The sequence below is a fragment of the Glandiceps talaboti genome, chromosome 13 (genome assembly GCF_964340395.1).
Source record: "Glandiceps talaboti chromosome 13, keGlaTala1.1, whole genome shotgun sequence".
NCBI classification, from domain to species: domain Eukaryota; kingdom Metazoa; phylum Hemichordata; class Enteropneusta; family Spengelidae; genus Glandiceps; species Glandiceps talaboti.
Window position 1 is genome coordinate 20552331 of NC_135561.1, and position 72089 is coordinate 20624419.

At 36.1% G+C, this 72089-nt stretch overlaps 3 protein-coding genes and 1 non-coding gene across 4 annotated transcripts; all 4 read left to right on the forward strand.

Moving 5' to 3' along the window:
• The first annotated feature begins 608 nt into the window (after nucleotides 1-608).
• Nucleotides 609-680, forward strand: Trnap-agg (transfer RNA proline (anticodon AGG)). Its single transcript has one exon. It is a non-coding gene; the product is annotated as a tRNA-Pro (tRNA).
• A 7868-nt stretch (nucleotides 681-8548) lies between these two features.
• LOC144444396 (E3 ubiquitin-protein ligase TRIM45-like) lies at nucleotides 8549-10789 on the forward strand. The gene has a single exon (XM_078133810.1). It carries the CDS (start codon nucleotides 8549-8551, stop codon nucleotides 10787-10789), a length of 2241 nt encoding a protein of 746 aa, XP_077989936.1.
• A 12199-nt stretch (nucleotides 10790-22988) lies between these two features.
• LOC144444625 (E3 ubiquitin-protein ligase TRIM45-like) lies at nucleotides 22989-27757 on the forward strand. Its single transcript, XM_078134119.1, has one exon. It carries the CDS (start codon nucleotides 22995-22997, stop codon nucleotides 25245-25247), a length of 2253 nt encoding a protein of 750 aa, XP_077990245.1. The 5' UTR covers nucleotides 22989-22994; the 3' UTR covers nucleotides 25248-27757.
• Nucleotides 27758-36779: 9022 nt separating this feature from the next.
• Nucleotides 36780-50236, forward strand: LOC144444177 (zygotic DNA replication licensing factor mcm3-like). The gene is made up of 19 exons (XM_078133590.1): nucleotides 36780-36911; nucleotides 37687-37799; nucleotides 38230-38438; nucleotides 38650-38780; nucleotides 39674-39832; nucleotides 40600-40679; nucleotides 40994-41233; nucleotides 41632-41688; nucleotides 42080-42251; nucleotides 42852-42986; nucleotides 43389-43478; nucleotides 44360-44444; nucleotides 44676-44802; nucleotides 45177-45327; nucleotides 46169-46309; nucleotides 46608-46741; nucleotides 47324-47436; nucleotides 48576-48696; nucleotides 49748-50236. Exons 1-19 carry the CDS (start codon nucleotides 36840-36842, stop codon nucleotides 49947-49949), a joined length of 2532 nt encoding a protein of 843 aa, XP_077989716.1. The 5' UTR covers nucleotides 36780-36839; the 3' UTR covers nucleotides 49950-50236.
• The last annotated feature ends 21853 nt before the right edge of the window (nucleotides 50237-72089 follow it).

Consider the following 72089-nt stretch of genomic DNA (forward strand, 5'->3'; position numbering starts at 1 on the left):
CACATCTAACATGTTTGAACTACTGATACTAAATGGCCACCCGCATACTACAACCGGAATTCGTCCAGTTCAAAAAAAATATCGAAAACAATAAAATTTATAATTTATCAAAATTATTGAGTCATTTGCAACAAATCTCAGTGGCCTCGCCCGTGATCGCTAGAGACAGACGATTTCGCCATGCCTATTGGTTTAACTAATCAATAGCGTTGTAGCACAACTGACTATAAGTCAAAAAATTTTGCAGGCTTCCCAGGAAGTCCCAAATTCCAAACTGAAAGTTAGAATGTTTACAATAGTTTGATATATGCAGGGAAACAATTTGCAGATGAAGGGTAGTCATGTACCTTACCTTTCTGTACTGACTACTTATTCACGTACGTTGGCGCTGATCTACAAACAAGTCAGAACATTCCTGGGTACATGGTACAGATGAGATGCACTTTCCTTGCTTACATGCACAGTATTTATTGATAACATAGGACGATTTGCAGTACTAAAATATACCATATGTTCCAAAAGTTGATAAAACCATCGTGAACAATAATGCTCTCCTAATTTATTGTTGACATGTCATGATTAGATTGTTTGACACATTCATTGTCTGCGGCCAGTTGGTCTAGTGGCATGATTCTCGCTTAGGGTGCGAGAGGTCCCGAGTTCAATTCCCGGACTGGCCCTCTAGTTTTAGTGTCTTTAATAACTTAATACCGTACATGTCGGGATAAATGGTTTTACCAAAATTACATTGCACATCGAAATATTTTTTGTTCTGTAATGGTGATAAAATGGACAAATTAGGAGAAAGTGGTATTCGTTTTCAGCCTCATTAGATTGACATAACTGACAAAGGCGTTGCCATCTTTCAATATTGTATTTTCTGTCAGTCTCTATTCTGAGATAGTGCGTAGAACAAAGAAAGCGGGCTAACATCTTGAGGTGTATAGATACTTTAACAATGAACAAATATTTCTCTGGCTCCAGTTAGGTCTTAAACTCTCTATATGTCACTAACTTGTCCATTGAACAAACTTCACTTTGCCATTTTGTGAACAAATACCTTTTAAAATTTTCAACAAATAACCTCACAAAACTTCAATACATCCAACTTCTTGTTTTTCCCAAACGTCACGTAAGTTGGCGAGATACAGCAAATTTTTGACCTTATTAACCCAAGTTGGTCTTGTTCTTACACCAGAACATTCGATAGAATAAATCATATCATAACATTTACGGGATACCTTTTCTTTGACAAATTTATTAATTTTGCCCAGTATTTTACACAATGCTTAGCAGTATGCAAATATATAGGGTATCTACCACACTCACCCGACACTTTGGAGCATTGGTAGATACTCCGAGGAAAGAACGGCAAGCAAGATAGTGTATTCTTTCTAAAGATTCATAACAATCTTAACCCCAATTGCAAATTTCTGAACCATAAGTCAAAATTGGCACGATAATAGTATCAAATAATTTAAGGTGAACATGAAATGATAACATCCCTGTCTTTTTAATTACTCTTTGAATATTAAAGAAAACTTTTCTAGCTTGTTGCGCCAGGGTTGTGGTAGCCATAGACCACTGGAGACGGCAAGAAAATAAGACACCTAAATATTTGTAGTATGAAACTACTTCAATTGGTTCACCTCTGTACGTCCATTTTTCTTTTTTCGACTAACGCCCACCTGCTTTAAAAGTTACCACCTTTGTCTTGGAAAGATTAACACATAACTTCCACATATCACAATAGTCACTAAGAGTATTAAGTTGGCACTGTAACCCTATTATCGTATCTGACATTAGTGTCGCTGTCGATCATCGGTGTGTAAACACGAGGAATGTGTATGAACTGAGATGCATTACATTTTTCGCATATTTCTACCGCCCTTTTATTTTCAGCAAAACATTTCGTTTGAAACAAAAAATGAACTTCCTGCAAAAGAACTTTATATTTTAGGGAGGCAAGAAGGCAATGATGAATTAATTAAACACAAGACTTGATAACTAATTACGAACCTTTTATATGCGTGGAAACAATAAGGGCGGTAGAAATATGCGAAAAATGAAATGCACCTCAGTTCATACACATTTCTCGTGTTTACACACCGATGATCGACAGCGACCCTCGTGAACCTAGTCTGTGAGGTAAGCCCTAAGTGACCGTGATAGATGGTACGACCACTGTACACTTTCCCTGTATTGTAGATGGTCTTGCCAAGTACTGTGCCAACATAGACTAGCACCTCCAGTTTGCCTTTGTTCATGTCATCCATACACACTTTATTTTGTGTGTGTCCCATTTATAGTTCACATCATAAACGAAGGTGGTGTGTTTACTTGGGTGTACAGGGACAAACTGACTTTAAACTACTTCCAAAAGCCGTGAACATTTAGACAGTTATATATAAGCTTTCATATTGTTTTACTTCATTCATATTAGCTTACTTTTTTCAATACCTGTAAGACTCTCGTTAAAGAAAAGCATGAACCTTGAGATTGTTATGTTACCATCCAAGTAACTTCAATCTTCTTTACGTTAACGCATTCCAGATGAAAAGGTCAAAGGTTATTCAATGGGCGAGAGTCATAATAGTCGTTAGAATGTAACAATTGAAACATTGTGTGTAATGATAAATATATTTCAAAGTTAGCCAATCTGTTTTATATATCTGTTCAAAATCACGTATCACGTTTTAATATTATATTGATACATATATGTAGTCTCGTTTACCCAGACTCTTGTCATTGCGAACTCCATCCCCAGCATCAAAGATCAATGAAAGTTGGCCCAAAACATCAGGTGATGGGTACAATGTAATGCTTTGTAATTGTGGATTTCCATCATTTGGCACGCATCTACCATTTAAACTAGCTTTTTTTGTATGCAATGTAACGACACATCTAAATGCGCATGCTCCGTGTGAGCGATAATTAAAATTGGTAATTAATGGTTGTCAAGAGAGATATCGTTTGAGAGGTTCAGAGTCAACAGAATGTAAACCATATTCGAGTACTTACGTTGTTGAATTAGCATTTATAAAAGAATCGAATAGATATTTCGGAGTCAATCCTGTTCTAACCGAGTCTATATGATTGAGCTTCATGTATGAAACTTTGTGGTCGACATAGATTCATATTCAAATTCGGATCCAAAGATCCGTTATCTTTTTACTTGCAATATATATTGGTTGTCATGGCAAATATCTCCTTCTCGTTTGTTTTTAATAGTCATGTATAGAACCAGATCCGGTCCCTATTCTACTTTATTCCAGGCGGGGCTAGGTTTTATCAAAATGGTTTTGTTCATACAGTCAGTGTTGAATGAAACAAAGCACCAAGTAATGTACAGAACATAACTTCTAGTACTCTTTCAAAGAAAAGGTTGAAAGGATACTTTTATGATTTAATGAATCGACGTGCAAAGGATGACTTTTTGTATTGATTGTTGTTACTTGTTTTGTCTCGTGTAAGTTTGATTTGTGTCTGTGGTTGAATTGTCCTTATTCTGTTCTATGTGAACCCAGTAGAAATAAGTTTTTAACCTATTCCACTTCAGGTAGCAGAGGAGAGAGTAGGCCGATGGAAATCAATTGTAAAATGTTACGCTCCCCACTCATCCTAACTGGGGACGCTCAATAGTTCGAGGAAAAACGTTATGTATTTTAATAACACTTGCACACACGCACACACACACGCGCGCGCGCGCGCGCCCAGAAGTATGTATACATACATACATACATACATACATACATACACACATACATACATACATACAATGTACATACATACATACAATGTACATACATACATATATACATACATACATACATACATACATACATACATACATACACACACATACATACATACACACATACATACATACATACATATACAATATAAGTATAATACTTGAACGTGTGGAAAACCACTAACAATTTATTCTATAAATAAGTTAAATAAGTTAAATATGTACAGTTGATAAAATTTCACCCATTCAATGTAATAAAAAATAACGTACACGTTTTCTGAACTCAATTAATGAAGGTAAAGTTCAAAATATTACATTTGATGATTCGTGCGTTATGATCGTTAATTCTTCCGACTGGTTCGAAGGGCATCTGCGTTGTTGATACAGGGATCACATGGGAAATGGAGACGTTTTCTGACGCATTGTAACTGTTCACGACGACTTGAAAACCAATTCTGTGGGTAAGACAAAAAAATAGACATAATTAGTTATTGAGGTCAGTAGAAAAAAAGTTTTAGTTTACTATGAAAACTAATTGATGATTGTGGCTAAGGCGATAAAATTACATAGCGGTGGTAATCAGGACATTAGTGAACAATTAAAACAGACATTAGCTCAATATCATTTTAAAAGTTCATATACTTACATTTACGAAGTCAAACGTCAACCCAGTCACTTTCGCCAATCTTCGTCTGACGTCACTGCAAGGATACCGTTGTGTTCTGAATGTGGTTTCTAAGACTACTTCTTGTTCGGGACGAATCCGGGCAGGTAAACATCTGTGGGTGGTGTATGATCTAATAGTCAAAACTGAGGGCGCATGGTTGATACGAATCCAATCAGCTACAGAAAGTTCCTCATCTTCTTGGATAACCATTGGTGGAGACAGTGTGGGAATGACGTCATCGCTATGGGACGGTGTATAAAATGACTGGTTATCTGTAGTATCTGTAAAAAGATAATATGAATCGAAAGCACGATATTAATAATCAAATATCACTTAAAACCGTGTGGAGATAGTTGTTAAAACTTGCAGTTTAAAATTACAGTGCCGAAATCAAGTAATAGAAAAGGGCGTGAATGAATTGTATATACTTGACTGCCAATCAGGTAACTTAAAAAAATGTTATATCATTTTGAGAAATACTGGATAGATTTGAAGATGTTTATTCCAATTTTGTGTCACGTTCGTACTAGAGTTGTTGAATAGTTTGGAATAATTCCCTTTTAAGAGTGTAAGTTTTAAGGCAACAATGCTCACCTGAAAACCCAAGTTCATCCAAGATATCATTAATTTCTGATCTGGACACAGGTTCCGATGACGTGGCGTTGCTTGGAGACGAGAAGGGAGGCAGATCAGTCGTGGCAAAGATGACTTGCATGTTGATGTCATCGACAGACGTGGCACCATGATGAACTTGAACATGAGAGTACTGAGGTACAGCATACATGGTTGATTTTGATCTTGATAGTTTGAGAGGAGAACAGTCAAGTTGGCAGAATGATGACTATTCTGGTCAAACTTTCGATTTTATAGACACGAAAACAACAGATTTGCATATTTTATCACTTGATAGTAAGATGACCCAGTCACGTGATAACCCAACTATGTGCGGTTTTCTATCAAAGTTCCGGAGTGTTAATGTGACAAAAGTTGAATGAATCTTTGTAGAAAAGCCGCAACTTTGGTGTCTTTTATTGATCTAGATTCTGTTTTCGAGTCTTTTAACGCAAACATAGCAGAGTAAAGTTAATTGTGCAAAGCCTCACAGCCCAAATCACTACATCTATCGATTGCAATATTGGACAGACTTTTTCAAATACTAACCGATAGGTTGGCAGTTTGGATTTCGTTTGATGATTCTTTCAGTATCTTTCTTTCTCTGTTTATTTCTATACTTTCCTTTAATACGTAAAAATAATATAAAATCAACTACAAATACAGGATTTTATTACCACCTGCATAACAATTATAACTATAGAAGTACCACCCATGCAATAATATAATAACGTTGAGAGTGTTGGTAAGGATAATCTATATTGGGTTGGGTCATTGATTATTACTAATAGTACTATTAGTAGCACCCAACTGACTGTATCAAAGTATATAGTATTATTAGTAGCACCCAACTGACTGTATCAAAGTATATTCTTCCTTGTCAGTGATCAAAGGAAATTATACCTAAGAAGATGAAAGTATCAGTTTGTCAACCGTTGACATGAACCTGTCTTACCAAGTCATAAAAAATGACGTCACCCCTTGTAGTTACCGACTGTTAAAGGGGCAATGCCAAAGAATAGTCCGACAATGCAATGAATGAATAATATATCGTTGAATTTGAATTCACGGAAGGTGTAGACGATTAGTGACGTCATTAACACATACTTCAAAGAACAATAGAAAACTAGGTATGACATTGGCCGATTAATGAAAGAATACCAAGTTTAGAATTAATCACATGTATTTGATGGCATGTATGTAATACGTTGACAACCACGATAGACGCACATGATACAACACAAACGTGAAATGTCTAAAATGCAAAATGGGTTTCACCATCTATTAATAATAAATCCATGGTTAGTCTTGACAAACAACGTATTGTATGTCCATCCTTTGTCCAACCTTTTTACTGCCACCACTTTCCACTTTTCACAAAGCAATGAAAACTATATGATCCAGATTTACACCACATTGCAACGTTATATAAACACTCTAAAGTTAGTACAGTGACGTGGAGACGGCATAACCATGTCCACAATTCTTCTATACAACTTGTGTACGACAGTCATCAAAAACATAATATGTGTTTTATATTTGCAAGTGTCCTTCATATTCTCATACAGTCGGTCGACGAAACCACATTCGTGTTTTACTAGCTACTAAAGCATTGGAATTTACCAAATCCTCAAATTAGTGAATGTGCTGTGGAGATAACATGTTTATGATGGCGATATATCATTATGATGGAGATATACCAGTTGTTAACGGTCAGGGGTTCAATCGTGGAATCTCGTATTAGAATAACATTATCAGTAGAGCTACACGGAATACATTACATAATTTAATTATTTTGCACTTGACCAACTTTTTCTACTAGCTCTGTCCATTCGCGCTAAGCAGAGCTTATTTTCCTAAGCCTGGCGCCACTATAGAGAACAGTGGTCTGAGTTGGCACAACGTCTTGCGGACGGTACTCGGTGCCGTAAAAGAGGCTATGGTTTACGAGGATGAGCTCTGACAGAGAGATGTTTTTCACACCTAAATTTTAATCCTATTGTCAATTGTGTCTTTAAATCGACAATGGTATGCCGCCCTTTAATTCAAAAGGATTTTGACAAGACCGACTTAGTTCTTCTGCCAAGACCCTACTGACAGCTAAGAGAATGACAAATTTGACACCATCCTTGTGATCAATTCAAACAATGACAACGACTTACCGACAGTCGATAAGGTGATAACTGGACACCATCCTTGTGATTAACTAAGTTCAACAGAAGAAGTCAGTAACAAAGACTTATCAATAGATGATTGACAGCTCACAGTAACAACGATGTCATTTTAATAAAGTCAATGTTAGTTGTTAAGCTATTAGTCAATAGGAAAGTAGATTTAAGAGTTCATCAGTATATACCAAGTGATTTTTTTCATTGAGGTTGGATAATCACCATTCTACCATCAAATTATTCTATCCTATTCCCATCATACAATGGAATAGAACAAAGTCACTTGTTTACAAACGTTACTAAGGAGTATTATTCCAATTTAATATAGGCTGGATAATCACCATTCTACCATCAAATTATTCTATTCTATTCTATTCCCATCATACACTGCAATAGAACAAAGTCACTTGTTTACAAACGTTACTAAGGAGTATTATTCCAATTTAATATAGGCTGGACAATCACCACTACCATCAAATTATTCTATTATATTCCCATCACATACTGCAATAGAACAAAGTCACTTGTTTACAAATGTTACTTATGAGTATTATTCCATTTTAATATAGGTTGAACAATCAAAATTCTACCATCAAATTATTCTATTCTATTCCCATCATACAATAGAATAATCTTATGGTAGAGTGGTGATTGTCCAACCTATATTAAAATGGAATAATACTCTTTTATTAGTTTCATGCCTTTTTAATGTTAAAAGCAACAGCAGGATAGAAAAGAAATTAGCAATATTTAAACATTACATTGTGTCTATGGTAGGCAGGAATTGGCTAGATTGTTATAATTAGGTCAAAGGGTCAATGTCAAAGGTTAAGATCACGAAATATAAATCGCATTTGATAATATTCATATTAGGGTAAATCATTTCAGGCGGCGGAACCCTAATGTATTATGATAATTTATCAGTAATTTTGTTATCGCTAACAATGCAAGAACTCCTATAGATGCAAACAATTAAATCATACCCCACCAAGTAAGTAGACAACACGGTTTTTCTAACTCTCTAAAAGTTAAAATATGAAATCAGTCATGGTAGCTACATCCCAGCCTTACTAGTTCAGTGCTTTTCATAAACTTTTTAAGACAACAAAACTCTCTTCAATATAGTGTTATTTATGAAAGAAACTGAAAGAATGTGTGAAATTCAATTCTAGGACGCTCTCAGGAAAGGGAAGCCATGACGCTGTATCATAACGTGCATATATTATACAGCTCGTGGAGGGTCATATGATTGATGACGTCAGTGACCTAGGTCACTACTTTTATCAGGTGACCGCACACGTGCACGTGTGATCAAGCGAAGTCCCAAGTTGGGCTAAAAACTTAAACATGGCAGCCTGTTTTCCGACTCAACCAGCTGAAGAGATTCTTAATGACGTTGGTGAAGGTTTTGTGACTTGTGCAATCTGTCTTGAGTTTTATCGACAACCTAAACTTCTACCATGTGATCACACATTCTGTTGTCAATGCTTGGAGACACTGGTGGAGAAAAAAGGATCCCTCAACTGTCCTGTGTGTAACGGTGAGTGTGAACTGGTTGATGGTGACGTGTCTACACTGAATGACAACCATGTTGTCAACTCATTGCTTGAAGTCATTCACAGCAAACAAGATGAAGCCAGTGTCAAGAAATTGAAATGTGAGGGTTGTGATGAAAACGATGCTTCACATTTTTGTTGTGATTGTTCTCAGTATTTCGGTGAAAGCTGTGTGAAAGTTCACAAGAGAATGAAAAGTTCAAGTTCCCATACTGTCTTCACCATTGAAGAATATAAGGAACTAAAGAGAACAAAACCGTCATCTGCACAACCAAAAGAATTCTGTAAAGTTCATCCACAAAATGAACTGAAATACTACTGTGATACATGTCAGAAACCCATTTGTATGGAGTGTACTATATTTGATCATTGTGTACCAGATCATAAACACAGATATATACAAGAAGTGGCAGATGAGTATACTCAGAAATTATCCCAAACTATAGACAAACTGAAAGTGAAAGCACAGGAGGCTGAAGACAGTAAAACTGTTGCCAAAGGAACAGTTGACAAACTTAAAGAACATCGTCTGATGGGAGAAGAGCTAGTAAAATCTACAGTTGAAGCAGTGACTGAGAAAGTGAAAGTAGAGAGTAAGAAACTGGTACAAGAGTTGAAGACAACATGTGACCAACGTCAGAAACATCTTGAAGTTCAAATTGATGATTTAGAGTTCAAGTATGAGAACATTACCAGTACTTGTAAATGTGTAGAGACATTGATGTATCAAAACAATGGTTGTCAGTTGCTACGTACAAGACAAGCCACAACCCAACGTCTTAATGATCTAGCTGAGCTGGAAACCAACCCTGAAATACTGTATGAAAAGATCATATTCCAGGCTTCAGATCTTGAACAGTTTACTGTACAAAACATGGTTGGTGTGTTAAGATCTGATGTTTGTGTTCCTCGGTGTACCATTGGTAAAATACCAAAACAACTGCTGAAAGGTGAATCAGCTAAGTTGGTCATTACAACTCGAGATAGCAGAGGGAAGGTAATACTACCTAACCAAGATTTGAAAGTGAATGTAACACAGTCAGATGGATCACAAGAAGAGATTGAAGTCACTGATAATGGAGATGGAACACATACTGGCATTGTATGTGGGAAAACAGCTGGCAAGTTAAATGTTAGAGTAAGAGTAGGGTATACTAAAATTCCTGTGTGGCAATTTCAGATTCCTGTTATCAAGGGATTGGTGAAAACCATTGGAAGATGTGGAACTCACAAGGGGAACTTTCGGAACCCAAGAGGAATAGCTATGAACAATTATGGAGACATGGTGGTAGCTGACTCAGATAATAACAGACTACAGGTCATTGACATTGATGGAAACTGTAAAAAAATATTTGAATTTACAGAATTTGACAATCCTTTCATCCCATATGATGTAGCAGTATCAGCTGATAATCTGTACTTCACAGTAGACAGAGGTAACAACCAAATAGTTGTAAGTGACACCAATGGTAAAGTAGTGCGACGTTTTGGCCAATATCAAATAATATACCCCTATGGGATTGCTGTAAGTCCACTTGATGGCAGTGTCTATGTCACAGAGTGGGATGGGAAGAGTTCAGATGAAACTGATCGAACCAGACACTGTATCAAGAAATTCGATAGGTATGGCGGCTATGTGAAGTCCTTCGGAAAGTATGGAAGAGGGAAGGGGGAAATTAGGGCACCACACTATTTGTGTTTTGACAGCCAAGGAATTTTGTATGTCGCAAATATGAAGAATGATTGCATTCAAGTATTTGATGCCTGTGGAAAATTTGTATATGCATTACAACAACATTATGGAAAATTAGAGAGACCCACAGGGGTTGCAATCGCTAGGGACAGATATGTATACATTACTAGTTATAACCATATCCAGAAATGCAATGCTATTGGTTCCTCGTATAGCAAAGTAAATAGTTCTACTGAGGTGTTAGAATCACCTCGTGGAATAATATTGGTTGAAGGTAAACCAATGAAAGTAGTTGTTGTTGATGGAAAGCACCATTGCATTAAAGTGTTTGTTGAGTAATGTATCAGATTTAATTCAGGTAATCTCTCAGATTTATCAAGTAATGTATCAGATTTACTTCAAGTCATCTACCAGATTTACTTCAAGTAATGTATCAGATTTACTTCAAGTAATGTATCAGATTTTCTTTAAGTAATCCATCAGATTTACTTCAAGTAATCTATCAGATTTACTTCAAGCAGTGTTTTCACTTTAAGTGGCCATGTGGATCAGAAATGGCAACTTAGGCCAAAAAAAAGATTTGTTTCTGTTCAGGACAGTTTGTCTGAAATGGTGTGATGACATGATTTTTTAAAAAATTCTCAACAAACCTGTCACTCAATCTACTATTTATGGCAGTTACTGTTCTTTTTATTGAATACTTTAGATCAAGTATGTATGTAGGGCAGAGGTCATTTGCTTGTCCTCACTGAAGTAAGGAGCAGACTGCATGGACTGGACAAACACACACACACACACACACACACACACACACACACACACACACACACACACACACAAACACACACACAAAGACAGACACGGTGAATGCCGGTGATGCACATGCTGACCAGAAACACTTTTTTTGGTGGGACTCATCTTGTATCTTTAATATGGCCGTATGGATGAGAAATAGGGACTTATTTTGTATCTTTAATTCATAAAACAATTCAATGTTTTTCTACTGAAAAAAATAACTATGAAATAACAAAACTTATACCAAGTCAGTGTTTGTTACTCAATAAGTTACAAGAAGCTAAAAAGTTTTATTTTGTGTCATGTGCATACAATATCAAACTTTTTACACATTTTTATTTTATTTTATGCTCTTTATTAAGTTACAACCAAGGACTTGGTCCTTGTTACTTCACATTGTTTTTCAGTAGAATATCACTTTTTATCTTTATACAAAATAACTACCCACTACTCATGGGCTGGGTGGGAGGGGGGGGGGGGCTTTATTTGTAGTTTGAAGTTTAGTTCAAAGATCTGTCTCCTTTTATAGGTGTGATCTTTGAAATACTGCGGATGTCTGAAATAATGTTTATAATCCAGTTGCCATAGTTACAAAAAAATCATGATTATAGGTACAACATACATACAGTAGTCAGTTTTTTATTTTAGGAAGTTTATTTCAAAGATCAATGACACAATCAGTCTCATTGAGTCCTGTACACAGCCAACTTTCTGCAGTCCTGTGGCAGTGCAGGGCTGCATCAGGAGTGAACGCATGATTGAAAATTTTTCCCTGTGTATTATACAGCTGTGATGTGTCAAATACTGATGTTTAAAATAATGTGTATACAAAAATACATATTACAGTTGCTAGACAGTTACAAAATATTAACATTCCACAATCAAAAAATATATTACTTTCAGTTCAAAGTGATATGAAACACTGTTTAGACCTAAATAGTCAATGGTATAAACAGACACGTACCGGTACTGTTAGACTTGAACATGATGTTATACCCTATCTGGTCTGTCATGAAAGGGAATGAATGTTCATGGTAGCTGTGAATTGATGAGATAAAATCATATTGTATGTTAAACTGAAAAGTGCCATACATTGATCTGTACCAACTTAAATACACCAACTGTGATGTACAACTCTTGAAAGTGAAGTAAAGTACTTTCTCTTTGTGTCACACTTATTTATAACATTCATATCAAGTGTAAAAGGACACGCTTTCAATATTCCTTTCATTATAAGGCTTGTATGTGGCTGTTCTAACTACTGGTAGTCAATTTGTAAACAGTGTATTCTGCTAACATTGTAACAAACAACAGACTGATTTAACAGTGAATGGTGGTGATTATATTCAGCTCTCCATGAGATCTAGACAATGTTTTATGACATCTATGTTTACACTCTAAAGTCACTGACTATTTACTTACTTTGTACTGCTAACACTGTTTACACTCTAGTCATTGACTATTTACTGACTTTGCACTGCTAACACTGTTTACACTCTAGTCATTGACTATTTACTGACTTTGTACTGCTAACATTGTTTACACTCTAGTCATTGACTATTTACTGACTTTGTACTGCTAACACTGTTTACACTCTAGTCATTGACTATTTACTGACTTTGCACTGTTAACATTTGTTTATGAATTAATTACATTGAGAGACACCACACAATGGGTTCTTGAAACACTAGACTGTTACACTTGATCTCAGACCACTAACAAAGTATTGGTCTGAGACTTGATACAGATGGTCTAAGCATTTATGACAAACAATGCAAATATCTTACTTGAGTGTTACAAGATGTATTCACTTTCACTGTTTAGAGAGTTGTTCACTAATTCCCTTCATTTGGTAAATGTCAGTGTGCAAACACATCAATAAAAGAGTATACTAATATTTCTATACATGGGCTTGTCTGAGTCTTCTAATTTTATCCTAATTTTGTCCTAAAATCTTGACACAGTGTTGCTGCCAGAGGGTTTTTTTGAGTCATTTGACACACATTTTTTGGACCTGACCCACAATTTTGGAAGTGATGGGTCATAGATGCCCCACCTTAAAATTGTGTGCAAATATGTTTAGCAATATGACCACGCCTATAGCAACAGCCAAATGATTGCATACATTGCATAGATAACAACAGGGTTGGATAGGCAACTGCATAATCATTCAGAAAATATCCAGCATGGATCAGCATGTGGGTAAATATTTTTAAAAACTGTACAGTTGTACTACAACGCAATTGGCACTTTTTTTTATTACGTCCCCAAAAAATTTATGATGACCCAGAAAAATGAAAGTCTCAGGACACTATGTCCCACTCATTCAAAAGGCTGGCTGCAACACTGCTAAAACGTATGTGATAGGTTGGGTTTTTCTTCCCTTGACCTTCTCTAGGCTGATAAGAGCGCCCTCACACAGTGCATCTTACACAAAGGTCTGTAAAGTATATTTAATAGATTTGAGATTGTGCATGTGTCAGATAAAGTGAGGTTGGTTTATGTCATCTGAGTATATGAAACTACATGACGTCTTTCCTGGCAAAACAAACTACCTGTCATGGTAGGTCTTTCCCGCCAAGACGTACTAATTCATCAAAGAATATAGATGTAGGTAATGATGCTGACAACATTTTGTAATAACAGATATTATAGTTTACCACAGTCACACAAGTCCATAATATCAATTCCGTACTATCATAGCCTGTTTACTGTGCTTTTGTGTTACATAACAGTATTCAAATGAAGTCATGAGGTAAATGTACACACACACATTTGAAATGAGCAAGGGAGTTAACACATGAAGCCCATGAAATAGACATGGGATAATTTACATACAATTATGTAAATTTAACATACAAGTGTTTCATCAGGACTTTTGGGGGTGTGGCTAACCACATCAGTTTTAACAAGCTAGTTGGTTTTGAGGGCTAGAAGGTATGACGACAACTATGATGTAACACACCAGCACAATTAGTAAACAGACTTATAGTAATGCTACCTAAATTTATTATAGTATTAGATAAAGTGACATGGTTTACATTATTACAGCTTGTCACGCTAGGTCTCTCCCAATCTGATTAAAATCCAATGTAGATGTCGGCTAGTCGCAATCGCTCATTGCTATGGGGGGGGGGGGGGGAAGCGTTCCAATGTAGCTAACATTTACATAAGACGAAATGCATAGAGATACATCTAAACAAGAATTCTTTAATTACCATAATTAAATATATAGCAATACAATCACTGAATGTTTTTACAGTTGAAATACTTCATACGTTGTCGGTTGTGTGTTTGCATAAAAAACGCCATGTAGTAGTAGGAAAGGTAGGTCCAGCCATTGTACTCCAGCTCAGGAAGTTCAATTACTGGACTTCCTGTTGATATTCATTGTTTGTTGATGTTTGTTGATATTCAATGCGTACATGTATGCCCATGACAAGTAAGACGCAACCTGATTGGCTGTGTGTCTCACTGAGCAGAAATTCGTTTGCATGTGTGCCAGTTCAGATGTAGAGGAGACGATCAGGCTAAAAAAATGCAAACAAGTACCAAGAAGATAAATAATGAAGGTAAAATAGCAATGAACGATTACGATTAGCCGACATCTACATCAGATTTTAATCAGATTGGGTCTCTCCACACCAATACATAATACCAAAGTAGTAGTCCATATTATCCAAGATTATATATGTAGGTGTTGATAGTTAAAACATTCTGTAATAACAAATTTGATAGTTTACCACCAATCATACCATGGCTATAATATCAAGAATTATGCAAGCAGTTGTTGACAAGATATTGCTATTTCATAATATCAAATTTATTTCACCTGTAACGCTTGTCAGCATCCATTTAATGGTAGGTCTTTTTGTACCAATGTGTACCAGTACAGTTCACAATATCAGACTTAGCAAACAGTACTTGAGGTGCTGTTCCATAATATCAAATTTATTTTAGCTGTGATGCTTGTCAACATCTGTCTAATGGTAGTTTTTTTGGTACCGATGTGTACCAGTTCACAATATCAAAGACTCTGTAAACAGCACTTGAGAGAGGTAATGTTCCATAATATCAAATTTATTATGGATGAAAAGATACTAGTCAACACACCATCATAATATATGAATGGCTTTTCCTACCAATATGGATATTGAAGTCCATATTATCAAGTCATATGAACACAGCTGCTAATAATGATACTATACAGTGCATAATATAATGTAATACCACCAGAATATCAGGTATGGATGGTGAGCAGTGTCGTGGTGTCATCAATCCTGTCAGTTGTATTACATTTCCATAAAATTAACATAACTTTTATTGCACAAACTGTTGCCTCTGATCACAATTATGTCACTCTAGTCCTTCACAATTGAGTTGAATTTAAAAAAATAAATACATAAAGATTCAAACACTTGAAGCTATGTTAATCTTCAGTTGACACCAGTCCATAGTATAGAGGTACATAACAGTTTTCTGTGTTATCTTCAATTGACACCAGTCCATAGTATAGAGGTACATAACAGTTTTCTGTGTTATCTTCAATTGACACAGTCCATAGTAGAGAGGTACATAACAGTTTTCTGTGTTATCTTCAATTGACACCAGTCCATAGTATAGAGGTACATAACAGTTTTCTGTGTTATCTTCAATTGACACCAGTCCATAGTATAGAGGTACATTACAGTTTTCTGTGTTATCTTCAATTGACACCAGTCCATTGTATAGAGGTATGTACAACATCATCATTGTCATCACAAGAACACAGTACAACAGTTTTCTTAACATTGGATGCTAGTCTTCCGTAGGACACCACATCCAATGCATTTAGTCTCTTGGTGTATGGCAAACACACCACTACATAGAATGAATGGAATAGGAATGGATCACCTGCAATATAGGAATACACAAATATAATATTTAAACAATATTTTACATGTATTGCACATGAAAGACAGTTGGAGCATTGGCTATGTGTTTTGTCAGAAATTGTACAGAATTAATTCACCTGAAACTCAGAGAAAAATAGTAACTTTTAGGGACAGTATATTTTGAAAGTGGCTTAACATACAAAAGTGCAACATGGGATGGAAACGGAACATACATGTAGGAGAATACTTGTGAAAACAAGACAGTGATCATGAAAATTAAAGACGTAAAAAGTAAAGATTATTTTTAAAACTTTGTGACTTTATATAGGTGGAACTATAAAGCATTGATTTCTAGCTTGTGTAGTGTAGTTATTTCATTGTTAGATGAATTTGTCATACCCCAACTACTAAATGTACTAAACAGTAAAGTAACTAAGGTATGGTATTTGTGACTGCCTAGATGGTATACACAATATTGTAAATGTCTGTTGTTAATTCATTACATAAATATTAGATAGAATTCTCCATTCAATAACAACTTGATATTTTACACGGTTATACTTTTTCTTTCCTAAGTGTTTGAAACTGAAAAAATTTACAACACAAAGAACAATCAGTGAAAATGTCAGCCCCCCACCCTCCTTCCCCTCCTCCAATAAAAATCTTTGAGTACAATTTTTACATTCACTTTCAATTATGAAACTATTTATCACCTTTCTCAGGTTTGTTTGTTTGGGATCAATCTCATTCCAAATCTCCACACAAAAAGACATCAAAACTTTTTATATGTAATTGGAGTGGGAGAATTTAGATTCACAGATTCTGCATTGTTGGGTGTCTTGTCATCATTCAACAATATACATTGGAATAGAATTGTTTAGTCTACGTGGAATCAGGCCCCAGGGTGGGGGTGGGGGTGGGGGGTGGTGGGTTCTCCCACTTATTGGGTATACGTATATGTGCCACCCTTTAGGGTAGGGTTTTTTGTCCTTTGATCTAAAATGGGGTATTGGTTTTGGGTCAAAATTGGTCTAAAATGGGGTCTGCGGTTGACAACATTGGCAACACACCCCCACCTGATCTGGCCAGTGGTACCCCCTCCCCCCTGGGAATCAGGCAAGTCTCAAAGATGCACTAGCTGCAACTGGAACACTTTTTGAAACTGTTACTGTTTTGTTACATACATATATTGTTATATATACATGTACTAGTTATATTTAACAGCCTGGACCATATTGAACTACTGTACCTGTGGGTAGCATATTGTGTGTGTACCCATACATGTACTATGGTGACCCTTAAATCAGCAACCCATTGCATCACGCATGATTTCAACCTATTAATGTACTACTACTTATAGATAAAATTAGGCCTCTAATTAACATGTCTAATTATTGCTATTTTAACAAATATCAGTGAATATATTGTTGGTTTTCTGATTGGAAATATAATACACCGGTTACCGCTAGTGCAGCTTTCATACACTATTTGCATATCAATAACACATTTAAATAATTATGAATTATACTGAATTATGAACAATCAGGTTAAACAACATCTCAAATGTATAATATACTCAGATACAAAGGCCATGCTCAGTATATCTAGATGTAGGCATTCAACTTTGTCCTTGAATGACCTTTGAACTGCAATGGATGCATCATGTGATCATTATATTCCACTGGTCTAGGGGGTCTTAAATCAGGTGACTCTAATGATTTGAATTTCTCAGAAGTGATGACATGTATGTTTCACCTTAGACCACTAACTAGGTTTCACCTAACAACATCATGGCAGCCTGTGTCCCAACAAAACCAGCTGAAGAGATTCTTAATGACGTTGGTGAAGGTTTTGTGACTTGTGCAATCTGTCTTGAGTTTTATCGACAACCTAAACTTCTACCATGTGATCACACATTCTGTTGTCAATGCTTGGAGACACTGGTGGAGAAAAAAGGATCCCTCAACTGTCCTGTGTGTAACGGTGAGTGTGAACTGATTGATGGCGATGTGTCTACACTGAATGACAACCATGTTGTCAACTCATTGCTTGAAGTCATTCACAGAAAACAAGATGAAGTCAGTGTCAAGAAATTGAAATGTGAGTGTTGTGATGAAAACAATGCTTCCCATTTTTGTCTGGATTGTTTTCAATATTTATGTGAAAGCGGTGTAAAAGTTCACAGGAAACTGAAATGCTCAAGTTCCCATACTGTCTTCACCATTGAAGAATATAAGGAACTAAAGAGAACAAAACCGTCATCTACACAACCGAAAGAAGTCTGTAAAGTTCATCCACAAAATGAACTGAAATACTACTGTGATACATGTCAGAAACCCATTTGTATGGAGTGTACTATATTTGATCACTGTGTACCAGATCATAAACACAGATATATACAAGAAGTGGCAGATGAGTATACTCAGAAATTATCCCAAACTATAGACAAACTGAAAGTGAAAGCACAAGAGGCTGAAGACAGTAAAACTGTTGTCAAGGAAACAGTTGACAAACTCAAAGAACATCGTCTGATGGGAGAAGAGCTAGTAAAATCTGCAGTTGAAGCAGTGACTGAGAAAGTGAAAGTAGAAAGTAAGAAACTGGTACAAGAGTTGAAGACAACATGTGACCAACGTCGGAAACATCTTGAAGTTCAAATTGATGATTTAGAGTTCAAGTATGAGAACATTACCAGTACTTGTAAATGTGTAGAGACATTGATGTATCAAAACAATGGTTGTCAGTTGCTACGTACAAGACAAGCCACAACCCAACGTCTTAATGACCTAGCTGAGCTGGAAACCAACCCTGAAATACTGTATGAAAAGATCATATTCCAGGCTACAGATCTTGAACAGTTTACTGTGCAAAACATGCTTGGTGTGTTAAGATCTGATGTTTGTGTTCCTCAGTGTACCATTGATAACATACCAAAACAACTCCTGAAAGGTGAATCAGCTAAGTTGGTCATTACAACTCGAGATAGCAGAGGGAAGGTAATACTACCTCACCAAGATGTGAAAGTGAATGTAACACAGTCAGATGGATCACAAGAAGAGATTGAAGTCACTGATAATGGAGATGGAACACATATTGGCATTCTGTGTGCTAAAACAGCTGGCAAGTTATATGTTAGAGTAAGAGTAGGGGACATTGAAATACCAGGATGTCCATATGAAGTTGACGTCATCAAGGGATTGGTGAAAACCATTGGAAAGAAAGGGATGGAGGATGTAGAATTTAACTGTCCAAAGGCTATCAAGATAAACCAAAATGGAGATATGGTTGTAGCTGACACAGATAATCACAGACTACAGGTCATTGACATTGATGGAAACTGTAAACAAATATTTGAGTTCACAGAATTTGACAATCCTTTCAAACCATATGATGTAGCAGTATCAGCTGATAATCTGTACTTCACAACAGACAGAGGTAACAAACAGATAGTTGTCAGTGATGAAGATGGTAAAGTTGTCCGGTGTTTTGGACAAAATGAGCTAGAATATCCACAAGGGATAGCCATTAGTCCACTTGATGGCAGTGTTTATGTCACAGAGTGGGATGAAGAGCTGGATGACATACATGTAACAGCCTTGATAAGGAAATACACACAGCATGGTGAATATCTCAGATGTATTGGAAAATATGGACATACTGAAGACTCATTAGATGCACCCTTTCATATATACATTGACAACCAGGGTATTGTGTATCTATCAGATTGTATTAATAATGGCATTAAGGTGTATAATTCAAACGATAAGTTTGCATACAGCTTTAATGCCTATGGAGATAACATTGATGAACTACTATGTCCAGCTGGAGTGACAATGAGTAAAGATAAATATATCTATGTTTGTGACTGGGAACATCGCGTCTTAAAGTTTAATGCATTGGGTGAATTTATTTGTCGTATTGACTGTGATGATGACAAATTGAATGATCCAACTGGAATAGCTATAGTTGAGGGCACTCCTATGAAAATAGTTGTAGCTGATGAAGGAAACAACTGTATCAAAGTGTTTGTTGAATAAAACACACAGTGAGTCTGTTTGAATGGAAAACAATAGTTAAGCCTTCTTCCATTCTTAGATATAATTCCCCAATATTTCTTCATTGTCAACAAAAATAAGAGTGACCTAAGGGGCCTTGTCACATTCAGTTGAAAATGAGAAAAGACAACCATTAACATTTTTCAGGTGAATGAAGAAAAATTGGGGAAAAATATTTTTGAATTTGAACTGATTTCAAAATAAAGTGTTTGCTCTAAGGATTTAGAATATTATTGGAATGTAGCTGAGCAGCGATGACATTATTAGATAAAAATAATCTTAGTTTAATGTTGTTGATGTTGTGTGATACCAAGTCCCATACTTGTGACACTACTCTAAGTGTTGGGTACTGGTCACTGCTTTATCACACAACTGTATATGTAGTCTAGATCCTATACCTGTCAACATTCTCTACAATCACTATCCTCTCCATGTATACATGTAGTCAAACTGACAAATTTTACCAAAAATCTAGTTAAACTGCCTGCTGGGGAAAGGCTGAACAGTAGTAATCTATCACACACTGATAGCTATAGGCAGTTGTAATTGGTTACTTCATTAAGACAGTTGCTCCTTTGCTTCAATTTGTACCACCTTGTTAAATCAAGTGGGGACATGATAATGTCATTGCGTTTATATCAACATTCCAATATCATTAAACTATTGGTATCGGGGCTAAAAACTAATTGTTGTGCTAGAGTAACCATTTTGACTACATGTATATGGTGGAGATGATCATTGTGATTGTAATGTGCATAGGGAACTTGACTTGTATGTATATGTTGAAAAATACAATACATGTATGTTACGATCATAAGATCTTGTATAACTGTGGATTCATTGGTATATTGCTATCCAAATGAGAGATCTCTTCAGAAGTCATACAAACTATAATGTATTTTATGTGTAGAGACTAGATACATGTACTCTTCAGTGTACCAGTTCAGATTAGGATTAATATTTTGGTGAGAAAAGATAGTGTGTCCTATGTAATCCTTATGGTTCCACTGATAAGATAATACGGAAGCAGGAACCTGGGATTGAAACACTGGCATTGAAGGTTGTCAAACCAAATTAAAAGTATAGAAATTAAGGACTGCCACTTTGAATAGAAAACTGTAACTCATTTTAGACTTATATTAATGTAACATGAAGTCCGACATTTATTCATATAAGAAGACTGTGCCATTTTCACGACATGACTAATTTTAATGCCTGACTTTGACAATATTTCCAGCCTAGGAAGTTGGTATTTGCAAGTGATAGCATGGACCTCATGGCTCAAAATTAAATTTGTTCTTTTTAGTCCTAGTGGGGTTCTAATTTCAGAAAGTGGTAACCCAAGGATGTTGACAAGTAGTCCTATATTCATGAACTGAAAAAAAGAGTTCCTTTATTGGAAATAAGTTTGTTATTACATGTAAAATACTTTCATGTCTGTAAATCTTCCATCCTTTAAATCATCATATAATCAGTGATAGTCTGAGTGGACTACCAGCTGTAAATTATGATGACCACATGACAAGAATTGATAGTCTGTGGACATGGGACTACATGTACTGTTAATTTTGAGCACTGATGGTCCAATGTAATATCAGTATTCAGCAGGTGACAGTTTACATTTACTGGCATTTAAATGGTGAATTTCAAATTTAGTTGCATTTGACTGGCAAATTTTGAAGTCCACTCACATATTTGTTATTCTATATAATTGTAAACATTTAGAAGTAACCAGTCATGAATTCTGATTGGTAGTGACTATTATCATGATAATGAGGAACCTTTTTATTTGCATATAAATATAAACATTGTCATTCAACAACAGTGGTGATTATCTTTATTTAAGAAATAAATATGGCATTTGTGAAAATGAATGTTGACAAAAATTGAAGTATGATATATAAAAATTCAACTTTTTGCAGAGTGTGTATGTATTATTTTACTTTGATCCAAAGTTAACAGTTTTGGAGAATTTTGCTCCTATAATTTTAAATTTCGGAGTAAACTGATCCTAAAAAATCTTGTCAAAAGAGTTAAACTTCATAGACTGATGTCTCATGTTTTTACAGTAATTTCTTTAATGTCAGATTTGAGAAGTTTTCTTCCTTTCTCATTGTTCAATTCATTTTTGTATTAACAAGTGCTCATGAACAGTTTTTGATAACAGACATTTAGACATTTAGACATTTAGACAGTTTGATACTCTGTAATTATATTCATTGATTATCACAAATGTGTGTTTGAGAAACTGATAAAAATATAGATATTGTTCTTTGAATTTTGTTTGCAACATTTAAATCGATGGTTGTATGGATGGATGGATAGATGGATGGATGGATGGATGGATGCAGACATACACATACAAACTCATTCACTCCAACATCATGAAAATGACCCATTTGTATACACATGGGTTTGAATTTCCTACATTTTTTCCCTTTAGTTTGATGCTATAGTGTCCATGATATACCTTGCTTAGGGTCAACATTTGTTAAAATTGAAAGTATTGTTGTAAAGTATGCATCATTTGCATATTAATAATACATTTATATATATGAATTACATATTTGAATAGGAACCTGTCAGCTGATGGGGTTATACAACATATCACATATATAATAGACTCAGATAGACATACAAAGGCCATGCTAGGTATATCTAAATGTAGACTTTCAACTTTGTACTTAAATGACCTTTAAACTCCCATGGATACATCATGTGATCATTATATTCCACTGGTCTAGGGGGTCTTAAATCAGGTGACTCTAATGATTTGAATTTCTCAGAAGTGATGACATTTCTGTTTCACCTAACAACATCATGGCAGCCTGTGTCCCAACAAAACCAGCTAAAGAGATTCTTAATGACGTTGGTGAAGGTTTTGTGACTTGTGCAATCTGTCTTGAGTTTTATCGACAACCTAAACTTCTACCATGTGATCACACATTCTGTTGTCAATGCTTGGAGACACTGGTGGAGAAAAAAGGATCCCTAAACTGTCCTGTGTGTAATGGTGAGTGTGAACTGGTTGATGGTGACGTGTCTACACTGAATGACAACCATGTTGTGAACTCATTGCTTGAAGTTATTCACAGAAAACAAGATGAAGTCAGTGTCAAGAAATTGAAATGTGAGTTTTGTGATGAAAATCATGCTTCCCATTTTTGTCTGGATTGCTCTCAATATTTCTGTGAGAGCTGTGTGACCCGAGTGCACAAGAATTTGAAAGTAGTCAGCTTTCATACTGTCTTCACAACTGAGGAGTATAGGGAACTAAAGGCATCAAAACCATCAGCTGCACAACCAAAAGAATTCTGTAAAGTCCATCCACAAAATGAACTGAAATGCTACTGTGATACATGTCAGATACCCATTTGTATGGAGTGTACACTATGTGACCACAAAATTCCTGAACACAAGTTTAGATATATACAAGAAGTGGCTGAGGAATATACTGAGAAATTATCCCAAACTATAGACAAACTGAAAGTGAAAGCACAAGAAGCTGAAGACAGCAAAACTGTTGCCAAGGAAACAATTGTTAAATTCAAAGAACTGTGTCTTGAAGAAGAAAAACGAATACAATCTGCAGTTGAAGCAGTGACTGAGAAAGTGAAAGTAGAGAGTAAGAAACTGGTACAAGAGTTGAAGACAACATGTGACCAACATCAGAAACATCTTGAAGTTCAAATTGATGATTTAGAGTTCAAGTATGAGAACATTACCAGTACTTGTAAATGTGTAGAGACATTGATGTATCAAAACAATGGTTGTCAGTTGCTACGTACAAGACAAGCCACAACCCAACGTCTTAATGATCTAGCTGAGCTGGAAACCAACCCTGAAATAATGTATGAAAAGATCACATTCCAGGCTTCAGATCTTGAACAGTTTACTGTACAAAACATGGTTGGTGTGTTAAGATCTGATGTTTGTGTTCCTCGGTGTACCATTGATAACATACCAAAACAACTGCTGAAAGGTGAATCAGCTAAGCTGGTCATTACAACTCGAGATAGCAGAGGGAAGGTAATACTACCTCACCAAGATGTGAAAGTGAATGTTACACAGTCAGATGGATCACAAGAAGAGATTGAAGTCACTGATAATGGAGATGGAACACATACTGGCATTCTGTGTGGGAAAACAGCTGGCAAGTTATATGTTAGAGTGAGAGTAGGGGACATTGAAATACCAGGATGTCCATATGAAGTTGATGTCATCAAGGGATTGGTGAAAACTATTGGAAAATGGGGAACTCACAAGGGAAACTTTCAGAACCCAAGAGGAATAGCTATGAACAATGATGGAGACATGGTGGTAGCTGACTCGGGTAATCACAGACTACAGGTCATTGACATTGATGGAAACTGTAAACAAATATTTGAGTTCACAGAATTTGACAATCCTTTCTTCCCATATGATGTAGCAGTATCAGCTGATAATCTGTACTTCACAACAGACAGAGGTAACAACCAAATAGTTGTGAGTGATGCCAATGGTAAATTAGTCCGGTGTTTTGGACAAAATGAGCTGAAATACCCATTTGGGATTGCCATTAGTCCACTTGATGGCAGTGTCTATGTCACAGAGTGGGATGGAAAAGATTATGGCACAGATCAGAGTAGACACTTGATACGGAAATACTCACAGGATGATGAATATATCAGGTGCATTGGAAGTTATGGAACTGGTGAAGAATCCCTTCAAGGACCCTGCTACATGCAAATAGACCACCAGGGATACTTGTATATATGTGATTTCTACAACCATCATATTGAGGTTCTAAACTCAAATGATCAGTTTATACATAGATTTGGAGAGTATGGGTCAAATAGTGGAGAAATGAAAAATCCCTCAGGACTAACAATGAGTAAAGCCAGATATGTGTACATATGTGACTGGAATAACCATATCTGTAAGTTTGATGCATTTGGTCAGTTTATCTGTCGTGTTGACAGAAATAATGATGGATTGAACAAACCCCAAGGAATGACACTGATTGAAGGCACACCACTGAAAATAGTTGTAGTTGACAGGAGAAACCACTGCATCAAAGTGTTTGTTGAGTAAAACACTGTGAAACGGCAGCCATACGGTGGAACGACATACCTGGCTAAAAACGTGCAAATAAAACCTGTAAACAATGTACTCTGTATGACTCATCTTATGAAGTGTTCACATGTAGAATATCACACAGAGTTACTGACTACGTTTTCATCACTTCTTATGAAGTGTTCACACAGAATACCACACAGAGTTACTGACTACGTTTTCATCAGTTCTTCTTCTGACTGGTTTGACTCTTGATTGCAAAGGAACCTGGCATAGACGTCTGACCAAATTAGAAAGTTTTTCTGTGTCATCTTTGTGTTACATGAATAATTCCATACAACTCTCACATGAATAGCTTTGAGTTTACTTGTATGAAGTGAAATTAGGAAAGATTTCATGCAAAGACAACATATACCAACAACAGTGGTCACATTTGGTGTAGATTCATGCAACTCTTTCTTCTCAGATTGCCCATATATTCTATATATATATACCGTATATGTACATATACACTAGACTTGTTCAAGTCTCTGAGCTTTTTCATTCTTTATTTGAATGACAACATTTTAATACACTTGTGTTTTTTGTGTGAAATAGCGACCTACATGTACGTGAGTGACTGTGAACAGGTGGGTGAACACTAAACCTAGAGACTACAGTAAGGTCTAATTAAAAAAAGTTGTTTGGTTCCGGTTACCTGACACCTTCTAGTTTTTCACACCGACCCTAAACTTTTTGAGACAAAAATAATAAAATCACGATAATTGTAAAGTCTCGCAAGAAAAGTGGATGCACAAACTGACATCAACTTAAAGAGACAATTAAATAAAACTGTTCTTCCAATCTGTAATGGTTGTACATTTGATGAGAAGAAACCAATAACACAGAGAACATATGGAAAACAATGGAAAACATAACTACCTGAACTAGACACTCACATATGAAAAAAACTTTCTGAGCAAAATAAAATAAAAAAATCTACCCACCCCACCTATTCTAAAATTGAGCATAATTGGAACCACACATTATTTTTTGTTAGGCCCAACTAGGGAAAAAATTAACCACATTTTCTTTCACAAAATTTGAAATGACTAACAAATCCAAAACATTTGAAGATTATGAGACAATAAAATAGTAAACTTGTATTCTTGCATTGATCAATTATCAACACTGATTATGAAGCTTGTCTAATTCCTAATTCCAACAAACAGACACAATCAGTGCTATTAATTCCATTGTTGTATGTCATTCTGCATGTACTGTTTACGTCGTCTTTATATAGTGATCACTTTGTGGAACATCTCTGTCTTACAAGACAAGGAATCATAACTATCCTAGATCCTGTATCTGTACACTTTATTACCAATAATCACAGTGTTTAAGATATGTCTATTTTAGGTATTTGTAAGTTTTCTGGTAGTGAAGATCAATTGAGGTTGAAAGAGGAGGAAATTATTTTCCACCTTAGAACATTAGAACTCAATAGAAAGCACAAAGGACTTCGTCAGGAATCTCAAAACAATCAAATAAAATACCAGTACATATATCTCCTCAAGTTTAGCCTCCCCAAGAAGTGTGTATTCTCTGTAGATTCTCTGTAGTTGGGCTGATCTTCATTTATTCAACAACCTCAGATTCATGCCGTAGTGTAAGAAGTTCATTAATACAGAGTGCCCCTAGGCCAATTTGATACTCAATTGATGTACTGTAGTTTCTTATGACCCACCAGAATTTGATGTTTCCCTATCTCTTACTATGTAGTGACTCACAAGAAATGTCAGCATTTTATCATTTTGACTCACAACAAAAAAAACGTTGTCTTTCATTTGAAGGCACACTAATAGCAAACATACTCATAAACTAATGTGTAAAATTTACATTAATTCAAACAATGTTTTCAATTACCTGGATAGACAAGGAAGTCACCACCAAATTTACCACCTGTTGTGAGATAATATCCTTTCTCCCAGAAATACTTGAAGACTCTGAAGCGAAGTCTCTCTTGATCATTAGATGGAAAATCCCATGATGTCACCTCTTCATACTCAGAATAGGGACTTACTGTAACAATAAAAATATTCTTTCAGAAACTATGAAAGATTGACTGCAAGAAAAGTGACTTGCATGTAGGGTGAATCTACATCTTGTGATTCCAATATGTATATGAATGTGAAAGGGGAACACCTCTCCAGGATATAAAGGCATTTTTGTAAACTTTTGTACACACACCGTCTCATGGGAGAGAGCTGACATGCATATGTTGTAATGACATGCATATGTAATAGCTGAAGTCATGAATATTCATGATTATTTCATTTGCTGATTCCCATGATGCATTGTGTGTCCAGTGGAAGGACCTACATTTGTACACAGAACAGTGAAAGTAGGAACAGGTTTCAACTAAACAATCATGCATAATAGTATCAAATTGAATTTTTGTTCAAAATCATGCATATTGTAAAGTGATGTAAAATCATAAAATCATTCTCAAGAACCCAAACTTTACAAAAATGTCTTTATTTCCTGGAGTGGCATTCCCTCAGTTGTTAGTAAAAAGTGATATCAATCACAAAGATTTTCTGACTTTGTGACTTGAGTTTAATAGCACTGTTACTTCACATTTCAAATATATTCACAGAAGCTTATCTTCAATTTGTGAAACTTTTGCAATAATGTATAAATGTTTAGAATATTTTAAACTAAACTAAACTAAAGTGAATAATTCTTAACAGGAGTGTTGTTTATGAAAGTGAGAATGTGTTGATAAAATGTGGCAAGACGATTCCACTGTGTTGTGTACAATGGGCTGGCTATTTACAGCATGTCATGTCAAGCATGAGTCTACCAATACTACGTTTAGAACGTGCACACAACAAGTGTGAATTGCTATACAACATTTTAGATGTAGGAAAGGGTAGAAGATTCAATGCTGACTGATTCTATTCAAACTCTAATAAATCAAATATAACAAAATCAAATCCCAAATACATAACCCACAAAATGAAGATATAAACATCAAAGATGTAACTTGAAAAGAAATGCTCAAAGTCTAAAAACATTCTGCTGATTTCATGAATGCACTGGCAGAGGATAAGCTCACATAAACAAGATCAGCTCCATGGGGATACATGTATATCTGGATGTGTCTGTCCTGCCTGAGTAACAGTGTTTAAAAGTGGTAATGACAACCTGAGTAAATAGTGTTTAAAAGTGGTAATGACAACCTTACATAGACGTACCTGTAGGAATCTGAATCATACATGCCTGTAGATTAAACATTGTATCTTGTTTTTTATCTTTGCTTCTCCCCACTACACTCGGTGGTAAAGGTTCATGTCCATTACCATGGGTACTGTTACTATGACTACTATGTTCAGCTTTCTCATCACATTTCAGTTGGGCTTCAAATGAGTATTCACTACTGTTTCTGCTGGCGCTGGCAGCTGATGACAAATCATCAGGGCTCTGTTCTTTGTAACTACTGACAGATGACGTAAAGTCCTCACAAACGGTTGGTATGCTACTTTCAGTCACATATTCCTCTGACTCCTTACATTTCTGTATGGTCTCCATAAGTTTAACTCCGTCAGCTGTACCCTCAATACCTCCTTTGGTCAGCATCAATTCTACACTTGTAATTTGACTTTTCAGATGTACAGTGCCTTCTGATCCTTTCACTTTAGTTTTATCAATATCTTCTGTATCACTACTTGTGATTTGCATACTTTCTGCTTTTAGCGTTTCTTCACTACTGTATGTGATGTCCTGGCCACTAATAGATTCTTGTTTCGGCATCGTTAAATCAAGAGCACCGACTTCTTCATGATCAGATGCTATACTATGAATGGATAGTTGCGGTTGGGGGTATGTAGGTTTGTTAGATACTACCTCAGCAGTTACAATTTTTTTCATTGATAAGTCAGTTGGCAAATCTTCACTTTGTTCAGTTGCTGTTTGTTGCAGTCCCTGGTGTTGTTCTATTTGTGACTGTTCTTGTTTCTGTTGTTGTTGTGGTGGTTTTTCTTGCTGTAATTCACTTTTCTCTGTATCTTCTAGTTTTCTCTTTTTAGCTGCTCGGCCAGCATCAATCACATCAGCCATCTGTTTCAGTTTTTCCTCTCGTTCTGAAATTATTGCAACTTTCTACACAGAAAAAAAACACAAAAAGAAATATTATACCCAAAATATTATTGGGGTGGCCATACTTAATTCTATGTTTCTCATGCCCCAACTGACCTTATAGGGTGAAATAACACAAATAAAAGTGTGCCAATGGCGTTACAGCACAACTGTCCTTATATGGTGAAATAACACAAATATAATTGTGCCAATGGCGTTACAGCACAACTGACCTTATGTGGTGAAATAACACAAATATAATTGTGCCAATGGCGTTGCAGCACAACTGACCTTATAGGGTGAAATAACACAAAATAAAAGTGTGCCAATGGCATTGCAGCACAACTGACCTTATAGGGTGAAATAACACAAAATAAAAGTGTGCCAATGGCATTGCAGCACAACTGACCTTATAGGGTGAAATAACACAAAATAAAAGTGTGCCAATGGCATTGCAGCACAACTGACCTTATAGGGTGAAATAACACAAAATAAAAGTGTGCCAATGGCATTGCAGCACAACTGACCTTATGTGGTAAAATAACACAAATATAATTGTGCCAATGGCGTTACGGCACAACTGACCTTATATGGTGAAATAACACAAAATAAAAGTGTACCAATGGCGTTGCAGCACAACTGACCTTATGTGGTAAAATAGCACAAATATAATTGTGCCAATGGCATTGCAGCACAACTGACCTTATATGGTGAAATAACACAAATATAATTGTGCCAATGGCGTTACAGCACAACTGACCTTATGTGGTGAAATAACACAAAATAAAAGTGTGCCAATGGCGTTACAGCACAACTGACCTTATGTGGTGAAATAACACAAAATAAAAGTGTGCCAATGGCATTGCAGCACAACTGACCTTATATGGTGAAATAACACAAATAAAAGTGTGCCAATGGCGTTACAGCACAACTGACCTTATGTGGTGAAATAACACAAAATAAAAGTGTGCCAATGGCGTTACAGCACAACTGACCTTATGTGGTGAAATAACACAAAATAAAAGTGTGCCAATGGCATTGCAGCACAACTGACCTTATATGGTGAAATAACACAAATAAAAGTGTGCCAATGGCGTTACAGCACAACTGACCTTATGTGGTGAAATAACACAAATATAATTGTGCCAATGGCGTTGCAGCACAACTGACCTTATATAGTGAAATAACACAAATAAAAGTGTGCCAATGGCATTGCAGCACAACTGTAGACAGTAAATTTTAAGTTTCTGTAATGATTATATTATGATTATGCTAGACATATTTGTATACATTTTTTGAAGATTTATTCCCATCCATGGTATTACAAATGTATATCTGCAATATACACCATCATTTAATGTTGCTATGGGTGTGGTCTTGTTGCTAGGCATAACTACATACAATTTTGCATTGTTTAGTCATTGTTTACCTATGGTTATGGGTGTGGTTTTGTTGCTAAGGGCATTTACATATTTTAAAATATTTATTCAATTGCCTACCTATGCCTGTTGTTATAATTGCAAAAAACCAAATAATTTGGCTGGGTCTTGGTTGCTATGGCAAATTATGTAAATATAACATACTCACAATTTGCAGATTGATTACACTTTTAGAATCACAACTAAATTTCATCCCCAGTAGTTTGAGAAGTAAAGATCAATACCAGCATCATCTACAAGACTGACAGACAGACAGACAGACAGACAGACAGGGGTTTTCCTTGAACGAACCTGTAGTTTAGTGTTAAAGTTAGGTAGAGAATGTTTCTACCTGCTATTCACACATACACTTGTTACATTATGTTAAGTACTCCATACGATTTTTTAACAGTTTATTGAGGTCAATAAAACAATAATTTCTATCTGCTAATCCCCCCCCCCTCAACATTTCACCAATTTGCATATCACTAATGGGATCATCATGTAATTAATATCACTTGATCTGTACATCCCCAGTAATATCCTTGGGAAATTTCCGCCAAATCAGCCAAGTACTTATGGAATGACAAATTTCTGACCAAAGCGACACATTTTTATCCCTAATTTGCCTATCACAGATGGGATCATCATGTCATGAACAATTCCCAATCTACACACCTATAATTACGTTCTCACCAAATTTCAGACCAATCTGCCAAGTAGTTTTTGAGTTTACATTTTTTGACCAAAAATCACACTTTTTTACCCAAATCACACATCAGTGGTAAGATCATTTTGATTTGAACAATTTCCCAACTAGACACCCAAGGTAATGGACCCATCAAATATCATGGCAATCAATCCAGCAGTTTTTGACTTTTAAGTTACAATGTATTAACAGACAGACAGACAGACACTTTGCAATGCCTCTAGCACTACTGAACCTTATCAGTTCAGTTGTGCTAAAAGTTGATTCCCTTTATGGCATGATTAGAAAAATATGTCATTTATTGTATGATGGCAACCTTACAAATGAATATCTGAGTGAAAATGATTGTATTTTGTTGAAATTTTATAACTTTAACAAAACAAAAGTTTCCTTCTGACTTAATTGTCTTTTTCTAACTTCTAAGTCATTCAGACTGTTAAAATGTGATTATGAAATGAAAGTATCACAACTAATCACATTTATAGTTTTTAGGAAACCTATCATTTGTAGAGTTCTTCAAAAGCCTTCAATCACTAGTAATATCCACTGTACAATTGCTTTGTAACAACTTACCATATTTCTTTCAACTTTATTATCATTTGGGGAGATGTTTTTTTGCTTGTCTTTTTTTTTTTTGGGGGGGGGGAGGGGGAGTTAAATATTGAATTCTAGTTTAGTTTATTTCAAATGCTAAGGCCTCGGCCCATCGCACAAAACATTTTACATAACAGTAGAGAAGAAAAGGAACAAAGAACTGAATATCATTCTACTAATAATTGACGGAAAAATACTTAAAGGTAAAAATATGACAGGGGAGAACATATACATCTATGTTTGCTGAACAAAACTAGTACGAGTGTTGAAAGCTTTATGAACAAAAACTGATAGTTTGTATTGGACTACTTCATTCTTGCATGCCAGTAAGGAAAAACATTTTTCTTTTCTTACTCAAGGGCTGGAGTTGGCATGATGATATCTAGTGGAAATGAACAACTTAAGGGTTGTAGTGATAACAATAAACCGTGGTGGGATAGAGATTGTTTATTTGCAAGAGAGAAGAAGTTTGAACTATTAAATAACTACCGTAGATCAAATGCTCAAAGTGATCTAATACAATACATTGAAGCACGAAAGGGTTATAAAATAATTTGTAGAACCAAAAGTAAAGAGTACAAAACAAAACAACGTAACATTTTATTAGTTAATGTGAACGACCCTTGTAAGTTTTGGAAAAATATCAAAGAAATTAGAGGTGCTAGAAAAAGTTGTTCTCCCACCGACAAGATTGGCTCAAATGTATGGTTAAATTATTTTAAAGAATTACTGAACACTTCGCCACTGACTGTAGATTGTGCTTTTGATAGGAAAATTACAAAATATTGAATTATAAACATTAGTGACGAGTTCAAAATACTATCTAGACAATCTTAGGGTGGTACAAATGTTCCGGTATTCTACTCTGGAAACCAAACCATAGTCACTACCATGGTGTTCTATATTGTATTTTGTCATAATGAGTCCATCTTTTCTGAATAAAACATATCCTTACCTGTTCTTCTAAAACTTGTTGTCTGTGATCATTGAAATCTGTTATAGTTTCTGTCGTCACTTTTAAAGGCTTTAATTTCACCATCTTGGCTACACCTAAAAATAATCCAAATAGATGACATCATTCAACTAAGATAACACACCTAGGCACCAGTGTTCCTACTAAGGTGCATTTGTGTGCTATTTGTGCAAGGTCTCTGTCTGCTCTCGCAGTCACATTTCATCTTTGGCACAACCTTACATCCAAGCATCAAGAATGAAACAGAAAATATATACAAATAAAATATAATTAAAATGATTAAATGAAATGTCGTCATAGAGTTTTATTTCTCTCTATTCAGCATCCAACAGCAGGTAAAAAGTGTTAGCTTCATATTGCAAATAAACATATGATTTTGCATCCGGATTCAGTCTCCCCACCTCTGTGGCCATGCAAATGCAGCCACCATGTCACCCTTTCGATTTTTTCCCCTTCACCTTACGTTGCTTAGTCTCAAAAAACTTAGAGGGAACACTGCTAAGTAGCCAATTTGACATGCCACTGACACACACAATTTCTAGTGTCACACCAAAATTTGGTGTTCCCCTATCTCTTACTATGTGGTGAGTGTGCCCTCTGAGCCAATTTGAAATGCCACAAACACACAATTCCTAGTGACGCACTAAAATTTGGTGTTCCCCTATCTCTTACTGTGTGGTGAGTGTGCCCTCTGAGCCAATTTGACATGCCACTGACACACAATTTCTAGTGACACACCAAAATTTGGTTTTCCCTGCTCTCTTACTATGGTGTTGACTCACATTCAAACCCCAGTTTTTATCATTTTGACTCCCAACAACAAAAGCTGGCAGGGCACACTGTTACACAATGTAGTAGATGTACAAGTGATTACTCTACTCTGTTTTTCAGCACTGAGTTTATTTTAGCTGAATATGTGCAAAAGCTTTTTTCCGTGGAAATAAGTCCAGCTAACATAGTTGTCGTATTTCTGTATGCAGCTGTTGCACTGAATATGATGGGCTGACTGGCTGAGCTATTTACAAGTACATAGTGTCTACTTTCTCTTTACACTCGCTGTCCACCAAATTAAAGTGTACTAGACAAATCCTAAACTACCATTCCGTCAAATGTTTCACCTGTCAAAATATATATGACTACAGTACATGCACTGGTGAGTGTGCATTCTATGGGTGTATTGTAATTTCACTGCAGTGCAATCATCGTAAACCATAGCCTCTTTTACAACACCATCCAAGACTCACTGCCAATATATTTCGCTGTGTTGGGGAAGAAACATCAGCTCTGGTTTGTGAGAATGTACAATACCGAATTGCATACCGGTATGTAAATGAGAGTATAGTTATTATGTGTACATGACATTATGTAAACAAACATTTATATTGTTTTCACAAATTGTTGATTTGGATAAAAATGTGTAATCAACTCACCATATTCAAGAAGAACAGCAGCTTCTTCAGGTAGTAATAGTAGAGGCAGACCATGATGAAGGTTTTGTCTTGGTGCTCTAGGTAGACTTCCTACTAGTGAACCCACAATGTGGTGTGTTTCTCTAAGTTTACTCACATCTACAATGAGAGAATACAACCAGGGATATAACTAATTTTAAAAGTAGAAGGCACAATTAGAAAAATAGGTGGTACTTAAATACCTACAACATTCTGTAAGGTACGCCATGAGGGGGACATGCTCACACATTGGTCAACCCCTCTCAGATATGAGAGAGGAGGGTGGTGAGGGTGGAGCGACACAATGTATCTTACAGTCTATACATTGTACCTACAAGGGAGACTTATGAATTTGCCCAATAATGGATATGTACATGTAGTGGCTGGAGCAAAGACTTTTTAAACACAAATTCCTGAAAAAGTAGCTGGCAAGTAATTGCAGAGTAGTCGATTGTTTTTGCAAACTACCAGCCTACATTATCTACATTCCTGATACAACACAATAAAGTAATATGGACTCCTAAAAGTTTGATTAGTGTTAGTGTTAGCCATGACAAACATGTATCTTTTAAAACTGTTTTGAAGGTCTGATACACACTAACACAGAATTGAGGTATTGATGGTTCAACCAGACTATATTGCTTGAGGGAGATTATGGAATAGTTACAACATATTTCCATGGTAACTGTTTCTGCCACGTTTCTTGCTGCATGACTAAACTGGGCTAAAAGGGAAATGCGCCATGTATGGAATAAAAGCATGTTTATGAATTTTATTTGAAGGTAATAAACACTTAGGGATCATGAATATTTATGTTCTGCTATTATATAATTATATAAATGTTTATCGAATCTCATGAGACAATACTTGTCCATGGCAAGGATCTACACTGAACAATGAATGGCAAACAAGTTTCAACTCAATCACATGCAAAAGATGTACATGAATGCCCAGCATGTATGTGACTCTCAAGTACCCCAAATTTACAAAAATGTTATTTCCTGCAATCGTGTTCACCCCTAAATAAATCTCTTGGCCTTACCCAGGATCTGAGTGCACGTTCGAGTATTCCTGCTTGCAGACTAGACGGAGTGTGTCGAGACTTGATTCTGACACTGTCCCTTTTCCTTCTCCAGTGTAGACTAGACGGGACAGTGCTACAATCGAGTCCCAACTTATACAATTATAGTCCCTTTATCTTCTTGTTGATATTTCGCATTAATAACACCAATGGCAATGTTGTTGAACAACTAAGTTATAATCTATGCAAACAGATTTGCTCTGTCAATGAATTATTTCAGAAACGATTGATTATTACAATTATAGCTGGGAGTCGGACATTACAATCTGTTTACATGACATGTACCGTATACGGTAAACATGGTTTGCATATAACACACTACTATACTAACAGCTACAGTGTACAGACGATGGTTGAGACCATGGATATATTATGATTATGGAGATACTAGTTCCAAGACCTCAGCTCAGATAACAAGGTATCCAGTCAAAACGTCCCCGGGTCAAAACGTCCCCGGTTTCCATAAGTCAAAACGTCCCCGGGTCAAAACGTCCCCACGTCCCCGGGTCAAAACGTCCCCAGGTCAAAACGTCCCCGTCTTTCCATTTTCCTCGACCCAAACTATTTGTGTGTGAGTGTGTGTGTGTGTGTGTGTGTGTGCATCGATACTTGACCGTGTTTTAGGGAAGGAACGGAAACTGTTACACAGTCAAGTCTCTTGGTTAAATGTTGGTCATACCCGGGGACGTTTTTGACCCGGGGACGTTTTGGTCATACCCGGGGACGTTTTGACCCGGGGACGTTATGACTGGTAAGCGATAACAACACACCATGTAAATGTATATTACCTGCAGAATCCCACGAATATATCTTCCCATGAGTAAAGTGCAATGGAATGGGGTCTCCTATATCTGTTGCTTCAGCTTCGTCTTCCATTTCCAGCTATGTACGTGCCTAAATATCGTCAAATATCGATAAATATGGATATATTCAAGACGACTTAGATAGTGCTGTAAGCGGCCATTTTCCCGCATTGACTGATGGGAAAAGTAAAAATAAATCCCTATTCAAAATGAAAGGTAATAATTAAGTAATAAAAAGTTTACTAGACATTGATAATATTATTTATGAATTTGTGAATAGTTTTGTTTTTGCAAGATAAAGTAACGAAAGTATTTGACCTTTCAAATGACCTTTATTAAATGGCTAGGTATCACGTGAGTCATTTGGCGCGAAATTGGCACATCTCTCCATTGCAACACCGTTGACCAGACGGAAAAGCTATAACCCCGTTTTTCGTCGATTTTTCATCGAGCAAAAACGTCAATATGATCGAAACTGAGCTAGATCAGCAGTTGAGAGATTCTCAGCGAGAGTATCTGGACTTTCTGGACGACGATGTAAGTTGCGATGTTTATTTTTCTCTCATAACAAACTTTGACAAGTTCGGCATGTGCATGTGTATGGTTTCTTTGTTTTGTTGTCAGTTCCGAAATTCAGAGTTTTAACTGAAAACATATATATTGCCCTGAGATCGACAGGTTGAACAATAAACAGTCATCAAGGAATACAGAATAAGATACACATGATCTGCAATTTTCGACAGACTATTTTGAAATGAAGTTTTTAAAGTTTAAATGGTCACAAGCAAGGCCAGTTCAATGTCGTGGTCATATGATATGGTGTCGTGAAGTATCACATGGTCTCGATTCTGGCTTACGTCCTGAAGTATTACCGAACTGAATTCTAACATTTTTCCAGCTGTACATCTCCATAGATATAGTGACAACAATTATCGTTGGTTTGTTAGAGAGACTTCACAGTTGCCAGGTGTGAACGACTAATCCTGAATGTACGACATATAACAACATGTGTATTGAGGTTTGAACTGTGTATTGTGTTCTAATCAAACTCTAAGTAGATAGTGTTGAAGTCTGTACAATTGTATTTTATAAAAAATAATAGTGTCTTAACAGTTTGAAGATGATACATATAATAAGGGACAACTGTGTAATATGTGAATATGACATTCCAATATTATCAATAAATCAATAAACTTACATTTGTACACCACTCCTGTACTTCTTTAGCTGATTCTAAGTAAAAAGGAGAATTTGAGGGCAATGATTAGTTGATTTTGTATTGCATATTTTTGCATATCATTAATCACCATAGGAACAAGAAGGCACTTATCAAGACAAGGTGAAGGAGATGATTACAGATAATGACAATAGACTAATTGTTAATATCAATGATCTGAGAAGAAAGAATGAAAAACGAGCAAGCAGGTAAGATGTCTTGTATTTGTAAGCGGCTGCCTAAAAAAAATAGTCTGTAAGATTCATGTCATGCTGTAAATATAACTGTGACGTAGAAACCTGATCAGGTTGAACAACATGTACATGACATATCTTAAGTCTACCTGAAAACTTACTCCTTGGAAAAACCCACACAGTTCTGGGAATTAGAACTTTTAAATTCTAAGTCTCTATGTGAAATGCAGTGTCACTGTGTGTTTGCCAATTTGACATGCTAACAAGGTTTACACTTGTCACTACACTACCTACAGCTAGTATTGACAACTAATTAACTGATAAATGTCTTTTTATGAGTAATTGATGAACTGTAGTGACTACATCTTTGGTTATTTGAAAAACAAATGTCCTAGTTGCAGCCAGCGCATGTCTAAATTATGATTTTTCTTTCCCCCTGCAATAGATTGTTGACTGATGCTTTTGAGGAGATGGTCGCTTTCCAAAGAGCTCTGAAGGAATTTGTCAGTGCTGCAGACACTACGTATGCTAAGCAACATGAAGAATTCTTTGTAGGTTTCGAAGGCAGTTTTGGTTCAAAGCATGTCACACCAAGAAATTTGTCAGCTCGTCACCTTGGTAACCTGGTGTGTGTGGAGGGGATTGTTACCAAATGTAAGTCAGCAATATATTTGACAGGAAGTGACATCACTGCTATGCAAATGAAGGAGTCAATGATAGATTGATTTGATGTGAAAATCTTTATAAGGTTTATCCTGTTGGATTTGAAATTATTTTTTTTAAAAGTATATTTGGTACCTGTATCATTCATTTTGCAATTTTGCGACATAGACCCAAAATTAGTGAAATTTTATGTTTTTTGTAGGTTCCTTGGTAAGACCTAAAGTTGTACGCAGTGTTCACTACTGTCCAGCCACCAAAAAAACCATGGAGAGGAAATACACTGATTTGACGTCATTGGATGCATTTCCTTCAAGTTCAGTTTATCCAACAAAGGTAAGACCAGATATCATTTTCACATAATTTTGATATCGTGCTATTTATACAAATTGATCCATCAGGGTTGCAGGTAAATATTCTTGGCAAAACAGCAACATACATTTTAAAGGGAAACATCACTCCAGGAAACCAGACATTTTCATAAACTCGTGGTTCTGGAGAGATTTTTCATGATTTTACATCACCTACATGATGTACAATTTCAGAGAAACACCAATTTGAACTTTTGCCTCACTTTGTTTTTTTTTATTGCCTCATGGGAATCGGTAGAAATGCACATGAATTAGGTGAACAGTAAATATTCATGACTTCAAAGTGTTGACTACCTTCTGTGAATAAACCATCAAATGATTTTTTAACATGGGCACATTTTACCTACTTATCTGCCCTTAGAAAAAAACAAAAAAATACTTTGGCAACTGGTAGAAAAACTGGTCTTTTTAGTCCAGTCCTTCCATTGACTAGTTAACATACTGTAGTTCTTGTAGTTATAATCAACCAGTGATGAAGGGTAATATTGCAAGTCATGACCAATATGTAAGTAGATATTATTCCCCAAAACTTTTCTTCGTTCAGCCTAGTAAAATAAGAGTGACCTAAGGGGCCCTTGTCACTACGAGTCGCTAGCCCTTAGGTCACCAGTATTTTCCGACTGAATGATGAGAAAATATTAGGGGAAAATATAATCATACCATCGGCAGTAATTTTCCAAAAAATATGGTGAAAGTAATGACAATTTTGACAGCAGAACCAGTGAGATAGACACGCATTGCCATGACAGAGACACGCGTTGTCATGACGTAGAACAACCAGAGTATTAATTCCATATTTGTTGTTGAACCTGGCTTGTACATGGTATAATATTTTATACTTGATTGTCTCTTTCTAAGGATGATGATGGTAACCTACTGGAGACTGAGTATGGTTTATCTACATACAAAGACCATCAAACTTTGTCTATACAAGAAATGCCAGAGAAAGCTCCAGCTGGTCAGTTACCTAGATCTGTTGATATTATTGTTGATAATGATCTAGTAGACAAATGTAAGGTAAGATGTATATATGTACAAATCATTTAGACTTTGTTATTATGCACTTAGTGTTAAAGGCCAGGGTTTCAATCCCAGGTTCTCACATTAGTGTTATCATATCAGTTAAAGGCCAGGGTTTCAATTCCAGGTTCTCACATTAGTGTTATCATATCAGTTAAAGGCCAGGGTTTCAATCCCAGGTTCTCACATTAGTGTTATTTTATCAGTTAAAGGCCAGGGTTTCAATCCCAGGTTCTCACATTAGTGTTGAATTATCGGTAGAGACATAATTATCACATAGAATTATTCTCTTGTTGTGGACCAACTTTTTCTATAACTCTGTTCAGACCAAACTTTTTAATCCGAATCCCAAGATGTGTGTACATGAGGTCGACTAGAAGAATGTAATCATGTTTATATGTTTAGTGTTAGTGTTAAAGGCCAGGGTTTCAATCCCAGGTTCTTTGAACATTGAATCTGTCCAAAGTTGGCTTTAAATTCAGGTTTCATTGAGTTTTAAGCTTTCCATCACACTAGATCGTTGAACCTAAATTAATACTTTCTTTTGAGTAAAAGTTCAGATTCTAGTCATATACATTGTATATAGGTTACAGTCCATATGTTAGTTCGTATTAGATTTTGGACAATGAAAGTGTGTTATTGACTCAATTTGAACAATTGGGCAAAGTGATATTAACGTTTGAACACTGACCTGTCTTGCTCTCCAGCATAGAAAGGTCAAATCATTGACATTAACCTTTGAACTTTGACATGCTTCTTTCTAGCCTGGAGACAGAGTTCAAATCATTGGTATATACAGATGTTTACCAAGCAAAAAGGGAGGATATACATCTGGAACATTCAGGTGTGTCATCACTTTGTGGCTTGTAAAGCACACACAGTAAATATACTACACAAGAGTAGCATTAGTGGCAATGTCATACAAATACTTGATTTGTAACGACAACATTAATAGGCATTTATGTTGTTGGTGTTTTATTGAAATATTTATCTAGGAATTAAAAACAATCTGGTCCTAATTTTAGACTTTGAAAACTGCCTGAATTGACAAATTAGATAAATACCAGAAACAGTTTGTTCCTAGGACCTGTGAATTCATATTTGAGAAAGTTTTTGTTTGCAGTTATTGAAATGAAATTTTGGTTCTTTTGTTCACAGGACAATTCTACTTGCCAACAACATCAAGACGCTCAGCAAAGAAGTATCACCACTATTTTCTGCAGATGATGTTGCCAAAATTAAGAAATTTAGTCGTAATAAGAAAGAGGATGTGTTCGAAGTACTGGCTAGGTCTCTAGCGCCCTCTATCCATGGACATGAGTACATCAAAAAAGCTGTACTGTGTATGTTGCTAGGAGGTACAGAGAAAATACTGGAGAATGGAACCAGACTAAGAGGGTGAGTAACAAGTTATCTGATTGGCTGCTCAATTATGAATAGATTACTGCCAACCAATCACAGATATCCTTATTAGCCTTTATTCTGTTCTGTAGCAAATGTAGTATGGTATAGTGACTACTCTTTGTGCACCAATTCAAATGGAAGGAACAAAAACTATGCTTGTGCGAAGGTCTGTGGAATGAGAACAAGTTATTATAAATTTCAATAAGGTCAATCGTAATGGTAATTCGGAGTAGAAATTGTTGGCTACACCAGATTGGGTGTCGTGAATGAGAGGGTGATTTCAACAAGGACGGGAAAATTAAGTATTACTATTATTATTTTTTGGTTAGTCAAAATGAAAAAAAAAATGTTTGTTTCCAGAAATTACACTTTATTTTTGTGTTGATCTACAGAGACATCAATGTACTATTGATAGGTGATCCATCTACTGCTAAATCACAAATGTTAAGGTGAGTTTGACCATTAATTAACATTGTGTAGCTAGTCTAATAGTGTGGTATACCTGGTACACAATAGTTCACTATAATGTGATGTGTGTGTGGTTATGAGTGAATAGAAGATGGTAATCATGTGATGATTATGTGTTGTCCTGGCAACCAAGTATTGTCACTCGGTTTGAATGTCTGCAATGTGGATGTGAAAATTGAGAAAGGATGCCGTTGTACAATGAGTACCACCACCACCATCACCATCACCACCACCACCACCACCACCACCACCACCACCACCACCACCATCACCATCACCACCACCACCACCACCATCACCATCACCACCACCACCACCACCACCACCACCACAGTATTACCCCCTTCATATTCATTCTCAATTTATCCCTAGATATGTTTTACACACTGCACCACGTGCCTTGCCAACTACTGGTAGAGGTTCATCTGGTGTTGGTCTGACGGCAGCTGTTACTGTAGACCAAGAAACTGGTGAAAGACGTCTTGAAGCAGGTGCTATGGTCTTAGCAGACAGAGGAGTTGTATGTATTGATGAATTTGATAAGGTAAATTACTGTTTATTGACCTCTCTGTGCTTGTCTCTCATTTTGTCACTATTACATTGTATGCTTCATTCAAAAGTACAAAACAACAACTGTATCTGCATGGCTGATCTCTTACTATGAGATATACTGAAGTCTTGAAATTCTATGTTGATTGATAGCTTTCGTTTCCTTGTACTAATATTGCCATGTTCATAATATAATGATAATGTGTGTGTGTGTGTGTGTGTGTGTGTGTGTGTGTGTGTGTGTGTGTGTGTGTGTGTGTGTGTGTGTGTGCCCATGCTCATGTTTGCTCTTTGTAACTATGCTGTAGCTACTACACCCTATTCCTTGGTTTCATACATACATGTACTGACATATTGAAGTGGGGCCAATTTCCTCAAACTTTGTACCAAGATTAGATATTATATTTGGAATATGCAAGTGAGTGTTCTCTCTACTACTACCAAATATGGTCATGGTAGCCGTATTGGCATTTCTGAATAATATTATATTTATTTGGATATTATAACAAACTAGATTGCATAGCTTGTGTGTTTTGGTGTTCAAAGTTGTTACGATTATTATTAAAAAAATGTTTCAACATTTGTTGATTTGCAGATGTCAGACCAAGATAGGACAGCTATACATGAAGTCATGGAACAGGGTCGTGTTACCATAGCAAAGGCTGGAATACATGCAACATTGAATGCCAGATGTTCTGTACTAGCTGCAGCCAATCCTGTGTATGGAAGGGTGAGTTTTAAGATTGAATACACCTCCTGGACAAATTTCATTGAAAATCAAAGGTAATTCTCTCCAAGCGTGTTTGTGGCCCATTTCTAATAGGAAAAGATATTTTTGGGTTTTCTGACTTGTTTTCAACAAAGTCATCAATCTTTTACTTTCCCACAGAGTTAACATGGTATTTGGTGGCCACATTGGATTCTGAAATGACTAAATTTTGATATCATTTGTATCACTATTTGTATGGTGACCCTAGATTATTTAACTGATTTTAACTTAGAACGGGTTGGAGTTTTCTTGAACAAAGTAACAGCAAAAGTTTTAAACAGTTTACTTCCACGGCCCATTCTATATTTAGTGTCTAATGTGATATAATATCTGATCATTTCAAATGTTTGGTTTGTATTACAGTATGACGAGTACAAAACACCGATGGAAAACATCGGACTACAAGATTCGTTACTCTCACGTTTTGATGTCATCTTTATTGTTTTAGACCAGGTGGGTTTACTTTCAGTCACAGATGAACTTTCAGTTTTTGCGAAATATTCATTATTCCATTTGTATCAGTGATAATGTGCACTGGTGCATGTGTGTGTGTACATACTATTGGTATTTGCAATGCAGTGCAGTGCAGTAATATAAATGTTATTGCATACCTGAACCCAAATAAGCATAAAAGCAATCTTTGTGTACAAAATCTTGTGGAGCATACAAGTATATGACAGAACCACATGACGCGTGATGTGCAAGTGTGGTGGTGTACTTGCAGGTATTTGCATGAGTGATAGTGTACTCTGCGCCGTACTTTCACTCGCTATGCTCATGAAAATGCAGCAGAAAACACTGCAAGCACGAGTCCAAATACCCCTGAGTACCCACACTGGAACACATGTGGCATGGGGTTCTGTTATTATTACATATATTTATCAGAAAAAGTACATTTCCATAAAATTCATACTGCAATCACACGATTTAGTGTGTAAGGAACACATGCAGGTATGCAATAATGTTTTTGGTATGCAGTGCAGTGCAAGTTCTCACTGGTACATATGGAATAATAATTCATATGAAATTTTTGTTTTGGATAAATATATGGAGTAAAAACAGAACATGATTGCTGAGTGTCAAAATGTTTATTCGTTAGTATCTGCACCTGTACTTGTGGCAGTCTCGGTGGCACTTCCACTTGTCACACTCTTAAGTATGGCCACAAGGGACTCTACAAGCACTTGTGCGAATACCCCAAGTATATCACCCTGACGTTACTCCTGTGTCATTAACTGATTTTGGTTTTACATGTTAGACTACATTGACAATTGTCAGAGAAACATAGATATTAAGAAATAAATAAAGATGTATTGTTTGTATTTTATGTGTAGATGGACCCTGATCATGATAGGTTGATTTCTGACCATGTACTTAGAATGCATCGTTACAGAGCTGCAGGAGAACAAGATGGCGATGGTAAGTCTAATCAAAGATTTAGATTTAGTTGGTATGACACGCCAAACAATATACCACATTGTCATCTGTTTGATTATTTAAATTTTAGTACTTGCATCAAATAAAATTACAATAAATGATCAATTGCCATTTATTATAAAAATATGCTACAAACAATAATGATGCATAAGTTATCAGTTTCATTCCCTCGATACCTAACTAAGTAAGAATCATTTTATCATGTCTTTGTAGCCATGGCGATGGGAAGCAGTGTGGATACCTTGACAACGTATGATGCTGAAGAGGAGGATGTTGATGAGGATACACCCATCTATGATAAACATGATAATTTACTACATGGATCAAACAGAGACAAAAAGTTAGTCACAAACAAATGTGTTTACTCTCAAATTTTGTGCATATAGTATTTGTGTGTGTCCATTCCTCAGTTTGTTTTCTTTGATGTCCTGCACTTCCTTCAGTAGGGAAGCTATCAATATCCTTCAATACACTGGGATAGTGTGATTTTACACTGGGATAGTTTGATGGCAGTCAAGAAAATATGGCAAGAACTGACCTTTCCCACCACAGCCAACTGACAAAGTGTGTGTTAGGGACCCAACTACAAATAATTACAAGGTATATGTAAAAGACATCTACCCATCGGGAAACAGAGGATGAATTTATGATCTAGCTTTGTTGTAATTTGATAAGATATGATGATTAATAATATTCCAATACAATCCTTTTTAGGAAGAAATTGGTGAGCATGAAGTTTATGAGAAAGTACATCCACATTGCTAAGGCTGTCAAACCAGTGTTGACTAGGGAGTCTGCTGAACATATAGCTGAAGAATATTCTAAACTGAGGAGTCAAGAAGCAACAGCAAACAATGTTGCTAAGGTAACTGTTACTATACAAACATAGAGAAATAATGTGACAAGCCAGATAATTCAACTATGTAACTATTGCCATGACAACATTTGTAAAGACTTTCAAACAATAATTTTAGATTTTCCAATCTACAGAATAGTACACATTACGAAATTAATGTAAGTTCAAGTGGCGCAAGCAGAGTTTATAAGCTTTTTACTCAAGTGAAAATACTTTCATGAAAGCTATAATACACTATTCTAGTATAATGTTACTGTCTATGTATGCCTTCTATGACACTACAATTGTCTTCTGGCATCTGTTTAGAAAAGTCAGTTGCATAGTAGTGATTTCCGATACATTTCTTATATATGTAATAAATTACATCATCATATCATTTATAAATGATATCTTAAAACCAGATTTGAGTTGAGTTGTAAATAATGGTTAAGTGTGCTTCAGTAAGTAGAATAATGTCAGTACAATTCAAATGTGTTGTAGTTATGACACCCAATAATGTATAAATTCAATTTGATGCCACTTTAAACATTATTGAGTTTTGTTTGGTCACCGATTTTTGGAATGCTTCCTATAAGATCTTAGAACCCTAGTAACAGATGTGAAATCTGGTAAAAAAAACTGGCATAGAGTTTTACACCTTGAACTATAATTTAGCAGAGAACACTACTGCTGAAATGGGAACCAGAGTTTGCAGGTTGATTTTGCCTTTTACCAAATACACTGCGAAAGCCAAAATCATGCTAATGTATAATTTTATCTACATATTTGATTTCCTTGAAACCAAAGTTCTGTTTAGTTAACTGTATAATACATCCCAAAGTTAAATCATTCTTTCTATATTTTTGTACAGACCCAGCCTGTAACTGCCCGTTCTTTGGAAACCATGATTCGTTTAGCTACAGCGCATGCCAAAGCCAGGATGTCTAAATCTATAGAACTTCAAGACGCCCAGGCTGCAGTGGAATTGATACAGTTTGCAATCTTTAAGAAGGTGAGAAAGGATCTATTGATGTCAAGAAGTGTGCTGAATGATGTATAAAATGACATTCTGGTGAAAAAGAAGATATTTTAGAGGGTTGTCAACTTACAAGAGCATTAATTGACAGAATTATTCTTGTACTGGGTGGGAGTGACAGAATCGAGTGATTGTCTTTTAAAGTGGAATTTGAAGCAAGCTAGACTTACGACAACTAAAATTTGAACCAATACACATGGCATACAAACTGTCAAGTCTTATTCATCAACTTACACACACTTACTCTTTTCTCATTGTTCTCGTTTGCGTTCAGGTTTTAGAAAAAGAAAAGAAACGTCGTGGTTATGATGGTGGAAGTGATGAAGGTTCAAGTGGACCTGATAATGATGATGATGATGATGATGAGTCAGGTGGTGATGAGGAACCGAAAAAGAAGAGGAGAAAGAGGTGAGCTTTATGACTGAATATTTACCAGGAATAATTGTTCATCCATTGTGGAGTCATGTAGGAATCTGTAAGTAGTCAGTTTGAATATCACCACTGTCATTTCTAATAATTGTGGGTAGAAATGATATGTATCCGTATACACATATTATTCCAAACCACAACAACTTCAAGAATTAAAAAAAAAAAAATAACAAAAAACTAGTCTACAGGAGCTTAAAAGGAGGCAAAATTCTTTTTAAATCTCCTAGTTACACAACTAAGTTTTAGCTTTTCATTTTGTTGATGAAACTATGACCAAGGAATGTTGGAATACAGAACATTGCAGGTTAATGTTCACTGGCTCTGTCTGATACAACCACGCAGAAATCAATAAGAAACTGCATATTCTACACTGTAAGATAGTAAGGTTAAATGTCTTTGAAATAGTAGTTAACACAGATGTTTCAAACTGGGGCTCATTTTTTATATCTATATAAATGTAAGCATTGGAAATCCAACAACAAGGGAAGAATTGATAAGGTATTTACAGTTTGATAAATGAGGCAGTGTATGTTTATGTTTGTAAATATTTTCTGTTAATAGGAGGATGAAGGACAAAAATGGTGAAAGAAAGGAAAAGCGCCCTCATAAGAAGCAAGGAGAAGATGGTTATGATCCTTATGACTTTGATAGCTTTGATGATGAAGATGAAGAAGGTATAGAAATATTTTGTTGGCAATCTCACCATATTTGAAGTACCATGTTTGACTAAATTCAGGGTAGAAGATTCAAATGAACAATACATGCTGAAACCCAAATCAATACAGTGTGACAGAGATTTTAGAGTATGGCCATAAAGAGCTATCAGGTGAACTCAGCCAGAATTGAAAAGTAATTAGTTCAGTATAGAAATATCACAAGCATGAACGAGTTAAAGTCTTGAATGCAAGTTATATATTTTACTGTTTCTTTTATGTGGTAAATTGATGGTATCAGAATTGTAATTGTATGTATGTACACTCAAGATGTTGAATTGATCATAGCAATACCCATGCAGAGATAAGATGACAGTCAAGATAGTTTGCATGGTCTTCAGAAAGACAGCTCCACCAAAAGTGACAAATAATCACTCGATAGAGCTATGTGGCTAGATTCTGGACACTTTTCATTACTACATAATTGATACTATTCTGGTATTACAGTTGGTAGAGTTCGCAACTGGCCAAAGTCTGATACTTGCCAAGTTCACAACTGGCCAAAGTCTGCTACTTGTCAAGTTCACAACTGGCCAAAGTCTGCTACTTGCCAAGTTCACAACTGGCCAAAGTCTGCTACTTGCCAAGTTTACAACTGGCCAAAGTCTGCTACTAGCCGAGTTTACAACTGGCCAAAGTCTGCTCCTGGCCGAGTTTACAACTGGCCAAAGTCTGCTACTAGCCGAGTTTACAACTGGCCAAAGTCTGCTACTGGCCGAGTTTACAACTGGCCAAAGTCTGCTACTAGCCGAGTTTACAACTGGCCAAAGTCTGCTCCTGGCCGAGTTTACAACTGGCCAAAGTCTGCTACTAGCCGAGTTTACAACTGGCCAAAGTCTGCTACTGGCCGAGTTTACAACTGGCCAAAGTCTGCTACTGGCCAAGTTCACAACTGGCCAAAGTCTGCTACTAGCCGAGTTTACAACTGGCCAATTTCTCTTGTATTTGTCGATAAAGAGACTGATGTACGAGTATTCCAAATTTATTGATGGACCCAAATTTATGTCATAAAGACATTTTAATATTACAAGTGAATTCCTGATATTGTTGTTGATTTGTTGCAGTTGAATCTAATTTTGTAAACATTTCTTAATTTTCAGTTGTACTGTCGCCTAGACCAAGGACGCCATCACAGAGTGACGGTGAAGCCACTAAAGGTAAATCAACTCAGGATGAAGCCATGGATACCGAGGAATCTCAAGAAGAGATCACACCAGAAAGGTAAGGTAGAACTAGATTGCGCTAATACCACAATATTTTGTAAGGTATGCCGTGACAAGGCGCCCTCACACAATGATCAACTACTATTGGTGCGACACAACACATCTTACAGTCTACACAATATACACAAGTTGTTGGTTTTAGTCTTACCACTGTTTGTTTATGAATAGCTAAAGTTCTTGGGTAAGATTATGGTCATATATACATGACTGTTTATCTGAAGGAAATAGGAGTCATGAATATTTGGTGTGCAACTAATGAATATTCATGTCTGCTAAAGACCCATGATGCAGTGTTGCTCCCCTCAACGAGCAATAGAGGTAAAAAACAGTTTCAATTCTGTGTTTCTTGGCAACTGAGTGAAATTTATGTGATATGAAATCATGACGTGACTCTCCAAAACTCAAAATTTATGAAAATACCTGTATTTTGTGGAGTGATGTTTCCCTTTAAATTGATAAAAAAATCATAAATGTACAAAAATAAGTATACAGTTCTCACCAAATAAATGATCATGTTCTCTGATATGAACATTAGTGCCTTCAGATCAGGAGTTTATTTGCCCTCCTAAAATCACTGCCTCGTTTTGTTGAAATGTCTCAGTTGTGATATTCTGTGATGGTCGTGTTATATGATGACATAACAGCAATCCTTAAAGAGATTGACTGGCTACCAGTAGAGGATAGCATTAAATTTAAAACTCTTACTACAAACTAATGCTGAATGAACCTAATTCACATGAAGCCAACTCCCAGAATACTTCGATAATCTGCCAAATGTTTAATGCATGTCCCAAGCACAAACCAGTGTCATATGGTAGGCCTGCATTCTCACATCTATAGAATACAGAAATATGGCAAAAACCAACAGCTAACACCTTCAAAAACAACTTAAAATACATATCTATTCTCCCAAGCATTCTAAATGCACAGTGTCTCTGAACTCTACATCATAGTGGAAACGGTGCTTTATAAATTCACGGAATGATTGATTGATTGATTGATTGATTGATTAACCGAAGTCAAACTTCCTCTATGTTTTCCTATTTCAGATTTAATGCATTCAAGGCAACATTACAGAAGATCTTTGCAGCAGACCATTCTCAAAGTAAACCTCTGGCTGAAATCACCACAGAGATGAACAAAGCTCATAAACAAAATAAATTCTCAGACGCTGAAATTATGGCTGCTTTACAGAAAATGCAAGATGATAATCGAGTCATGGTATCAGATCAAATAGTATTCCTCATCTAAAATGAACAACTACCCCTCAATTTGGATTAGTAATGGATTCTCCCTATGGGTTTACAAGTACAGGACATTTCCATTGTACTAGAGAGAGGGATGTGAGAGGAAAAGAGATAAACCAACTTGAGCAAATGTTTCTTTTCATGATGTTAAAGCTGCTGTAACGAGAGCATTTTTTAACCAAAAAAGACAAGAAAAAAGATACAGTACCAGCTAATTAGTGTTTGATATAAGCTGTAAGCAGTCTAGTAAGAAAGTTAAAATCTTGCATGAAAGCAAGCCTTCTAACTTTTGGTGTGAATATTATTTTTCATCATGTTATTCTATGCCACAGTACAGTGTGTACCACTACACATACAAGTTTACTTATATAGGTGACTTAATATACTTCTTGGAGTATAACAATAAATCATTATGTGTAATAAAACTGTACCAAACAAATGCTCCAGTGACATCTATTACAGCTTTAATATTCCTAAATTTTAAACTTTTCTACTGCCATATAAGAATAACGTTGTGCCTAATCATTACTGAAGTTAGGACGGACTGGAAATAAAAAAGTATATATTATGTTTGTATCTATTGTATAGTTTTTTTTGTTGAGTTTGTTAAGAAACAAATTACCATATGTCTGTGGTTTAGCAGGATTTGTAATTACTAACAGATAGACTGAATTTAATGCTTTCTGTTGTCATGCCAATAGAATAACAGTTTCATGTTTTATTTATATAAATCATACCATTATGACCCTCTAGTGTTCAATTGTGTGAAATGTTTGTCTTTTGTCTTTACAATTACGTTAAGAGAATACACTTCTGTTATTTCATTCGTGCTGAAAATCTTGAGCTGAGAAAAACACCAAGTTGTGGTGATTGTAGATAATGCACTCATTTTAGGGTGTGATTACATGTACTTTCTAGAAATGGAAGGATGATAGGGTTCAAGAAATTGAAGTGTGTCAGTCAGTGTCTAAATGAACTATACCCTGTCCATCATGACAAGAGACTACAATTGTTTGGTTGACAGTTGTCTAACATTAACATAGTGTGTACAAAGATAAAGGTATTTCTCTCTGGATGTTGTGCAGATTTTGAGTGCAAGTTTTTTTCTCGCATATATAAAGATCTTTACTGTGCATTTTTCTTCTACAAATAAAAAATAAAAATACTGGAAATTTACACTTTTGTGTGGTGTCATTTCTTGTCTGTTATGTATAAAACTAGTATCATAATGTATATTAGCATAATGATCCGTGCACCTCGTGAGTACATCGGTCCGTTAATAAACTGAAATTGTGCAGCTATTGGCAAAGAAAACCCGTGAACCTTCTGCTATACTTGGTCGTAAACTACTAAGGAGTTTATGCAGTATCAGAAAAGTGAGCTACTAAACCATATGATGGGAAATTCGTCAGAAATAGTTTTAGCGGGTCGGCGACACCAACACACAGTGATTCAACATGGCCGACAACTACACCTGTTAAAACCGAAAGTTATCCGGGTCAACTTGTGGGTGAGCATGCTACTGTTGTTATCTGGGGACATAGAACTCAACCCGGGTCCACCTAAAAAAGCTAAAGATACAGTCGGACAATCGAAAATAACCGATGCAATGACGTTACGAAGTGGTTCTCCAGTGGCACAGGCATTCAATAACGAAGACCAAGCTCAACATGGACGAGGCGGCAATTTGGCAAGACGCATTACGGGAACAGACGTACAAGATTTAAGCCTGGTGGATGTGATAAATGAAATTCGGGGCCTAAAAGTAGAAATATCAGGTCAAATAAAGGGAGTAGACGATAGAATCAAAACGTTATCGTCCGAAGTCAAAGATCTTCAAAGGGGAGTGAAAGAAAATCGAGAAAATGCAGCAAGACTGGCTGAAGAAAATGAAGAGCTACTTCATAGAACGCAAAGGTTGGAGATGGAACTTGATAAAAATCAAGCACAGATGAGACGAAATAATCTAATTTTCTACGGAATAGAGCAACAGCTTAAAGAAACCTGGGAAGAAACAGAAGATTTATTAAAGGATTTTATCCATAGTAAATTAAATGTTGAGACAGATGACCTAGAGTTTGAACGTGTACACCGCCTCATGTATGCAAAAAGCCGTCCTCAACCGATAATCGCGAAGTTCTTGCGTTTCAAGCAGAGAGACAAGGTTCTCCGTGCCTCGGGCAAGCTAAAAGATGAACCCGGTAAATACTATGTGAGGGAAGATTTTACAGCTCGTGTTAGAGAAACACGTCGAAATCTTGGAAAATTTGCAGAAGCAGCACGAAGAGAAAATAAAACTGTGAAATTTGCGTACGATAAAATCAAGATCAACGGGATGACCTATGTGTATGACAAAGAGACAGACAATATAAGACCATCTGGTATGCAGAGTGGTGCAACAGGTGTCCAACAATCCGCGAGTGCAAATGCATAGGACAATGGCCAGGGCCATAAGTCCCTTCATGGTGACAGTCAAAATAAGTTTCAAGTCTATAGAACTACTCATACAAACATTAAATTTTTGGTATGGAACGTTAACGGTTTATCAGCTAAGTTCAGTGATGTAGAATTTCAAAATTACCTAAAAAATTTTGATTTCATATGTTTAATAGAAACATGGCTTCCAAAAAACTCTGATATACAACTTCAGGGGTTTAAAATGTTTCACATTCCTGGACAACGTAGGCATAAATATGGTAGGGCATCAGGTGGAATTTCAGTTTTATTTACTGAACAAAATCAACATGACTTTGGAATAAGATGTTTCTCAAAGAGTCAAAATATATGTTGGTCTTTAATATCTAACAGGACACAACCCAGTTTATTAATTGCTAATGTGTATAGACCACCAGTCGATTCGCATTTTGCAGATAAAGACTTTTTTGACACTTTAGAGAAGGAGTTGATAGAGTTTACTACTAAGTACAAGTGTGAAGCTATCATAGCTGGAGACTTTAATGGTAGGACTGGAACCAATTTAGACCACATTGAGCTGAATACAAAGTATGTACCACTCGAAGATACGCGATGTAACCAGCCTGATATACCTACACGTACTTCTGAAGATGGGGAGGTTAATAGATATGGTCGGGAATTACTTGAATTCTGTTCCACAACTGGATACTATATAGTTAATGGTAGACTCTTTAAGGACCACGGAAGTGGCAGTTTCACTTACATTTCAGAACAGGGAACTAGCGTGAATGATTATGTTGTAGCTTCAGGTAACCTGTTCAAACGATTTCGTGATTTTGCAGTGGGAAACCGTATTGAATCCGACCACATGCCTCTTGAATTTTCGTTATTATTTTGCATTGAAGATAGGGAAAGAAATGTACGTGCACATTTAAATATAGAGGGTATGCCTGATATATTCAAACTGCGTTGGGATCATAGTAAGCTGGAACAGTATTCTAGTAATTTTCAATTAGATGAAGTTAACCTTATGTGTCTTTCATTCTATGATAAAATAGCACAGGGAAACCTTGATGATGCCACTACACTTTTATGTGATTTAGTTAACACCTGTTGTACTGAAATGAAAGTCAAAGTTCAATGCCTTCCACATGCTAATGTACAAAACCCCTGGTTTGATAATGAGTGTCGCCAGACAAAAAGAGAAGTGTACCGTTCTCTAAATATCTTCAGAAAATGTAGAAACCGTCAAAACCTCAGGAACTATCTACGCATCAAAGCCAGCTACAAAATTTTAATTAGTAAGAAGAAAATCGACTACCAGAAACATAAACGTGATCAATTAATTAATCTATCAAAACAACAAAATTCTAGACTGTTTTGGCAACGTTTGCGTCAAAATAAGCAAAGTATCTCAAGCAAAATTACACAGGATGAATGGTTCAGTTACTTTGAGGGCCTGTTTAATCCAAATACACAAGATGCCGACCAGACCGACGATGATGAAATGAGAGAGTTCTTCTCCTCAGTCCAGGGATATGTAAATGAACTAAACATGGGCGACCTAGATAGTATGGGTATCGACTGTTCCGAACTAAACTGCCCCATCACTATAGCAGAGATTCGGAAATGTATTGACAGACTTAAAAACAACAAAGCCCCAGGGCAAGATGGGATCCCTGCAGAGTTTTGGAAATATGCCCCTCGCGAAATTTTTGATATGTTACATATTCTCTACAATGAAGTTCTTGATAGCGGTGTATTCCCTAGTATGTGGTCGATTGGACTGATTACACCTGTTTTCGAGAAGGGAAGTAAAGACTCCCCGGGTAATTACCGCAGCATTATGCTACTTGATGTCATAGGTAAAATCTACACTCAAATATTATGTGATAGACTTACCCATTGGTTTGATAAGTACAATACTATAATTGAGGCTCAAAGTGGCTTTAGAAAAAAGAGAAGTACTCTTGATAATATATTCATCTTATGTACTCTTATTGAAAAATATGTGTTTCACTTGAAAAGTCGTTTCTATTGTGCATTTATTGATTATGAGAAGGCCTTCGATAGGATACATCACTTCTCCTTGTTTTATAAGCTTGGCAAAGCTGGCATCAGAGGTAAACTTTTACAGTCTCTACACTCTATGTACAATCAAGTCAAAGCGGCAGTGAAAACTCCACATGGTATTACTGACTTTTTCAAAATCAATGTGGGTGTACAACAAGGTTCCGTCATCTCACCTTTGCTATTTTGTTTTTACATAAACGATATTGAAAATGCACTTAATCAGGGATTTGAAACTGTTGTGTATACAAATATGTTAAAATTATTTTATTTACTGTATGCAGATGATTTAGTGCTATTTAGCAGCACCCCTATTGGGTTACAAAGACTTCTAAATAGACTTTCAGGTTACTGCAAAAGGTGGAGACTTACTGTAAATTTAGCTAAATCTAAGATCGTTGTTTTTAGGAAGGGTGGTCCACTAAAGAAATCCGAAAAGTGGTTTTGGAACGGTAAACTATTCGAAGTTGTTTCAAAGTATAACTATTTAGGCGTGATGTTTTCTAGTTCAGGTATTTGGTACCAAGCCCAAACTTATATCGCTGACCAGGCAAGTACAGCACTGCATAGTTTGGAAATAACACTGCATAGGCTTGGAGGTTTAAAACCTGACATGGCATTCCGTATATTTGATTGTAAGATTTTACCCATTCTTTTATATGCAAGTGGTATTTGGGGTACTCACCCCTCCCCTGACATAGAAAAAGTTCATCACAAATTTTGTAAGTTTATATTAGGGGTTAGTAGTAAGACTTCAAATATTGCTGCTCTGGGTGAACTTGGACGATATCCTATCCGACCATATATAAATGTACAGATAATTCGTTACTGGCTTAAGTGTACGCAAAGTGATATCTCTGAAATTGTAAAGGATTGTTACAGTTACCAATATGATAGAGCTGAAAAGGGATTCCCTTGTTGGGGTTTATATGTTAAAACTCTACTTTGCCAGTATGGATTTGCTGAGATTTGGCAAAAGCAACGTACTGAAAATGACAAGTACTTTCTACAGCTATTTAAACAAAGATGTCATGATATTCACATGCAGGATTGGCATTCTGATGTAAACACTTCACCTAAATTACGAATGTATTGTAGATTTAAAACACATTTAACATGTGAAAAATACTTAGAATGCATACCACTGTCTCACTTTAGAAATGCTTTATCACGTTTGAGAATGTCAACCCACGACCTTGCTATTGAAAAGGGTAGACATCTTGGTACACCACCCGAGGAAAGAATTTGCCCATTTGGGTGCAACGATATTGAGGACGAGTACCATTTTGTACTTGTGTGCCCCAAGTACAAACTTGTTAGATCTAAGTTTATTTCTGAATTTTATTACTCGCCTGCATATGATTGGAAATTTATCTTATTAATGCAGTCAACAAATACCTTCATCATTCAAAACCTTGCGAAATTTATTTTCTTTGCCATGAAAATACGTAAACAGCTTTTGGAAGAAAATCTCTCTACATAAGCTGACTTGTCAATTTAGCTATGTTGAACATACCTCTGTAATCATGATCATTATTCTATGTTCAGTTATGTACATTTAAGGCCCATGGCCTACAGTACGGAATAAAATTATTATTATATTATTATAAAACTAGTCTACTGTCTCACGTGGACACAGACAAAATGAACACAGGGATAAACAGAAATACTGAACACATTTACTCCAGTCAATTTCCATCTTAATTGTCATTATAAATGCATTTTACATGAAGTTGGAAGTTGTATTCTTAAGATATTGCCTAATTACCGAAACTCATAATCAGACGAGAATAAAAATATATATATATATATTACAGGACAAATGCATGGAAGGATGATGGGGTTCAAGAAATTGAAGTTTGTCAGTGTCTAAATGAACTACGTCCTTTTTTTGACTGCTTAGTGACTGAGATGATTACTCGTGCAAATATATATGGCAATACATTTTGCATTGCATGTGTACTAAAATCCCATTTTGTGATGCGTCTTACACAGTGTCGTAAAGAGGCCAGTGGTAAATACATCGATGATGGATTTGGGACTACTTTTTCATGGAAAAATCTATTTGAGCTAGATTCCTATTACTTTAAATCTCTTGCTTTCTTTCATATACTTAAGAAGTTCTACGCACAATTTACCTTTACATTTATTGTTTAAAAAAACCCGAGTATGTAAAAGTATGTTGCGTTGATCTTGTTTGTGATCGTGATCCCGACAGTTATAAACGTGCAGCGTACGACATTTCATGTGTCTGTATCTAAAGTTCAACATCCGGGTTTCTGTCTAGTCGTCGATGCCATACTTGGTAGACTGATGAGACTGGGGTGACCGTTTAGAGTTTCACTATAAGGTAAGCTTATAAAGATGGTACTTTAACTTTTTTTATGTACTCTAGAAATAAATTGTATAAGTCTTAATTTAAGATCATTAACCTATCTGCCACGACGTACGGCCTTTATTACATGCTCGATACTGACTTGTTCAAAGGTATGCATGTAACGTAAGTCCAAAGTTCTCCGTTCATTACATCGCCGACAAGCTATATCATCATGTTGTCTTGAGCTTGTATAGCATGTATTGCTAAGAATTTGCCTATGATATTGAAATTCAAAGTACGTGTGATGTTTGGTTTATAGCGTACATGTATGTGTCATTATGGCAAGGCTGAAATGGGTATTGTTGCATGTTGGTATCAAATATGGTTTTTTTTCCGTTTTATTTCTTGTAACAGCAAATAATATGTGTAACTAGAAGCAGCAAAATATAATTATGTATATTGTAAACAAATGTTTTGGCTACGTCAGATATCACAAATGTACAAACAGTGTTTCAATTCTCACCAAAATGATTTCGCTGTGACGTATGTAAACAAGAATCGTGCACAGTGGCGTGATTGTAATGTAATTGTTCCACAAAAAATAAATGATTAAACTAGTTATTGTTTGTCCAGCTTGTCTCAATGTATATCATGATTTATGAGTGCGTGCCAGCCAGACAAAACGTGTGAACGTCAAAATACAGGTAAAACCACAGGGAACAGGAGGAATAGTTAATTTTGTTCTTGCGATTGTGTTTTTCCAGTGTTTTTGTAGTCTGCAGATCCGTGGGGAAACACAAAAATAACCATACTTACTTCAATGAAGACAACTGCAGGGTCAATCATGAACAAGCAAATGACATCTGTCCACATACACAGTTGCTATAAAGTACTAAATAAAAAGAACAGTAACTGCCATAAATAGTAGATTGAGTGACATGTTTGATAATAAAAAAAATAATTAAAATCACGTCGTCGCACCACTTAAGATAAAATGTTCTGACCAGAAACAAATCTATTTTTTGCTCCTTTCTTCTAAACATGATATTGGACCAATGAAGTGGTCTGAGATATAAATATATATTGTTAATCCTTAGTATCAAATTAAACTCCGAACACAAACTTGAAAATTGCATCTGAAATTTTCGACTGTACACTCCAGTCTTTGTCAACAAATTGACCTACTACTTACAGAACATGTGACCTCACAGACTCATGAGCCTAATTTGATCTAATTTAATTCGATACTACTATTGCTTACCAACACAGTCAGATGAATTTTCATTTGCTTTGAGGATTTTTAAAGGGGGCTAGTAGATTTAACATTTTCTATTACATTTGAAATACCATATATTTACAGTCACTGGTTTGTCATCTGACTTTCGATATCTAATGAACCTAGTTTTTGATATCAACAGCCGATAAGATATCACCATTTTACTGGAATTTGTTATGATCAGATGAAAATCAGTGGGATTGGTAATATCTTCTTCAATGTTGTTTTTTCTTCATGTTTTTGGTTGATTTTGTAGACACTACGAGCTGGCTGCAAGTATGTCAGGTGTGAGTACTATGGCCAAACATTACTGTAAAGTACAGGTAGTTGGTGGACCTGGTAGTAGAAAGACAACCCTATGCTGTTTGCTGGCTGGGGAAGAGGTGCCTAGCCAGGAAGATGGTGACGTAGAAGTGATGCGTCATTACCGAATTTCACATCAAAAAGACAATGACCCTGAATTGAATATTTATGAATGTGGTAGCCATAAAAGGTGTCACATATATCACCACACCTTTCTATCCACCAAAGCCATTAATATTCTTGTTTTCAATCTGGAAAATTATAATTCATCCAACTTCGATGACACCATCGGCTATTGGCTAGATTTACTCTTAGCGCGAGATCCAAATGTATGTCAAAAACTGATATTTGTAGGAACACACGGAGCTCATGGCCCCGAAAACGCAAATGTCGACCTTGGAAAAGCCAGAAAAGATATTGAAAAGTATCTAAGTGCATACAAAGATAGAATTCACAAAGAAAATTGTGCTGTGCAAAATAATCGTGCAACATTGACGGCTGAATATAAGAAGGTACACGAGAAAATCCCTAATACATATAAGGAACATTTGGATTCTCTGAAAAGGAACGAGGAGAGATTAGACAAACTGATCAAAAATGCTGACGAAAGTATGGCTATAGTATCGTCTGAAAATGGACAACGGGTCATTTCTTATAATGTAGATGATATCGAGAATGAAAACAGCCTATTGCATGTACTCCACGGCATGTATAGAGCTCAAAAAGAAACATCGTGTAATACTCAGAGGTTGTTGAATTTCTTCAGAAGACAAAGCACCAAACGGGTTCTGTCTGTTAAAGAGCTGATGCAAGATCCTAGGCCAACCGATACAGATTTGAGTGGATTAGAGCAACTGCATGAGAAAGGGGCATTGATTTTCAAAGTATGTGAAAGAGTTCATCGTGACTCTTATCGTAAAATTGTGACACATCTAGTCTTCCATGATCCGCAGATACTTGGCAAGATTCTAACCATTGCTGTTCAGGATGAGATCAAATGTAAAGGTGATTATACATGCGTGAAGAGTGAGTCGTATATTGAGACGAAACTGGAAGAGGATGGAATTCTCATAAGTGAAGATGTGCTAAAGAATCTGCTCATTAATTTGTCCTCATTTGGATATCCTGAAATGCACGACGGTGGTAACTGTGTCAAGGTTCGCTTTCATCGCCATGTCAAGGAAACCAACCCTGACGACGATAAATGGTTCGAGCATCACAAATTGGGCGACTGCAAAAAGAAAGTATTCCAGCTCAATTTTCCGACAGTGGCGAAGACTTTGCCCGTGGGACTCTTCGAATTATTGGTTAGTGTTTTGGATAGTCGATGTCAAGACAAAGATCGAGAATATTATTGCAAGTTATACCGTAGAGCAGTGTGGATATCGGACGATCGAGCAGCCTACTCACTGAGGTTACAAAGGGGAGATGAAAAAGACACTCAAGTCAGGATCGAGACGAGATACCCTTGGCACTGCGTGACCAGAGGCCTACCATACCACTATAAGAACTCTTCAGGTATCATTCTAAACATGTTGAACAAGTTTGAGAAAGTAATGAAGCAATGGCCAGGCTTGTATTACACCTTAACAACGGAATGTCAACACTGTGAAATAATGGGGGAAGTCGACCCACACATGTTCCCCGAGGGATTATTAGATCCTCGTAAGACGTACACCAACACTTGCAATGGTACCGGTGAAGCAGAGGAGCTAGGCAGAGAAGGCGAATCGACTGAATCGCATAACATCAGTGAATTACTCTGTCCCCATCCTGAGACACCACAATACGTGCCAATAGAGAACATTTTATTCGACATAGGTATGTATGTATGTATGTATGTATGTATGTATGTATGTATGTATGTATGTATGTAATGTATGTATGTATGTATGTATGTATGTATTTGTGTAATGTTTATATTTGTTTATACAATTTTATTATTAGGAGAACTGTATATTGAAACACATATACTCATTACAGTTTCCTGTTAATCTGTCACATTTTCAGGTAATTTCTGTGGTAGGCCTACTGGTAGACCTGTTGATATTGGTAGGTCGTTAGTATTTTAACTCGTTTTCTGTGTGCAAAATATATAATTAACAATGAATACCTTGGATAAATGATGATTTTTACCTCCCTTAAGGGTACGGGAGGTATTAAATGGGGTCTGTCTGTCTGTCTGTCTGTCTGTCTGCCTGTCTCTCTGCGTGTGTATGTGTGTGTGTGTGTGTGTGTGTGTGTGTGTGTGTGTAAACAACTTAAAGTTAAAAACCGCTGAACCGATTGCCATGATATTGTCTTGTTTTGAGTAATTAGTTTGAAACGCATACTTCAAATTCAATATAATTTGTATGCATATGTTAACCATAACAAAAGTACATATGTCCTATAAGGGTTGTTGATTTAGCTTAAAGCTTTTATAAATAATTTGCATAATTAATGAATTTCAGTAATTAGGCTATATCTTAAAAATGCATACTTCAATTTCAATATAATTTAGTACATAAGTTAACCATAACTCAGCGCATGCGTCTTATAAATAAAGTTTGTTGATGTAGATTGCAATTCTAATGAATAATTAATATATGTATTAATGGTCGATGGTAAAGAAGTACATGTGTCATTTAAAGCTTGATGTTGTAACTTATAATCTATGGTTAATTTGCATAATCAGTGTTTATTAATAATTAGTCAAGCTTTAAATTTCATTTAGTTTCATATAATTAATTTTCCAATTAAGTGGTACATCATGTATAATAGCTATAGTTTAGAATGTTGTATTCCGACAATGAGTGTAGGCCCAAAAATCTATGGTTTTGCCCTTATGGAAGGGAGGCATCTGGTTAATCTGGTTACAATCATAAGGCCTAAAAAAATTTGGTTCCTATTACTCAACCCCACGTAGTTTTCCACTGCAATTCCCAAACTTTATTTTACGTAATTGAGAAAGATAATGAAATCGTGAAAATTGTGTCTCGCAAGTCTCGTAAGAATTCGTAAGAATTAGTGGATGCGGAAACTGACATCAACTTAAAAAGACAATATACATGTAAATCTGTAATGGCTGTACATCTGATGAGAAGAAACCAGTAATACAGAGACCATATTGAAAACAACGAAAAACATAACTACCTGAACTAGACACTCACATATATATGAAAAAAATCTACCTACCCGACCTATTCTAAAATTAAGTGTAATCGGAACCACACATTTTTTTGTTAGGCCTAACATACAGCTTATACGTTCAGCTTTATATTTTTCTTGACACTGACATGGTCCTCTTATTTTCTTGTTGCTAAGGCTTACATGTGTTAATTTTCTTAATCTCATCATGTCACGTTTCAACTGCACATCCCTAAGGTCAACCCCATCAAATATTAGACTAATCGATCTTGCTGTTTTAGATTTTTTTAATCGTTCACATGCTGGGGTGTACTCACATACACAAAGATGCGATACACACAGAGGTAGTCATTTCACCATGATTATTGAACCCTAAGTTTGTTATAAAAACAGACAATTTAGCGAAACCAATGGAGGTAATAAGAGAGTTTAGGTTTTCTGTGTGTTGACAGATTACAACTATGTATCCAATGGCAACTGTGATGAGTGTGACAACCCAACGAATACTTATGTGTGCTCGACGCCATGCAGAAAGACATTGTGTTGTGACTGTCTGGATAATACATTACCCTGGAAATTGACAGGTCCAACCAAGTGTAAATATTGTCAAGAAAGTCATATACCTCCCATTGGTGGTTTTAAAACACTTGCCCGATATAACATCGGATTCACTGAAGTCACTGGTAAATATTTTGATCTTTTCATTCTATTTCTCTATTTACACCCTATTGTTTGAAGTGGTAGTAATACTATCTTGAAGCGCCCCATCGTCATGGTTACTGCTTTATAGACATGTGCCAATGTGACCTATCTACTGCCCTGATTATACCGATATTGTAAGATCATAATAATGTCGTAAACCAGAACGTATTTATCTGCTAAATCAACGAAAGATGATCATAGCGAGTGGGTTTGTTAAGCACTACAGTAAACAGACTAGTGGTTTACCTCTGTGTGGAGGCGGGGGTGGGGTGGGGGAGGGAGGGGGTTGTCGTCTGTAAAAAAGAGACAAGGACAGTATTATATAACAAACAAGTCCCTTGAGAGATTTGTTTGTCTCATAATTTTCAAAAAAAATTGAATTTGTATACATCCTCCCCAACTGTTGATAGAGGGTCTGTGTAATTATTCCTTTCAAATTTTATGAAGGAAAATGTGGTGAAGATTAAAAAAAAACATTCCCAGTTACTAGTAGTCTCCAAAAGAGTCTATGGGCTTTGTGTTTACCAGACGTACTGCAATCACTCACTCCGGTCGATATTTCACACAAAAGAACACAATTCTGTTTAAAACAAATTATTGAAATAAATCGTGGAAAAATCCCAAAATATAGGAGGTGTTGTATTATTTGTAATATGACTCGACACTAATGAGACTCGCCGTCTTTTCTTCACTTATTGCACTCCTACTCATTTCAGTATTTTACCATAATTTCTTAGGTGATCAAATAAATCCATTACAAGAAACGTCAGGAGCAACTTCTTTGTGCATTGATGATGGCAATGGGATAACTGCATATATATCTCTACAACAAGGTATGGAAATATACCACATTGTTTTAAGTAAAAAATTCGAGCATAGCAAGTATATACTCTGGTTGTTCTTCTAGCAGGGGAGGGAGGGGTGGGAGGGAGGGAGGGAGAGAGAGAGGGGGAGGGAGAGAGGGAGGGAGGGGGAGGGAGAGGCCGACTAAATTTAAGAACTTGTTAAATATTTTTGTAAATGTTCTCGGTTAACAACGTTCATTTGCTTCAAAGCAAGAGCAAAATGTTACGTGCCCAACCCCCACTTCACACCATCACAATGTTCATTCTCCCCCGTTCGCGACCCTAACTTTTTATCGTGGCCCCAGATTTTAACGTCAGCCCCCCCCCCTGCCGTAAATTCTGATTGTTCCCTAACAGAACATAAAGATGAACATATCTATGGTTGAAGTTGACGTCCCATATTTAAGTGGTTACACATCACAATTAAATACTAATGCAGCTATTTGTTTTACTCAACCGTCTCTAATTCCAGTTATCGATGAAATAGATGATGAAAGAACTCGAAGTCAAGATACATTCTTCGGACAGCTGGCGACTGTGAGTATACGAAAGCTATCCCATCCTTCAACGATCGCTATTGTCAATCTAAAATCCATAACAGACTAGGTTGAAATCAGTACATTTGGTGATAAGTATGTCCACCGACTAAATGTAGCATGCTTCTCTGGAAATGTTCTTCCGGTGACATATTTCATTACAGATGTACATAATATTTCATTTTTCTAGTTTTCTACTGAAATAAAGAATTATGTGTTACATCGCTTGGTCTTCCCATTCTTGATTTTCCAATAGCTAAAAGACAGGAAATGGCAAAGGTAACTAAACGCCCTCTTGCAACTCTACAATGTGTATTGTGACGTCATCTGTTGTCACATCAAAACATCTTTTTTTTGACCCACATATGAACATTTCCAAGTTATTTCAAGTACCACATTTACATAGCACGTGTAAGCAATAAGTTTTATTCCAACAATTTCAGATTAACGCAAAGCCTTCTCTGAAGAGAAAAAGCGGAAGCTCGTCAAGCAGAGATATTAAATCAAAGCGTTTTTCCAGATCAAGCGATGAAGCCAACTGTCTGCACGTGTTGTTTCTGATGGATAGATGGAGTTCGTTAAATGGTGGTATTCAAACTATCAATCGTAACATGGCAATCAATATGGCACGACAGAAGAATATTAAAGTTTCTTGCTTTCTTGTCGACTTTGATGATGACGAAAATGACGACGCAAAGGAAAGTCGGGTCATGTTATACAAAGCACCGTGTGTGCCAGGTCTTGACGACAAAGCTAAGCTGATCCTGTTCCCCTTTCATGAACAAGTTGACGTTGTCATTGGTCATAGCTGCGTGACAGGGCCAAGTGCTAATGCTGTAAAGTTGTTTCGCTCATCGTCAGGCTCACCCGTCACACGAATTCATGTTGTACACATGGTTTCAGAACAACTTGCAGCAGTCAAAAATGGAGAAGGACAGACTGAGGAAAATCTAAAGAAACAAAATCTTGAGACAGAACTGTGCAAAACAGCTGATCTGGTTGTAGCGATTGGACCTCATTTAGAAGACCAATATAAACGCATCTTACAAGAAAGTCCGGAGACCACAGTTTTTAATTTTACACCTGGATTGATGGAAGAATTTAAAAGTCTTCAAGGAATCCGGAAGCGCCAACTTAATTTCCATGTGTATATGTTTGGTCGCGGAAGTGAAGAAGATTGGGATGTGAAAGGTTATGATATTATTGCAAAGGCATTTGCACAGCCTGAAATCAAAGACGAGAATTCTATCTACTTATATTGCATCGGGGCCAAAGAAGGCGAAAGTGACAAATTAACACAGCTCTTTCGTAAGGAAGGTATTCCTAACGGAAAGTTGGTTGTTAAGGAATATATTAAAAGCCGAAAGGATCTCCAAGAAAAATTGAACAAAGCTGATATGGTGATCCAACCATCAACCGTAGAGGGTTTTGGACTGTCTGCTCTCGAAGCAATTTCAGCTGGAATACCTGTCAGAATCAGCGGGGCATCAGGTTTGGGTAAAATTTTGAAAGATCTACCTTTCGGTGACCCATTTGTGATCGAGAGTGGCGAGCCAGCAGAATGGGCAAAGGAAATTCGGAAAGTGAAAGACGGAAATCGTGAAAAGATCCTTCAGGAAGTAAAGATTGTAGGAAAAGAGTATGACAAGAAGTATAAGTGGTCATCAGCTTGTGAGAATCTCTTGCAAGAGATACACAAACTCAAGGCAGTGAAAGAGGCAGAAGATTGACTCAACAAATGAAAGATTATGAGAATGAACAGAATGTGTGTTACGTGACTAAAACATGGGTATATAAAGATAAAATCCATGTCAGCATAATTTTTTACAATGGTAATATGTTGTTCAGCCCTATGAGTGCTGGCTGATAGAGTGACACGAATGTCGTCTCTTACAAACTAATATACAGGTTCTGAAGATAAAATTCAATTTTATGTAAGGCAGAATTTGTAAATTTGGCAAATGACTGCATGTACCATACACGGTCGTGATCATGTGACCTAGAATTTATAAAGAATAAAAGTGTTTCATTTCTGTTGTCTTTTTTATTTTCATTTCACCATGCTAAACATTCAATCTATTTATTTACTTCTATTCCAAATCTTCCTTAACAACATGAAAACATAAAAATGGTCTAATTTCATATTTACCGCTGAAAAGGCTAACGGCTAATTTTACTCTGTATGTCTCTATGTCTGTCTGTGTGTGTGTGTGTGTGTGTGTGTGTGTCTCTCTCTCTCTCTCTCTCTCTCTCTCTCTCTCTCTCTCTCTCTCTCTCTAAGTTGTTGCAGGCCTGACAGATCTGAACCGCAATAATATATAGACACACACACACACACACACACACACACACACACACACATATATATATGGATGTCAACTTATAAGCTAAACGGTTAATTTGCATATGTTAACTCTGTAAGCTATAAATTTCATATACTTTCATGTAATTAATTTTCATTTTAAGTGGTATATCATGCATCCTAGCTATAGTTCAGAATTGTGCATTCCAACAATGTGTGGAGGCCCAAAAATCTATGGTTTTGTCCAGACGGGAGGCATTCAGTATAAATCTGGTTTGTTTGTTTCTTTGTACTCTTACGATTATCATAACTTTCATTTTTATTTTATTTTTTATTTTATTTTATTTTATTTTATTTTATTTTATTTTATTTTATTTTATTTTATTTTATTTTATTTTATTTTATTATTTATTTATTTATTTATTTATTTATTTATTTATTTTTTTTTTGGGGGGGGTGATAATTTTGCTCACAGTTGGTACCCAGTTGTGTAAATCACCTCGGTTGTATGCGCCTTTGATGGTTTGTATCAACAAAGCAACGCAGTCCGATTCCTGGTGCATTTATCGGTAGTTCATCTGAAATCATCAAATCACATGATCAGAAGAGTAGCAACGATCGTCCCATATTAGCTCTTACATACCATCCCTTTTCCACTAGAGTTAAGAACATTATATACCAATCTGATTAAAATCCGATGTAGATGTGGCTAATCGTGCATTGCTATTTTACCATCGTTATTTAGCTTGAATTGACCTTCGTAGTACATGTTTACGTTTTTAGCCTGATCGTAGAGGAGGCGATCAGGCTAAAAACGTAAACATCTACTACGAAGGTCAATTCAGGCAAAATAACGATGGTAAGATAGCAATGCACGATTAGCCGACATCTACATCGGATTTTAATCAGATTGATTATATACAAGCATTTTAATATCTTACGTTCTAATAGGGTTACCAATTCATTGTTTCCCGAAGTACATTTATCAGCTTGGCATCGTGATACCAGTCTTAGAGATATGGTGGGCTATACAGAACAGCATGAATTGGAAGTTAATGCTGGTTCATTTCCATGCGATCGTACTCGATGTGGTACATGTCGTTTCATTATTAATACTAATCATGTTTTGGCCCTAAGAACAGTGTGCCTGTTACGAGTAGATTTACTTGTATTAGTACTAATGTTACAGTAGTGTACTGCATTACATGTCAGAAATGTGTTTTTAGCACAACTGAACTAAGGTACAGTAGTGCTATAGGGATCGCCCGGCGGCGTCTGTCTGTCTGTCTGTCTGTCTGTCTGTCTGTTTGTCTGTCTGTCTGTCTGTCTGTCTGTCTGTCTGTCTGTCTGTCTGTCTGTCTGTCTGTCTGTCTGTGTGTGTGTGTGTGTGTGTGTGTGTGTGTGTGTGTGTGTGTGTGTGTGTGTGTGTGTAAACAACTTAAAGTCAAAAACCGCTGAACCGATTGCCATAATATTGGGTGGGTCCATTACCTTGGGTGTCTAGTTGGGAAATTGTTCAAATCAAAATGATCTCATCACAGGTGTGTGATTTGGGTCAAAAAATATGATTTTTGGTCAAAAAACTTAAACTCAGAAACTACTGGGCAGATTGGTGCGAAATTTGGCGGGAACATTCTTAAGGGGGTGTAAAGTAAGATTTGTTCATGACATGATGATTCCATCAGTGATATGCAAATTAGGGCTAAAAATGTGTCTTTTTGGTTAAAATCTATAATTCCAAAACTACTGAGCAGATTGGGCTGAAATTTAATGGGAATGCATCTAGGGATGTATGGACGAAGAAATATTAAGTATACAATGATATGCAAATTAGGTGTAAAAATGTTCATTTTTGGTCAAAAACTTATATCTCAAAAAGTACTTGGTCACCAAGTCTGAAACTTGGTAAGATGTTTCTGAAAGTGTTATTCTGCAGATTTTCTTCAAAACATTTTGACAAATTTGGCCCGAGCAACCATGACCACGCCCTTAGCAACAACAAAATGGCAGTATATTTTGGTAAAATAACATCATCTGGTAGGAAAATGAGTAAACATTCAAAAAATGTATGCAAATACCCTAGCAACCATGACCACGCCCATAGCAACAGCCAAACGGTGGTGTATTTCACAAAGATGACAACAGGGATTAATAGACAATTGAATAAACATTCAAAAAATATATGTAAATGTGCCTAGCAACAAGACCACGCCCATAGCAACAGCCAAACGATCACATATATTGCAAAGATAACAACGGGGATTAATAGACAAGTGAACAAAAACATACAAAAATGTATGCAAATATATTTAACAACATGACCATGCCCATAGCAACTGCCAAATGATAGCATATATTGTAAAGATAGCGACATGGTTGGATAGGCAACTGGATAGTCATTCAACAAATGAACACTTATTGTTAGCATGGACTACCATAGGGATAAACATTTTTAAAAACTGTACAGTTGTGCTACAATGCCATTGGCGGTATTTTTATTTTATATATAGGTTCGACTGTACGTCGTTTTGGTGATCGTTTCGTGGAACATCTCCGCCCGACCAGACAAAAGGATCGTAATTATCCAGTATCTATGCATTTTATTACCAACGATCACAGTGTATCAGATATGTCTATTTCAGGACTTTGTAAGGTTTCTGGTGATGAGAAAGTATTGAGGTCAAAGGAAGAGGAAATCATTTTCCGTCTCGGAACGCTGGAACCCCTTGGAATTAATAGATTATTCTCGTCATTTCCAGTCTAATCAGTTTTTTTTTAATTTCAAGCGTGTTCTATCGGGTTCTATTTGGTGCGTGCGAATATTAGAACTTTTCACACGATAACCGTTAATCACGCGCGGTTGTCGTTCTGTTTCATAACATTCAGATGTGTTCAGGTGTTTACCTAACATGTCTGAAGCTCGCCGATAATACCTTGAAAAAGAATTTTTATTCGAAACGTCGGATTTTACATCTATTTATACGGACTGACTTACAAGTTCCATGTATGTATGTATATATGTATGTGTGTATGTATGTATGTATGTATGTATGTATGTATGTATGTATGTATGTATGTGTGTGTGTGTGTGTGTGTATGTATGTATGTATGTATGTATGTATGTATGTATGTATGTATGTATGTATGTATCAGGGCCGTAGCCTGACCAAATTGCCAGGGTGGGGGTTGGTGCAATCATGCATTTAAAGTTTAAAAAGGTGGCTAATTTACACAACTTGATTTGCATGCAATTTACATTATATCTATTTTAGCATACGCAATTAAATATGATATGTAAGGCCAGAAAAAAATCAAAAAGCTGTTCAACGGGCAACCTGACCCATCACATTGGGTAGGTAGGTCGATTTTTTGACAATGCTTGACAGGATTAAAAACAAACGGTATATAATGATAGCAAAACATTTCAGGTTGAGTTTATCTACAACGTATTCAGTCATTTTGATTTTATCGCTTGCGATTTGTCTGCATAGCAATCGATTTCCATAATTTCTACAGTTATGTACACAATTTACGGTTAAACAAATTTTGTAGCTCCTCTCACTCTCTCCTCTCAAAAAATGTTACGACCCGGCAAATGAAACTCAAGCATTATTTTAGCCACCCCTTCTGTCACCTACACTACAGTGGTAATATAAAAATATATGGTACAATGATGTATTAAAATAACAGTGATAGCCAGCTACAATAATACTCTGAACGAAATTACTTCACAAAGGATCGATGTGGATTTCACATGCATAAGGAGATGTCTCATAATGAGCTCTAACCTATACTATACAGGGAGGTACTTGGCCAGCCACCTTCCATCTTGTTTTGGGAGAAAGACAATTATCACTTTCATCGCTACTGATAGGTAGGAGACACTTCCAAAGACGAAAAAATGAAAATTAATGAAAATAAGACAATGTAGGAGGCCATTTAGAGGCATAAAATATCAAACCATAGACATAGTTTAAAGTCTTACAATGCTTGAATAATTATGCTATGCATTACATATTATCTGGAAGTGTATTTTGTTGTGGCAAAGCTGATATTTTGCGGATGTGCACTTGGTAAATGACTTCTCCTGAAGTTTAATTTGGTTCCAAAAAATCCCGAATAAAGAGCAAAACATTTCAAGACTTTCAGGCTACCAGACTTTTGATGGCCAAATGACTGCTCAGCCCACTTCTCATGGTCGTAAACTTTTGCTCAATTCGTTTTTAATAGTGCACATTGGATATGCAACAGCTTAATTTAATCTCAATTCAAGCTTGAATGCATCGTCAGTACCAAGTAAACCACTGTATAAGATATTATATAATATGGAATAGATTCAAATGTATATTGTTACATGTACTACTCAAATAATATAAAGAAATCTAATTTTGAAACAAAGTGTGCATTTTACTGAGGATATATTGCTCATCACAAAAAGAAAATATATTGAAATGCCAATAATATGCGTAGGTGTCGGGTCCGTTGAACAGCTTTTTTTTTCTGACCTAATGTATCTTTTGAAAGTAGTTGCCGAAAAGATGTCACATTCAAAGTAAAAAACAAACAAACTTGTAAATAAACAAAATTGAAAGGTGCTTTCTCAAATAAGTAACAACAAAATAACCCTCTTCTTTACCCGAATATTTGAAGGTACAACTCTGTTTACAAATTCAGGGCCATTCTTTCCATAGCAAATTGTTGCTTCAAAATGAATTACGCTAATGTCAGTGCAATGAGATAATTATATCAAAACAACATTTCAACCGAAGACAACGTCGAACACAATTGAAAGTGGATCTTCAACGAGTGGATCTGAAACTGCGTACCTAGTTTAACAGTTTTTCAGGGCCATCAAATATTCCAAAAAGTGATCTGCCGTTTTATCAGTAAATGTTTTAATATAAGGAACAAGATGTACATTAGATAGAGCGTATCTTCGGAGTCACTGCATACAGGCGACTTCACGTTGAACGACTTTTTCCTTTGACGTTATACAAAATGGTATGTTTACCCCGTCTTTTCCTGACAAATGTCTAAATACTAGTAGACTGCTGGTCATGACGTCGTGGTTTTTTTGAGTTTCACTTTCTGACATTATGTCTTCAAATGAAGGAGACTTTCAAGACTACTGTTACTCGCGGAAAATGCACAGTGCATGTGCGCGCTTCTTTTGCACTTTTTCCGCACAAGGAATATTTAATTCGCTACACTGCAAAAAGTTACAATTTTTAACTTGGATACATTAATATTCAAAGTTAAGCCAGTGCAGCGTACAATAGATATAAGATACATATTAGCGAGGAGTCACTTTTGACTGTATATTAGTGAACCATCAATTTAAATCGCGCATGCTAGGAATCTTCACGTAAATAACGATTTTAATAACATCGCTATGTATTCGAAAAGTAGTTTTTTCTTTCTTTCTTTTTTCCTAAAAATCTCGGGGGGGGGGGGGGGGCAGCTGGTATGTATGTATGTATGTATGTATGTATGTATGTATGTATGTATGTATGTATGTATGTATGTATGTATGTATGTATGTGTGTATGTATGTATGTATGTATGTATGTGTGTGTGTGTGTGTGTATGTATGTATGTGTGTGTATGTATGTATGTATGTATGTATGTATGTATGTGTGTGTGTGTGTATGTATGTATGTATGTATGTATGTATGTGTGTATGTATGTATGTATGTATGTGTGTGTGTATGTGTGTGTGTGTATGTATGTATGTATGTATGTGTATGTATGTATGTATGTGTGTGTATGTATGTATGTATGTATGTATGTATGTATGTGTGTGTGTGTATGTATGTATGTATGTATGTGTGTGTGTGTATGTGTGTGTGTGTATGTATGTATGTATGTATGTATGTATGTATGTATGTGTGTATGTATGTATGTATGTATGTATGTGTGTGTATGTGTGTGTATGTATGTATGTATGTATGTATGTATGTATGTATGTATGTATGTATGTATGTATGTATGTACATGTATGTATGTATGTATGTATGTATGTATGTATGTATGTATGTATGTGTGTGTGTGTGTGTATGTATGTGTGTGTGTGTGTATGTATGTATGTATGTATGTATGTATGTATGTATGTATGTAATGTATGTATGTATGTATGTATGTATGTATGTATGTACATGTATGTATGTATGTATGTATGTATGTATGTATGTATGTATGTATGTATGTATGTATGTATGTATGTATGTATGAGAATGACGATATAGAAAT

Bases quoted from the DNA above. Each gene is read 5' to 3' on its own strand.
- LOC144444396 (XM_078133810.1), top strand. From the start codon at position 8,549: ATGGCAGCCTGTTTTCCGACTCAACCAGCTGAAGAGATTCTTAATGAC.
- LOC144444625 (XM_078134119.1), top strand. From the start codon at position 22,995: ATGGCAGCCTGTGTCCCAACAAAACCAGCTAAAGAGATTCTTAATGAC.
- LOC144444177 (XM_078133590.1), top strand. From the start codon at position 36,840: ATGATCGAAACTGAGCTAGATCAGCAGTTGAGAGATTCTCAGCGAGAG. The intron at 36,912-37,686 runs GTAAGTTGCGAT...TAATCACCATAG, and splicing joins TGGACTTTCTGGACGACGAT to GAACAAGAAGGCACTTATCA. The intron at 42,987-43,388 runs GTGAGTTTTAAG...TTTGTATTACAG, and splicing joins CCAATCCTGTGTATGGAAGG to TATGACGAGTACAAAACACC.